Source organism: Oryctolagus cuniculus, chromosome 18 (genome assembly GCF_964237555.1).
Source record: "Oryctolagus cuniculus chromosome 18, mOryCun1.1, whole genome shotgun sequence".
In the NCBI taxonomy this organism is placed as follows: domain Eukaryota; kingdom Metazoa; phylum Chordata; class Mammalia; order Lagomorpha; family Leporidae; genus Oryctolagus; species Oryctolagus cuniculus.
In genome coordinates this window covers 6,856,221-6,912,046 of record NC_091449.1, presented here as the reverse complement: position 1 = coordinate 6,912,046, position 55,826 = coordinate 6,856,221, and the positions used below count along the sequence as shown (strand labels likewise).

Sequence of the window (55,826 nt, the reverse complement as noted above, 5' to 3'; positions counted from 1 at the left end):
TGGCAGAAGCCGGTCAGTACTGTCGGGTTTCCACTTCACCCAGACCGAGATGGACAAGGGCAGACACAAACCCAATCATGCCTACACACTCGGGGAGTATGTTTCCCGAAGAAATCTGTCCGTCTGGGGCCAACGCTGCGGCGCCGACATCCACAGGGACGTCGGTTCGAGTCCTGGCTGCTCTCTGTTAATGGCCTGGGAAAAGCAGTGGAGATGGCTCGAGTGTTTTTGCCCATCAATCACGAGGGAGACCCGGCTGAAGCTTCTGGCTGCTGTCTTTGGCTTGGCCTAGCCTGGCCACTGCAGCCATCTGGTCCCTGCTCAGGTGCCTGGGAAGGCCCAAGTACTTAGGCCTGTGCCACCCACGTGGGAGACCAGATGGAGCTCATGGCTCCCAGCTTTGGTGTGGCCCAGCTGGGCTGTTGCAGCCATCTGGGGAGTGAGTGAGGAGCTGTAAAATAAATCTCTGTCCGCCCTGCTCCATCAGTCTTTCAAATAAATAAACAAGATAAATCTTAGAGTGAAAAATGGAACAGGAAATAATCCAACTGGAAGATGGGAAAAGGACTTGGACCCGGGAGTGCCACTTCTGCCATTTCCAGAGTTGAAGGCAGGACTTGAGCAGACACTTGTACAGCCGCGCTGCTCACGGGCGAGATCTGAATGAAGGCCTCCCGTCCGCGGGTGAACGATAACACGCGTGGCCGGCAGACACGCCGGGGTGCTCCAGCCTTAGAAAGGACAAGGTTCCGACACACCCTACAGCACGGACGAGCCTTAGACACTGTGCTGTGTGGGACACGCTGGACACGCGAGACAAGAACATGGCTCTGCTTCCATGAGGCAGCCACGGTGGTCAGGTCCACAGAGGGAGAGCGGAGTGGTGGACCGCCGGGGCGGAGAGGGGAGGGCGAGGACGCTGCTCATTGTGTGCGACAGTGCGCCTTCCCCGATGACATCGTGCACTTGATGAGAACGTTGATAAACACTCGTTTTTTTATAAAGAGGGTGAAACACGGATGCGGTTTCTCAAAGTGACTGAAAGACAAAAAGCAGCGAGGTGCGACGGCGGTAGCACACTCAGTACTAAAGTCTGGCAAAGTACGGCCACAGGTTCAGCAGTTTCATTTTCGAGCACCTGGTGTGTGTGCATTTTAGTAAATCAGATGACCGTGGACGCCCACTCTTGGCCGTAAAACAAACAAGGAAAGCGAAAGCAAGCACTTAGCCCAGCAGGTACGACTTCCGAGTCCCACGCTGAGCTGTCGGCTGAGGCAGCCCCTGGGCAGCGCTGATGGCTCAAGGACCGGGTTCCTCACCCACACGGGCAGCCTGGGTTGTGTCCCTGCTCCCGGCTGCAGCCTAGACTGTTGGAATAACCCGCGCCTCCCTTCCCTTCCTCTCAAGTGCACTGCAGAGGTGTGTCCAGTAGGTTACAGCTAACGGAGAGATGAGCTCAATTCCACAGAAGAGAGGGGAACATGCCAGGGCCAGCCTGCTCACCCACCCGTCCAGGACACCCTTCTTGGGGTAAATGCCCACTCCTTGTTCTCAGGGGGACAACGGCAGCTTCACAGTTTGAGAGTTGGGGCTGGGCTCTTCTTCAGGGCTTGGCCAAGTCAGGATGGGCGAAGCCTGAACTTGTAACAGAGGACCGAGGACTTCAACATTGTTTCTACCAACCACAGAAAGCAGGGGATGTAGCCATGGAAACTATTGAACGGCTGTATTCCCGAGCCCTCCCTCAAGCCTTGGCCTTGGCCAGCTACCAGTGCTGTCCTGGTCTAGTTCATGCTACAGTTGTCATCCCAAATCCGGCTATGCAGACTGCCACCGCCACTGGAACCAGGTTGCCCGTGTTCAAAGTCCTCAGAGTGATCCTGGCCAAGTAACCGTCCTTGTCTCCCCTGCATCTGTAGAACAAGGATGATAGGTCTTACTGCCTTGGGGGTTGTCGGGAGGATCGTATGAATTTCTGTGCGCATTACATGGAATGCTGGTTGGCACGCGCCTAGTGCTGGACAGATGATTGACAGACCCAGTGATGGGTCACATCAACATGGGGAGGGTGTGGAAATGCATTAGGTGGTTCTATTGTTGAGTCCCGGCTGCTCCACTTCCGATCCGGCTCTCTGCTGTGGCCTGGGACAGCAGTAGAAGATGGCCCAGGTCCTTGGGCCCCTGCACCCGCGTGGGAGACCCAGAGGAAGCTCCTGGCTCCAGATTGGTGCAGCTCTGGCTGTTGTGGCCATCTGGGAAGTGAACCAGCAGATGGAAGACCTCTCTCTCTGCCTCTCCTCTCTCTAACTGTACTACTCAAATAAATTCAATCTTTAAAAAAAAAATAAACAAAGCAAACTGCAGCTGGCTGCTGGCCACGCACAGAGCAGCAGCAACATCAAAGTGAGCTTTCCCAGCCGAGGTCCTCGTGGACAACTCTGAGTAGACAGTGACAGTGGTGACAAGGACCCCGGAAAATCACCCTGCGGCCCGCCTTCCTTCTCCAGACAAGACTTCGCAAAGGCCCTGGCGTGAGCCCTTGCAGCCTAACCCGGAATCCACGGCACACGCGAGGCAGTGCCAGCAGCAGCCACAGCGACTGGCCCGTGGCACTTCCAGCGCCCGCAGGGAGCAGTGGCCAGAGGAAAACTGCAAAGGAACCGATGATGCAGAAAAGAGCTCAGCCGTGAACCACGCTCACGCAACGTCCGATTCCCACTGCACGCGTGCAGAGCCCTGCCCAGGAGTCGCCGTGTCCAGCACCGCCAGGGATGCAGACAATGCAGACAAGCCTTTTGTCACGGGTCCTGTCCTCAGAACTCCCAGCAGAGATGAGCCACATGAATTCAGTGTGCGTGCCAAAGGCCACTCCCGACGCTGCACCCCCGGAACGCACCAGAAAACTCACAGTGGACAGAGACAACATGCCTGTAGTGGGCAGAGAGCACGCGTGTAGTGGACAGAGACAGCACGCGTGTAGTGGACAGAGACAACATGTCTGCAGTGGACAGAGACAACACGCGTGCAGTGGACAGAGACAGCACACGTGCAGTGGACAGAGACAACATGTCTGCAGTGGACAGAGACAACATGCGTGCAGTGGACAGAGACAACATGTCTGCAGTGGACAGAGAGAGCACGCGTGCAGCGGACAGAGACAACACGCGTGCAGCGGACAGAGACAACACACGTGCAGTGGAGACAGCACACGTGCAGCGGACAGAGAGCACATGCGTGCAGAGGACAGAGACAGCACGCGTGCAGCGGACAGAGAGCGCATGCATGCAGCAGAGACAACACATCTGCAGTGGACAGAGACAGCACGCGTGCAGCGGACAGAGAGCACGTGTGCAGCGGAGACAGCACACGTGCAGCGGACAGAGACAGCACGCATACAGAGGACAAAGACAACACGCCTACAGCGGACAGAGACAGCACACCTGCAGCGGACAGAGAGAGCACGCGTGCAGCGGACAGAGACAGCACGTGTGCAGCGGACAGAGACAACATGTGTGCAGCGGACAGAGACAGCATGCGTGCAGAGGACAGAGACAGCACGCCTGCAGCGGATGCGGGGAAGCCGTCGCTTGGCTGGCTCCCGAGAATCCAGTCAGGGCAAGAGTCCCATGTGTGTGCCGGATGTGGGCAGGCCACGCTCAGAAGGCACGCGTGGTGGCACAGCAGAGAGGCCGCACCAGGGCCACAGGTGTGGGAAATCTTCACGTCACAGGGGAGAAGCCGCGCACGCCGCGGCCGTGGGGAACTGTCCAGGGAGGGCTCCCGCGGCAGCAGCGCTCCTCAATCATTTCCTCAGGACAGGAGAACCTCCCAAGAACGCCCGATTCTACACCATAGAATCCGCACACAGCCCACGGTCACGGTTACCTTACGGAGGGGAAACTGGCAAACGGGACGTTTAGGCAGCAGCGGAAGCACCCATTTTGAACCGGCTCTAGGAAGGATGTGGACGTCAGCCTGTAGGTCATCAGCTGCCGCAGAGTCAAGCCTGCTCTAGAGGAGGGCAGCGCACAGACCACGTCCACAGGCAGGTTCACTGACACTGCCGTGGTGGGGACGGCACCCCTGCAGTGCCAGCAAAGGACCGACGTTACGACACAACGCGAGTGTGCGCCCGCATGTAGACGTGGACGTCACACGTGCATGTGGGTCCACACATCTGTGCATACGTGCACTACACACAGGACTGCAATCTGTAAGCACGTGTGAAGACGCTTCAGGCTGAGAAAGCAGAATGAAAAGATGAGTCCATTTTCATGGGAAAATCTGAAGGCGTGCGTGCGTGTGTGTGCACATCACACTCTCCTGTCCAGCAGGCTTTGCTGCAGGAAAATCGGGGCTATTTTTTAAAAACAACCTCAGGTAACTGTTTCCAAATTTATTCTCTGTTGAATATACATCGTGAGGTTGCGTCATAATAATTATTTCATAGTAATAAGTATAAATACAATAGTGGTGACTTATTAGACACACGGACGTGCACCTGTGACAAAAGCATCAGCGTGGTTTGGGAGTGCAGTGGCCCTCCCACTGTAGCTCCTGCCTCACAGTCAGCTCACCTCCACCCGCCCTGCACACCCTACGTCCCTGCCCGGCCTCTCGGCAGATAATCAGTGCCTACACTCGATCCAGAAGACAAACAGCAGTCACCACACTGTGGCCACCGGCGAAATCTAAGCGACCAATCCTTTTTTCCTTAATAAATAACAGTCCCGTGCGTGTATATATATATATATATATATATATATATAAATAAATAAAAGGGGGGGGGGGAGTCTGGCATTGCTTTCCACTCCAAAGGCAGAACTGAGCAGCTGTGGCAGATATGGCCTCCAAGCCGAACATATTAATACTGGGCCCTTTACAGAAAATGATTCCACACATGACACACACACACACCCCGCTATGATCATATACCTATATGGGACCCTCTCTTCTTTTTCTTTCTAAATTATCATCATTGATTTTCAATTTATTTGAAATGGAGAGGGACCAGCCCTGAGGCGTAGCGGTGCTGCCTGCAGTGCCGGCATCCCATGTGGACGCCAATTCTAGTCCCGCTGCTCCACTTCCGATCCAGCTCTCTGCTGTGGCCTGGGAAAGCAGTGGAAGATGGCCCAAGTGCTTGGACCCCTGCACCCATGTGGGAGACCTGGAAGAAGCTCCTGGCTCTTGGCTTCGGATTGGTGCAGCTCTGGCCATTGTGGCCAACTGGGGAGCAAACCAGCAGATGGAAGACCTCTCTCTCTATCTGCCTCTCCTCTCTCTGTGTAACTCTTTCAAATAAATAAATCAATCTTTAAAAAAAAAGGGAGAGAGAGATCTCCCATCTCCCAGTTTACTCCCTAAATGCCTAGAGCCAGGCAGTGGCCAAGAACTCCAGCCAGGCCCCGTGTGGGTGGCAGCGACTCGCACCTGCCGTCACCTGCCACCTCCCAGGATGTGCATCGGCAGGAAGCCGGATGGGAAGTGGAGGCAGGACTTGAACCAGGCGCTCCAGTACAGGATGCAGACACCCAGTGGTGGCTTTACCCACTGCACCAACCTTCCCGTCGCTCCTTTGTAAGACCCAGTCTGTATCACACACGTGCATGTTTGATTTTAAAACTCTACGACTTTCTGGAGGCTGCGCAGTACCCCACGAGGCCGACAGGCTGTAATGATTCAGCCAGTCGCTCAGTTTTCACCACTCTCTTCCCCACGTTTTCTGCATTAGGAAAAAATACCAGGAACCACGGAGTAGCAGAACAATATAATCTCTAAGAGGCAGCCCCGGGAGCCGGATCCCTGGGTCTGATTGCGTCTTGGTCTCTTCTCTCCGCATCTCCTGCTCAAGACGCTGGATTCCTCTGTCCCGGTTCTCGCACCTACAGAGGCAAGATGAGCACCGGGCCTTACCCACAGGGGAGAGGGGGGTGGGGAGTCCACGAAACACTTGCCATCGCTTGGGCAGAGCAAGTGCCCAGTGAGTTCCAGGGACCCTGTGTCCCGGACCTGCCTGGGTGTGCAACTGAGGAGGGAGAGTTCAGTCCACAGCGTGGGGGAGGCAGGCACCTCCGATCCCCGTCCCGGACACCTCTGAGGGTGATGAGGGCCCCGCACAGGCCCGAGGCACTGTCCGGGAGGCAGGGTCTGACCCGGGCTGTGCTGGGCTCTGGAGCGCAAACCCGCGCTGTGTCTCGGCGGTGACCCTCCGGGGGCCGCACCCCAGCTGTCGAGAGAGGCGGAAGTGCGGGCACCACTGGGGCGCAGGTGCTGCAGCCGCTCGGCGGTGTGCACGGAGCTGCGCACCTGCAACCTGCGGACAGGGCCCTGCGGACAGCTGTCACTCAATCTTGAGTCCGGGGGGAGACGGACCCTGGTCAGGGCGAGGCGCCCTTCTCGGTCCTTGCCCGTCGCCCGGGAGGGACACCCCAGGGCCTCAGCTGCCTCCTGCTGTCCCTCTCAGTGCCGAGCCCTGGCACAAGCCACTCAGCGCCAGTGCCTGCCACATCACAGGATGGGCCGGGCCTGCCTGCCGCATCACAGGCTGGGCCGGGCGCCCAAGCCGGGAGCCAGCAGCTCCAGCCAGACCCCCACGTGGGTGCAGGAGCTCCGGCTCTGGGGCCGGCCGCTGCAGCTTTCCCAGGCGTTCCAGGGGCGCTGGATCAGAGGCGGAGCAGCCGGGACTCACACCGGCACCTGTGTGGGATGCCGGCATGGCGGGTGGGGGCCTCACTCCCTGCGCCCTGGCGCCGGCCTTTGTGGACGAGGGCATTGGCTGGGCCTGGCCACCGTGCGCACTACACACACACGTGCTGTTACGATTCACTAACTGAGGGAGCTCACTGCTCCTGAAACAGTTTCTGAAACGGAACTCTGTTATGCAAAGTGAAGTCCCAGTCTAGACCCGCCTCGTGCACCTGTTCCCCGCAAAAGCCGGGCCCGTTCCAAGCTCGCTCACCGCGGGAGCCCTTTCCCTGTGAGTGCCGTTAAGAAAGGCCTCCGGGGTCTAGCTGAGGGGATGGAGGGAGCAGGGAGGGGGGAGGAGGGGGGAGGGAGGGAGGAGGGAGGAAGAAGAGGGGGGAGGAGGGGGCAGGGAGGGGAGAGGAGGGGGGAGAGAGGGAGGAGGGAGGAAGAGGAGGGCGGAGGCAGGGAAGGAGGGAGGGAGGAGGGAAGAAGAGGAGGGCGGAGGGAGGGGAGAAGGAGGGAAGGAGGAGGGAGGAAGAGGAGGGGGGGTGGAGGAGGGAGGAGGGAGGAGGGACGGGGTCGGGGCTCCGCACCCGGGGCCCCATCCTTACCTGCAGCTGCGTCTCAGCCCGGCACTGGCGCTCCCGGGGCCCGGATGCCGACATCCACGGTAAGCCGCGTGTAGAGCGGCTGCCGCTCTTTGGCGAGCAGCCTGTAGCCCAGTGAGCTCATGCCATCCTGCTGCCACCTCTGGCGAATGCGGGCCAGGACACCGGGCCTGGGGGACCAGGGGTGTACCTATGAGACACCACGCCGCAGGGAGGGCCCGGGGCCAGCCCCCGGCCTCCACACTCACCTCTGGATACCGCGCCCGGGGCCAGCCCCCAGCCTCCACACTCACCTCTGGACGCCGTGCCCAGGGCCAGCATCCTGCCCCTCCAGCATGTGGTAGCGGCCAAAGAGCAGGTGGGGCCGGGAGAGGAGCAGCCCGCTGAGCTTCACCCTTCCGGGGGTGGGAGGGAGGGGGGTGAGGCCGGACGCTCGTCTCCTCCAGCAGGGACCCCGCTGCACCAGGGCCCAGCCCCTATCCCGGTGGGACCCGCAGCCCCGCCCTGCCCCGGGCCCCCACCTGGCAGCAATGTCGCTGTCCTCGTCATCCAAGCCCCAGTGTGAGTTGGGGAAGCCGTTTATCCTCAGGAAGTGAATGGGGCGCAGGGCGAACACCCCTCCGAGGTAGCCCCGGTAGGGAAGCCTAGGGAAGCAAGGGCACTTGGCACGGGAGGCCCTGCACGTCCGCTCGCCCTGTGACGGTCTCTCCCCTGGGGCCCGAGATGGCTCCGTGCTGACCCCGCCTCGCCTGCATCCTCCCACAGGCCCCTCCTGTGCCCCCAGGCCCCGAGGGAGCCCCCTCTCCGCCCACGCGTTCCAACACCCCTAACTGACACGGCGTTCCCCACCTGCAGACGTGAGGCAGGGCCTGGCCAGGCTTCCCCTACCTGTAGTTGAACTTGTCGATGGCCACGGACACGTGGGCGGGGAAGAGGTCACAGGTGTAGAGGTTGCGGTCGTCCTCCGGCAGCAGGTTCACGGCGTGCAGGAAGACACAGTCCCAGTCCCCGTCCTGCAGGGCCTCCCAGAAGCCCACGTTGCGCAGCCAGCCTCGGCTGAAGGCGGTGCTGTTTACCTGGGTTGGATACAGAGGTTCAGCGCTGCCCTCCCCACCGGGCAACACCGGCTCCCGGCAGCCGAGCGGTGCTCTCCCGGTCCTCCCCTGCCCCCCGCGCTGCTCCTCTGCCCTCTGGCGCCCGCCTCCGTCACGTCCCTCACCGGATCCACCAGGTAGATGGCGTAGTGCAGCTGCTGGCGCTGCAGGAACGGGTGCAGGTGGAAGAGCAGGTGCTGCAGCTGCCGGGCCTGCCCGCGGTAGGGCACCACCACCGCCGTGTGGTGCCGGGGCCAGCAGTCGGGTGGCCAGTACCGCCCGCCCGGCTCCACCAGCGGGTTCCTCCTCACCAGCACCTCCAGTGTCAGGTTCTCCGGGATCGTCACCTTTACAGGGCCGCCTGGAAACAGGCAGAGGCCAGGGCGTTTGGGTGGTGTGCCCTCCGCACCCCCTCAGTTCCTGCCCACCCCGCACTTCAGAATGTGCCGCCCCAGGCTGAGTGATGGAGGTCAGGAGCCCCCCCAGGCTGAGTGATGGATGTGAAGGAGTCCCGCCCCCAGGCTGAGTGATGGAGGTGCAGGAGCCCCCCCAGGCTGAGTGATGGAGGTCAGGAGCCCCGCCCCCAGGCTGAGTGATGGAGGTCAGGAGCCCCGCCCCCAGGCTGAGTGATGGAGGTCAGGAGCCCCCCCAGGCTGAGTGATGGAGGTCAGGAGCCCCCCCAGGCTGAGTGATGGAGGTGCAGGAGCCCCGCCCCAGGCTGAGTGATGGAGGTCAGGAGCCCCCCCAGGCTGAGTGATGGAGGTCAGGAGCCCCGCCCCAGGCTGAGTGATGGAGGTCAGGAGCCCCCCCAGGCTGAGTGATGGAGGTGCAGGAGCCCCGCCCCCAGGCTGAGTGATGGAGGTCAGGAGCCCCACCCAGGCTGAGTGATGGAGGTCAGGAGCCCCCCCAGGCTGAGTGATGGAGGTCAGGAGCCCCCCCCCAGGCTGAGTGATGGAGGTCAGGAGCCCCCCCCAGGCTGAGTGATGGAGGTCAGGAGCCCCCCCAGGCTGAGTGATGGACATGCAGGAGCCCCCCCCAGGCTGAGTGATGGAGGTCAGGAGCCCCGCCCCCAGGCTGAGTGATGGAGGTCAGGAGCCCCACCCCCAGGCTGAGTGATGGACATGCAGGAGCCCCCCCCAGGCTGAGTGATGGAGGTCAGGAGCCCCGCCCCCAGGCTGAGTGATGGAGGTCAGGAGCCCCCCCAGGCTGAGTGATGGAGGTCAGGAGCCCCGCCCCCAGGCTGAGTGATGGACATGCAGGAGCCCCCCCCAGGCTGAGTGATGGAGGTCAGGAGCCCCGCCCCCAGGCTGAGTGATGGAGGTCAGGAGCCCCACCCAGGCTGAGTGATGGAGGTCAGGAGCCCCCCCAGGCTGAGTGATGGAGGTCAGGAGCCCCCCCAGGCTGAGTGATGGAGGTCAGGAGCCCCCCCCCAGGCTGAGTGATGGAGGTCAGGAGCCCCGCCCCAGGCTGAGTGATGGAGGTCAGGAGCCCCCCCAGGCTGAGTGATGGAGGTCAGGAGCCCCCCCAGGTGATTGATGGAGGTCAGGAGCCCCGCCCCAGGCTGAGTGATGGAGGTCAGGAGCCCCCCCAGGCTGAGTGATGGAGGTCAGGAGCCCCGCCCCCAGGCTGAGTGATGGAGGTCAGGAGCCCCGCCCCCAGGCTGAGTGATGGAGGTCAGGAGCCCCGCACCCAGGCTGAGTGATGGAGGTCAGGAGCCCCGCCCCCAGGCTGAGTGATGGACATGCAGGAGCCCCACCCCAGGCTGAGTGATGGAGGTCAGGAGCCCCGCCCCCAGGCTGAGTGATGGACATGCAGGAGCCCCCCCCAGGCTGAGTGATGGAGGTCAGGAGCCCCGCCCCCAGGCTGAGTGATGGACATGCAGGAGCCCCCCCCAGGCTGAGTGATGGAGGTCAGGAGCCCCACCCCCAGGCTGAGTGATGGAGGTCAGGAGCCCCCCCAGGCTGAGTGATGGAGGTCAGGAGCCCCGCCCCCAGGCTGAGTGATGGACATGCAGGAGCCCCCCCCAGGCTGAGTGATGGAGGTCAGGAGCCCCGCCCCCAGGCTGAGTGATGGAGGTCAGGAGCCCCCCCAGGCTGAGTGATGGAGGTCAGGAGCCCCCCCCCAGGCTGAGTGATGGAGGTCAGGAGCCCCCCCAGGCTGAGTGATGGAGGTCAGGAGCCCCCCCAGGTGAGTGATGGAGGTCAGGAGCCCCGCCCCAGGCTGAGTGATGGAGGTCAGGAGCCCCCCCAGGCTGAGTGATGGAGGTCAGGAGCCCCCCCAGGCTGAGTGATGGAGGTCAGGAGCCCCCCCAGGCTGAGTGATGGAGGTCAGGAGCCCCCCCAGGTGAGTGATGGAGGTCAGGAGCCCCGCCCCAGGCTGAGTGATGGAGGTCAGGAGCCCCCCCAGGCTGAGTGATGGAGGTCAGGAGCCCCGCCCCCAGGCTGAGTGATGGAGGTCAGGAGCCCCGCCCCCAGGCTGAGTGATGGAGGTCAGGAGCCCCGCCCCCAGGCTGAGTGATGGAGGTCAGGAGCCCCGCCCCCAGGCTGAGTGATGGACATGCAGGAGCCCCACCGCAGGCTGAGTGATGGAGGTCAGGAGCCCCGCCCCCAGGCTGAGTGATGGACATGCAGGAGCCCCCCCCAGGCTGAGTGATGGAGGTCAGGAGCCCCGCCCCCAGGCTGAGTGATGGACATGCAGGAGCCCCCCCCAGGCTGAGTGATGGAGGTCAGGAGCCCCGCCCCCAGGCTGAGTGATGGACATGCAGGAGCCCCCCCCAGGCTGAGTGATGGAGGTCAGGAGCCCCACCCAGGCTGAGTGATGGAGGTCAGGAGCCCCCCCAGGCTGAGTGATGGAGGTCAGGAGCCCCGCCCCCAGGCTGAGTGATGGAGGTCAGGAGCCCCGCCCCCAGGCTGAGTGATGGAGGTCAGGAGCCCCACCCAGGCTGAGTGATGGAGGTCAGGAGCCCCCCCCAGGCTGAGTGATGGAGGTCAGGAGCCCCCCCAGGCTGAGTGATGGAGGTCAGGAGCCCCCCCCCAGGCTGAGTGATGGAGGTCAGGAGCCCCCCCAGGCTGAGTGATGGAGGTCAGGAGCCCCCCCAGGCTGAGTGATGGAGGTCAGGAGCCCCCCCAGGTGAGTGATGGAGGTCAGGAGCCCCGCCCCAGGCTGAGTGATGGAGGTCAGGAGCCCCCCCAGGCTGAGTGATGGAGGTCAGGAGCCCCCCCAGGCTGAGTGATGGAGGTCAGGAGCCCCCCCAGGCTGAGTGATGGAGGTCAGGAGCCCCTCCAGGTGAGTGATGGAGGTCAGGAGCCCCGCCCCAGGCTGAGTGATGGAGGTCAGGAGCCCCCCCAGGCTGAGTGATGGAGGTCAGGAGCCCCGCCCCCAGGCTGAGTGATGGAGGTCAGGAGCCCCGCCCCCAGGCTGAGTGATGGAGGTCAGGAGCCCCGCCCCCAGGCTGAGTGATGGAGGTCAGGAGCCCCGCCCCCAGGCTGAGTGATGGACATGCAGGAGCCCCACCCCAGGCTGAGTGATGGAGGTCAGGAGCCCCGCCCCCAGGCTGAGTGATGGACATGCAGGAGCCCCCCCCAGGCTGAGTGATGGACTTGCAGGAGTCCCCCCAGGCTGAGTGATGGAGGTCAGGAGCCCCCCCAGGCTGAGTGATGGAGGTCAGGAGCCCCGCCCCCAGGCTGAGTGATGGACATGCAGGAGCCCCCCCAGGCTGAGTGATGGAGGTCAGGAGCCCCCCCAGGCTGAGTGATGGACATGCAGGAGCCCCCCCCAGGCTGAGTGATGGAGGTCAGGAGCCCCCCCAGGCTGAGTGATGGAGGTCAGGAGCCCCCCCAGGCTGAGTGATGGACATGCAGGAGTCCCCCCCAGGCTGAGTGATGGAGGTCAGGAGCCCCCCCAGGCTGAGTGATGGAGGTCAGGAGCCCCGCCCCCAGGCTGAGTGATGGACATGCAGGAGCCCCCCCCAGGCTGAGTGATGGAGGTCAGGAGCCCCGCCCCCAGGCTGAGTGATGGACATGCAGGAGCCCCCCCCAGGCTGAGTGATGGAGGTCAGGAGCCCCGCCCCCAGGCTGAGTGATGGAGGTCAGGAGCCCCCCCAGGCTGAGTGATGGAGGTCAGGAGCCCCCCCAGGTGAGTGATGGAGGTCAGGAGCCCCCCGCAGGCTGAGTGATGGAGGTCAGGAGCCCCGCCCCCAGGCTGAGTGATGGAGGTCAGGAGCCCCGCCCCAGGCTGAGTGATGGAGGTCAGGAGCCCCCCCAGGTGAGTGATGGAGGTCAGGAGCCCCGCCCCCCCCAGGTTGAGTGATGGAGGTCAGGAGCCCCCCCAGGCTGAGTGATGGAGGTCAGGAGCCCCCCCAGGCTGAGTGATGGAGGTCAGGAGCCCCGCCCCAGGCTGAGTGATGGAGGTCAGGAGCCCCCCCAGGTGAGTGATGGAGGTCAGGAGCCCCCCCAGGCTGAGTGATGGAGGTCAGGAGCCCCCCCCCAGGCTGAGTGATGGAGGTCAGGAGCCCCGCCCCCAGGCTGAGTGATGGACATGCAGGAGCCCCACCCCAGGCTGAGTGCTGGACTTGCAGGAGTCCCCCCAGGCTGAGTGATGGAGGTCAGGAGCCCCGCCCCAGGCTGAGTGATGGAGGTCAGGAGCCCCCCCAGGTGAGTGATGGAGGTCAGGAGCCCCCCCAGGCTGAGTGATGGAGGTCAGGAGCCCCCCCCCAGGCTGAGTGATGGAGGTCAGGAGCCCCGCCCCAGGCTTACTGACGTAGGGTGAGACCTCAGGGCAGTTGGGCAGCTCGTCCTGGCTGACGTCCAGGGGGCGGATCTGGCTGAGGTTGGCGTAGACGTCATGGTGGGGGACTCCGGGCGAGGAGTATGGGGCCATGGAGGGCAGCTGTCCCCCGGCCTGGGGCCTGGCCTGAGTCAGGAGGCGCAGGAGGGAGCCGATGCTGCGGCAGCGCTGGACCTGGTAGAGGAACGCCCCCACGAGCAGCAGCTGGACCCCCAGGAACAGCGGCAGGAGCCCCCTCCGTGGCTTCACCCTGGGAAAGGAGGCAGGGGTCACTGCTCCCCCTGCAGCCCCAGCGCTGTCCCAGCCCTGCAGGGCACACGTCCAGTCTCCTGCATTCAAGATCCCCTGAGTGGCTTTGCGGGCTCCACACAGCGGGGACCGGAGGGCAGCGAGGGCCACGCGGCATCAGGCCGGCTGTGAGGAGGCTGCCTGTGCGCGTGCCGGGTAACTTCTCTGCCGGCCTCCCCAGTCCACACCCTCTGGTCACACTGGCCACCAGCCGGGCATCTCTCTGGGGCGAGCAACCCCAAACCTCCAAGTGTCCTTGTCTGGCGGCATAGGCCTCGGGTTGCCGTGCCAGGACCACAGGGCGCATGGATCAGGGCACGGCCAGGCTGGGTCCTCGACCCAACACCACCGCTGTTCACTCTGGGCGCTCTACGGGGCTCTTCCCCACAGCCAAGGACCTTCATCCGAGTGGCACCGAGTGGCTGCCCTGATGGCCGCGCTCCCTCCGACGTGATGGGACCTCATGGACCGCGGCTGCCCCGTGAGCCTCCCCAGCAGCCTAGCAGCTTGTCCGAGGCGAGCTCGGGCGTGGCTCAGCTCTGAGCCCCACGTCTGCAAGCACAGAAGGTGGAATGGCCCAGACGCCCTCGACCCAGGGTAAGCTCCTGCTGGCCCCCCAAGAGCGCGCCAGTGTTCCCTCTGCACTTGCGCTCTGCCCTGGCTTGGCCCTCGCTGTCCCCGTGTCACATCCCACCTGTGTCCCGGTCAACACGACTCAGCCCCGGGCCTCCAGCACCGAGAGCCCAAAGCACGGCCATCGGTCCCTGCCTCTCACGTCACACTAGGTATTAACGCAGGAACCAAGGCCGCACACAGCACCAACAAAACCTCGGTCCCCTGAAACCCACATTCTCGCAGACAGCGGACCCCAAAATGTCATTTCGGGGAGTGTTGAACATCTGCAAGTAACTAGGGCAACGGGGTGGGCAGTACCGGGACAGTGGGAGGCAGCTTCTGGGAGGGCGTTGGGGGAGGTACCCAAGGGCAGCCCTGGAGGACGTGGAAGAGGACGAGGAGGACGAGGAGGACGAGGAGGACGGGGAGGACGGGGAGGACGGGGAGGATGAGCAGGACGAGGAGGAGTGTTGTTTCTGGAGGGGTCAGAGACACTGATGCTGGAGAATGAGGTCAGGGTGGCGACCAAAGCCTGAATGGGAAGGGTCTTGTGGGAGGGGCGGGGGCTGCACAGGATCTGAGCCAGCCTTCTAGGTTGCTCCATCTGCAGCAGATTCTGCTCCCCCTCCCAAGGGTTATCCGACAAAGCCTGAGAGACTGCTGCGACTTGGCGGGGGAGGGGTGCTGCTGGCCTCCAGCGGGTGGGAGCCAGGGATGCTGCTCAACACCCTCCGGTGCCCACGCTGGCCCCCACCCCACTGCACCAGGAATCTAACCCTAGAGAGCGAGAAACTCCCAGAGGCCACACTCCGCCTTCACCACTAGAGGGTGACCTGGAGAGGACACCCTGGGTCCCTGCACACCCCCTCCCTCTCCCTCCTGTCCCTGTCCACCCCCTCCTTCCCTGTGTCCCTGCATACCCCTCCCTCCCTGTCCCTGTCCTCCTCTTCCCTCCCTGTCCCCGTGTACCTGCACACCCCTCCCTCCCTGTCCCTGTACTCCTCCTCCCTCCCTGTGTCCCTGCACACCCCTCCCTGTCCCTGTCCTCCTCTTCCCTCCCTGTCCCCGTGTCCCTGCACACCCCTCCCTGTCCCTGTCCTCCTCCCTCCCTGTCCCTGTCCTCCTCCCTCCCTGTCCCTGTCCTCCTCCCTCCCTGTCCCTGTCCTCCTCCCTCCCTATCCCCATGTACCTGCACACCCCTCCCTGTCCCTGTGTACCTGAACACCCCTCCCTCCCTGTCCCCTTCCCTCCCTGTCCCCGTGTTTCTGCACACCCCTCCCTCCCTCCCTGTCCCCATGTCCCTGCACACCCCTCCCTGTCCCCGTGTACCTGCACACCCCTCCCTCCCTCCCTGTCCTCCTCCCTCCCTGTCCCCATGTCCCTGCACACCCCTCCCTCCCTCCCTCCCTGTCCCTGTCCTCTCCCTCCCTGTCCCTGTCCTCTCCCTCCCTGTCCCCGTGTCCCTGCACACCCCTCCCTCCCTGTCCCTGTCCTCTCCCTCCCTGTCCCCGTGTCCCTGCACACCCCTCCCTCCCTCCCTGTCCCCCTCCCTCCCTGTCCCTGTCCTCTCCCTCCCTGTCCCCATGTTTCTGCACAACCCTCCCTCCCTGTCCCTGTCCTCCTCCCTCCCTGTCCCCGTGTACCTGAACACCCCTCCCTCCCTCCCTGTCCCTGTCCTCTCCCTCCCTGTCCCCGTCCTCTCCCTCCCTGTCCCCGTGTCCCTGCACACCCCTCCCTCCCTGTCCCCGTGTCCCTGCACACCCCTCCCTCCCTCCCTCCTGTCCCTGTCCTCTCCCTCCCTGTCCCCGTGTCCCTGTCCTCTCCCTCCCTGTCCCCGTGTCCCTGCACACCCCTCCCTCCCTCCCTCCTGTCCCTGTCCTCTCCCTCCCTGTCCCCGTGTCCCTGTCCTCTCCCTCCCTGTCCCCGTGTCCCTGCACACCCCTCCCTCCCTCCCTCCCTCCCTGTCCTCTCCCTCCCTGTCCCCGTGTCCCTGCACACCCCTCCCTCCCTCCCTGTCCCTGTCCTCCTCCCTCCCTGTCCCCGTGTACCTGCACACCCCTCCCTCCCTCCTGTCCCTGAGAAGTACCCTGGGGAAGTTCAGTCTCTACTCTTCCAAAAACTCACTGAGGACAGAGACGGACTCATGGACCCCCTGGCTATCGGGTGAAGAACTGAATCCTAGGATACTCTCTTTCTAGCTGATGCCTGATGAGACCTTGTTTGAACTTTTTTTTAACTAATTAATTAATTTTTTTATTTTTGACAGGCAGAGTGGACAGTGAGAGAAGAGAGACAGAGAGAAAGGTCTTCTTTTGCCGTTGGTTCACCCTCCAATGGCCGCTGTGGCCGGCACGCTGATCCGAAGCCAGGAGCCAGGTGCTTCTCCTGGTTTCCCATGGGGTGCAGGGCCCAAGGACTTGGGCCATCCTCCACTGCCTTCCTGGGTCATAGCAGAGAGCTGGCCTGGAAGAGGGGCAACCGGGACAGAATCTGGCGTCCTGACCGGGACTAGAACCCGGTGTGCCGGTGCCGCAGGCGGAGGATTAGCCTAGTGAGCCGCAGCGCCGGCCCTAATTAATTTTTTTCTTTCTTTCTTTTTTTTTTTTTTTTTGACAGGCAGAGTGGACAGTGAGAGAGAGAGACAGAGAGAAAGGTCTTCCTTTGCCGTTGGTTCACCCTCCAATGGCCGCCACGGCCGGCGCGCTGCGGCTGGCGCACCGCGCTGATCCGATGGCAGGAGCCAGGAGCCAGGTGCTTTTCCTGGTCTCCCCTGGGGTGCAGGGCCCAAGCACCTGGGCCATCCTCCACTGCACTCCCTGGCCACAGCAGAGGGCTGGCCTGGAAGAGGGGCAACCGGGACAGAATCCGGCGCCCCGACCGGGACTAGAACCCGGTGTGCCGGCGCCGCTAGGCGGAGGATTAGCCTAGTGAGCCGCGGCGCCGGCCCCTAATTAATTTTTAAAAATATTTTATTTCATTTATTCGAAAGGCAGAGTTAGAGAGAGGCAAAGGCAGAGAAGAAAGAGGGGTCTTCCATCTGCTGGTCACTCCCCAGATGGCCGCAACGGCCGGATCAGGAAACCAGGAGCCAGGAGCTTCTTCCAGGTCTCCCACGCGGGTGCAAAGGCCCAAGGGCTTGGGCCATCTTCTACTGCTTTCCCAGGCCACAGCACAGAGCTGGGTCGGAAGTGGAGCAGCCGGGACTCAAACCGGCGCCCACATGGGATGCCGGACTGCAGGTGGCAGCTTTCCCCGCCACGCCAGAGCGCCGGCCCTGAACTCACACTTGAATAAAAGGTTCTGTATTTACAGAGGAACTGGAACTCTCGGGGATAACGGCAGGGAAAGGGAAGGATTCTAGCTCCCCGGGTCCACCCCAGCATGCCTGTGGCCGGAGGTCCCTGCACAGACGCGGGCCGGTCCACGCTGGCCCCATCATTCCAGTGCCAAATGGGAGGATCTGAGCACTGCACAGGGTGCTTGCCAGCAGGGACTGAGCGGCCACCCCGGGCGGCATCCCTGCCACCGAACAGGACGCCCGTTTTCAGACGGACTGGAACAGCACCTCGCTGCTGAGCAGGCTCCGGGATTTGAATCCCGAGAACATCCTTAACCTGGAGCACCAGGAGACGAGACCCAACTGCAGCTGCAGGCCTGCCGGCCGGTGTCTCCCAACTTCCGATGGGAAAGGCGTTCACGCAGAGCACGGTGTCCTAGAGACCAACCCAGGCTTCCGAGCAACCCTCCCCGGTGCAGACGCCGCCGTTCTCACTACCAGAGACACCAGACGGCCTGGGCTAGGAGGAAACGCGCCTCACGCTCACACGACAACGGTCCACAACGGCGAGATCTGCTGCCGTCCTGGGGAGACCAAGGCACGCCTTGGGAGCAACCTGCAGTCGGCCCAGCAGCAGCTCACGGGCCTGTTCCCCGAGCGGAAGGCAGCCCGTGACAAGCAGACGGTGCCCGGCTGCTCCGCAAGCAGCAGGTGCCAGCCCAGCTGTGACGGGGACGCCGTTCCTCCTCCCAGGCAGGAGCGCCGGCGAGCTCGGGGCACTGACGCCTGGGGGCCTGCGTGGTCTCAGAGGCAGATTCTCTGGTAGCTTCTGCGGAGTCACCGACAGCAAGCATGTCGGCCCCAAGTCCTCCGAGTGTGAGGGTATTTCCACCCTTCCTCCTCCTGGCGCTGGGACAGGAGGAGCTGCGCCATCAAGAGTGTGGCTCGTTTCCTGGAGAACCCATTACAAAATTGACCCCCGACCGCACGAGAAGCACACAACGGAGTTTCTTCAACTTCAAGAAATGACTTTTCTTTTTCCACATTTTGAATTCCTATCAAAAGCAGAGTGATTGTGGGCCCAGTGCTGTGGCATAGTGGGTATAGCCGCCACCTGCAGTGCCGGCATCCCATGTGGGCGCTGGTTCGAGTCCCGGCTACTCCACTTCCGATCCAGCTCTCTGCTATGTCCTGGGAACGCAGTGGAAGATGGCCTAAATCCTTGGGCCCCTGCACCTGCGTGGGAGACATGGAAGAAGCTCCTGGCTCCTGGCTTTGAATCAGCCCAGCTCCGGCCATTGCAGCCATTCGGGGAGTGAACCAGCGGATGGAAGACCCCTCTCTCGGCAACTCTTTCAAATAATGAAAATAAATCTTAAACAAAGTATGGTGACCGTGAGACACAGTGCTACTGTGCTTGGGCCTCTGGATTATGAAAATATAATTCTGAGCAAGATGAGAAAAGGAATTCAGAAAGTCCACCACAGAGCTACAGAGTCTCCGCTGTCGTGGGAAGGTGAGCCAAGGACGAGGAATTAACGGCATGTCTAAAACTGCTGCCGTAAGTTACGGACAGTTCTAAGAGGTGGACGTCTTGAACCACCAGCAACTCTCGTGCAGGAGAAATGGGTCAGAGCCAGAGCATACGTCCACTCTTCCCAACTGATGCACTCTTCTGTCCGACAGTAAACTACGTTTTCATGTGTGGAAACAGCACCCTGGCTACCACGCTGTGCATGCGCACCCCGTGTGTGTGCAGTGAGCGGGGGAGCCAGGAGGGTCCCCCACAGTGTCCCCTGCCTCCTCCCCTCCCCCACCACTGGGGTCCTGGCCAGGCGCCTCCTCCCCAGCCCTGTGCTCTGAGCCAGGCTGAGGAGGCAGCAGCTGGGAAGCTCCCTCAGGGCCCTCGGTCAGGCAAGAGGAGAGGGCGAGGCGGAGGGGCCTGAGCTAGCCTGGGCTCCACACTCTCAGGGACACCCCCCATCTCCCTGGAGAGGGCACGGCAGAGGGGCCTGGGCCCAACACTCTCGGGGACACCCCCCCCCATCTCCCTGGAGAGGGCACGGCAGAGGGGCCTGGGCTGGCCTGGGCTCCACACTCAGGGACAACCCCCCCATCTCCCTGGAGAGGGCACGGCAGAGGGGCCTGGGCTCCACACTCTCGGGGACATGGCCCTGTCTCCCTGGAAAGGGCACGGCAAAGGGGCCTGGGCTCCACACTCTTGGGGACACCCCCCATCTCCCTGGAGAGGGCACGGCAGAGGGGCCTGGGCCCCACACTCTCGGGGACACACGGCCCCGTCTCCCTGGAGAGGGCACGGCAGAGGGGCCTGGTCTCCATACTCTCAGGGACACATGGCCCCGTCTCCCTGGAGAGGGCACGGCAGAGGGGCCTGGGCCCCACACTCTCGGGGACACACGGCCCCGTCTCCCTGGAGAGGGCACGGCAGAGGGGCCTGGGTCCCACACTCTCAGGGACACACGGCCCCGTCTCCCTGGAGAGGGCACGGCAGAGGGGCCTGGGTCCCACACTCTCAGGGACACACGGCCCCGTCTCCCTGGAGAGGGCACGGCAGAGGGGCCTGGGCCCCACACTCTCGGGGACACCCCCCATCTCCCTGGAGAGGGCACGGCAGAGGGGCCTGGGCCCCACACTCTCGGGGACACCCCCCATCTCCCTGGAGAGGGCACGGCAGAGGGGCCTGGGCCCCACACTCCCGGGGACACACGGCCCCGTCTCCCTATCCCACACCTCTCGGGGAAGGCTGACTCATTGAGAGGTACGTACTTGAGGTGCTACAGCCTAGTGAACCCCATCTTTTCACAAAGCGCCTAAGTGGAATGTTTCCAGGCACGCGGCTGTCACACACTGCACGAAACACCCGGGTCCAGGACAGTGACGCCGTCGAACGGGCGCTGTCCCCGGAGGTTCTGAAAATCACCCAAACGCAGCCAATCAGGTCAGGCCATCGCAACACGCACTGTCGACAGGCGGGCCTCGTCTCAGCCACCTTGTAAAACACAGACGGTCTCTGCCTCCCAGTAAGAAGTCTCACTGTTGAAAAGCGCCAGGGCCAGCTTAGGAAGAGTGAGGGGGCGGCACAAAGGTTCCCAGCCGGCTGCGGGGTTCCCGCGGAGGGCGCTCAGCCGACCGCAGCGCGCCCGTGCCTCCGTACCCACGACACACGCAGGCTGACCCCGTCTCAGCATAATGTCCTAACTCGCCGAACAGAGCCTGCCGGGAAAGTTCCTTTGCCGTCTGAACGTCTGGGGCCGGGGTAGATCCGGCTGTCCCGAGACACCTGCGGCGGCGCCAGTGCTGGCCGCCAGCAACGCCACGCGGTCAGACGCGACTTTCCAGCAGCCACGCTCAAGGGGCTCAACCAGAAGGGACAGCTAACTTTCACGTGACTTCTAGCCCGTCACAGCAGAGACGGTACCGTCCCAACGCGCCGCTCACGTGAAAAGTATGAGCGCGTTTACGTGGCTTTTCCTCCAAAGTCCGTATTTGACAAGCCCAGGTTCCAGAGCTCAGGGGTCACGCGCCCAGACCACCCATGCGCGCTACACCGGCTCTGCACTCGCCGTGCCTGCAAGCCGGCGGGCGGTCACAGCCCGTGCGCGGGGAGGGGAGAGCGGAGGCGGCAGGCAGCCTGGCGGGCCAGGGCCCGGGACCGGCAGCTGCTGTGTGCCGAGTCCTTGCTGAGGTTCAGAGCTGTCGCCAGCACCCCCACCCCCGGCTGCCACCTCTTCTCACCCACTAACCCTAGGTCCTCCCCCTCAGCACCGCCCACACCTTGATCGCGTCTCTCTACGAGGGCCGTCCCAGCCCCAGCTGCAGCCACCCCATGGTCTGGTCTCTGCCGAATGGGCCCTGGAGGGCAAAGCCACCTCCGGCTGGGCACTGCGGCTCTAACCCCGGGGGTGCGGAGGTGCCATCCCCTCCTCTTGCTCGTGGCTCCCCACAGCCAGGAGACGTCATTCCAGCCCAAACCAGGCACCGGGGCCCAGAGCCTCTGTCCCCACCTACCACACCGCCATGACAATGGCTTCTGGTGCTGGGCTCTGTGTTTAGTGAGGCGTAGAATAAGGAGGCATGCGACAGGACAAGCTGGGAGCAGCCCGGGTGGGCCCGAGCACCCTGCCGTTTGCACCAGGCCTCGTGGGCAGCCACGCGGGGGACCCAGCTCAAACCCAACTGGACCCACACTCAAGAAGCTCCCGGACCAGAGAGAACTGAAACTGACAGAAGGCGCCAGGGCCTCCAATGAAGGGACCGGGGTCCGCGACAGCCCATGGGCTGCTGTCACCAAGTGCACGGCGGCGGGGGTCAGTGTGGGTGGAGCCGAAGGGCCAGCAGTGGGAACACACACAGCAAAGCTCTGTCGCTGGGAAACCCGGGGACCGCCCGCAAACCCCCTGGGAGCCAGGCGGGAGACCCCGGGCCATCCCCCAACCCCGCCCCATCATCAAGCCAACAGGTGGCAACAAACGGGACAGAGATGTTTCCAAAGAGGCCGGAGAGGCCTCCGTCTACGCTGCGCTAGCCTGATGATGGGCGTGGCCACGAGGACCAGGGGGGCTGTCCAGTGAGCTGTCCAGTCACGACTGGGTCCAACAGGGCCAACATCCCCTGTATCCAGTCCTTCTCCGGCCAAGCACTGGACTGAATTCCTCACCTGGCCTCCCAACAGCCGCTCTGACACCCGTCACAGGGGAGGACATGGGGGCACAGAGAGGTTAGTCCACTTACCCGAGGACCCGCAGCAGAGTACGCACAGCAAGGAACTGCACAGGCTGGCCGAGGGCAGCACCCCCGTCTCCTTACCCAATCTGAGGTCCACCTTCTTTGGACAATTTCCCACCCCGAAGTACGTGAGTGCTGTGGAGCTAGGCACTGTGGACACTCAACCGAGGTATACACAATTGAGGAGCTGGCGCTGGGGCGCAGCAAGTAAAGCTACCGCCTGCAGTGCTGGCATTCCTTGTGAGCACTGGTTCCAGTCCCGGCTGCTCCATTCCGATCCAGCTCTCTGCTGTGGCCTGGGGAAGCAGTAGAAGGTGGCCCAGGTCCTTGGGTCCCTGCGCCCACATGGGAGACCTGGAGAAGCTCCTGGCTTCGGATAGGCAAAGCTCCGGCTATTGCAGCCAATTGGGGAGTGAACCAGCGGATGGAAGACCTCTCTCTCTCTCTGCCTCTCCTCTCTCTATGTAACTCCGACTTTTAAAAAAACAAACGCTTGAGTGCTGTACATTACAGTCTGGGTAGGAAACCAAGGGAGAGCAGGATACACCCAGGGGAGGGCTCTCCGGCCCGATTAGCCATTTATGAACTATCGACACCCGCGCATCACGTTCAGTCCCGCCCCCGTCTCCACCTGTCAACACCTGGCCCAGTCTGCCCTTGCCCCCAGGACAACCAGAACCAGCTCCGGAAGCCGCCTGGGGGGCCACTCACTCACTGCCCCCCCCACCCCCCGTGCGGAACTACGGAGCCCACAACTCCCACCTCGCTGCTTTCTGATTTTAAAGGAACTGAAAACTGGGCCCGGCCAGGAAAAGGAAGCTGTGTCTGCTCAGGAGGCTTCAGCGAGCCCAAACAGCGCCCGCTGCTTGGGGGCCACCGCTGCCCTCAGCCCGCAGGAGGGAAGCGGCGTGGGGGCCACGCCACCGCCTTCCCGCTCAGTCCCCACCCCCACCCAGGAGCAGTGACGGTGGGGCAGGCTGGGGTCGGCAGGGGTCTGGGGCTGGGGCTAGGCAGGGGGTCCGGGGCTGGGGTCGGCAGGGGGCCCGGAGCTGGGGTCGGCAGGGGGTCCGGGGCTGGGGTCGGCAGGGGGTCCGGGGCTGGGGTCGGCAGAGGTTCAGGGCTGGGGTCGGCAGGGGGTCCGGGGCTGGGGTCGGCAGGGGGTCCGGGGCTGGGGTCCGGCAGGGGGTCCAGGGCTGGGGTCGGCAGGGGGTCCGGGGCTGGGGTCGGCAGAGGTCCGGGGCTGGGGTCCGGCAGGAGGTCCGGGGCTGGGGTCCGGCAGGGGATCGGCAAGGGGTCGGCAGAGGTTCGGGGCTGGGGTCGGCAGGGGTCCGGGGCTGGGGTCGACAGGGAGTCACAGGGAGTCCGGGGCTGGGGTCGGCAGGGGGTCCGGGGCTGGGGTCCGGCAGGGGATCGGCAGGGGGACCGGGGCTGGGGGTCGGCAGAGGTTCTGGGGCTGGGGACCGGCAGGGGGTCCGGGGCTGGGGATCGGCAGGGGGTCCGGGGCTGGGGGTCGACAGGGAGTCCGGGGCTGGGGTCGGCAGGGGGTCCGGGGCTGGGGTCCTGCAGGGGGTCCGGGGCTGGGGATCGGCAGGGGGTCCGGGGCTGGGGGTCGACAGGGAGTCCGGGGCTGGGGTCGGCAGGGGGTCCGGGGCTGGGGTCCTGCAGGGGGTCCGGGGCTGGGGTCGGCAGGGGGTCCGGGGCTGGGGACCGGCAGGGGGTCCGGGGCTGGGGACCGGCAGGGGGTCCGGGGCTGGGGTCCAGCAGGGGTCCGGGGCTGGGGTCGGCAGGGGTCCCGGGCTGGGGGTCGGCAGGGGGTCCGGGGCTGGGGTCGGCAGGGGGTCCGGGGTTGGGGTCCAGCAGGGGGCCCGGGGCTGGGGTCCGGCAGGGGGCCCGGGGTCCAGGGCCCGGTCTCACCTGCTCTTCATCCCGACCTCCGTCTTGCACCGCACCGGGCACGGGGCGTAACTGTTCACCGCAAACCGTCCCCCCGGCCATCAGCTCCGCGCGGGCACGGGGGCCTCCGTCCCGCGCCCCTCCGTCCGGGCCCGCGCCCACGCCCACTCCCACGCCGGCACGGCGCGGCGCGGGCAGAAGCCCCCTCCGCACTCCCTCGCGACGGCATCCGCTCAGCACAGCCCGGGTCTCGCCTCATCCGCAGCAAACGCTGCTGATACTCCCACGACAGCAGACACCCTGAGGCCACCCGCTCCATCTTCGGGAGGGACCAGAAGCCCAACGCACTCGCACGCAGGCGCAGACGGGAAACCGGCCGCATCCGCCCAGGGTACGCCGGGAGCCGCGCGCGGGGCGCCGCCGCGAGGGCCGCCGGGAATTGTAGGCCCGGCTAGTCGGACCGCAGTAATTGCTTCGAGTCGAGCCGCCCCCACGGGCACCTGGGAGTTGTAGGCGAGCATCCGCAAAGCCCCCTGGGAGTCGTAGTCCTCTCACCAGCTTCCACGTTTTCCGGTAGCCCGCACTTTCCAGCGCCGGTTCTGCCCAGGTAAGCAAGCGCCCCCTCCTCCCACCGCGGGCCAATCTTGGACCTTTGTAAGAGTTGGGGGTGGTGGTCTACGTCTCTCCTATGCCTTCTGATGGGGACCCCTGGAAAGATGGTCCTCTCTGTTCGCCCAGTGACTGTCCGGGCAGGAGTGCCCCACGCAGCTTTGCACTCCGCGGCCCGGCCCGACTCTTCCTCGCTCTCGCCCTCCAGTCTGGATGTGGCGCCAGCGCACCCTCCTCTGGCTAGGTTGCTCAGGGCTGGCAGAGGCCGGGCGGGCGGCCGCTCAGTTAGCTGTGGGAGGCGCCAGACCCAAGCCTAGGGGTCGGGAAACACTCCCCAGAGCCAGGGACCTCAACATTCCCAAGTCCAAAGAAGATCCCAGATTCTCTGGCTCACCAAGCCCACCCTCTCCCCAGCCTGCCACCTCCTCCCCACACACTGGCCCCACTCTCTCTCCAAGGGCTCAAGTCGCCAGCTCCGCGTTGTAGCCAGACGGCTGCCATTCGCAGCAGGTGCAGACCCAGGTCTCTGTATCTCATCCGCTCTCCCCTCCCCCAGCCACATCTTTTGTGAGACTCTGACTGCCCTCCCCCGAGTCGCTGGCCTGCCTGCTTCTTGTCCTTGCCACCGGCACCCCGCGCAATCCTGTTCAGATATCAATCCGATCCTGTCATTGCCCTGCCCGAGCCCGTCCCATCGTCCTCTGTGGTTTGGGATAAAACCCAAGCTCTTCAACCCGCCAACCCCCAAGCCTCTGTCTCGCCAGCCTCCAGCCAGGGCACCCCTGGCAGCCACCGGATCACAGCCATGCCCTGCCCTGCAGGCCCTTTGTCTTTGCTGTTCACTCTGTTGGGAACAGTCTTCCGCGCCCCTCCCCCCCATCCTGCTGGCCACAGCTCCCAGGCCTGCAGATCTAGATCCTCACAGAGCTCATCAGGGTGTCCCAGCCTGGCCAGAGGTCCCAGGGGGTTGAAAAACCCCACTGAAGTTTCATCTGGCTGAGTTCAGTGGTCCCAGACCACACAGGACCTCAGATGCCCATGGACTCAGAGTCTGGCTGGGGCGGCGATGAGGACCAGACCTAAGACTGGAGGACTGTAGATTCAGAAGACAAAGACGGAGAGTCCTGACCTGCTGGGCTGCTGGGTGCGGGTGGCACTGCTCCTCGGAGACATGGAATAGCTCAATTCAGTTTCTCCCGCTGGGGTGGGCACTGGGAAGATGCGAGAGGAGGCCCAGCGGGGGGATCCTTGGTGGGGCATTCGGATGACCGGGCTGGTGGAGACAGAGTCATCTACAAGGAGAAAGAGAGAGGGGTGCTGGGCAGGACCTGGAGACCATGGACCTGAGCAAGAGGGGAAACACAAGCAAGAGCAGTGGAGGAGAGACTGCCATGGTCGGGGGGGCTTGTCCAGCTACAGAGCTATGCTGATGGCCACTGCAGGTGCATCGCAAGGGTTGCGCACTGGGCTCAGTGACCGGGAAAGGGACTCTGGACAGAGAGAGGAGCTGACGTGAGCCCCCAGAAGCCGGAGCGTTCTTTGGGTGTTGGCAGGTAGAGACCAGTGTGGTTGAAAGAGACTGGCCTCACTGGCGGTTAGCGTTGACCACGGCAGGATGTTGAGCACATATTGGGCAGGTTCCCACCTGCTTTTTTGTGGAGGAGTGTGTGTAGACTAGGGGAGGTGGAGGGCAGAGACCGGGATGGACAGCTCGGGTGCCAACCACAGAGACACAGGGTTAGCTTCAGGACGTAATCTGTGCTCTGTTTGGGCATCCGGGGTTTGGAAGTCCTGGTGTGGCTTTGGGAGAACAAGGCGGGCTGGCTACAGCTTGGAGCCACCCAGCGGGAGAGTGACGAGTGATGAGAACAAGAGCCGTTCAGACTCCGGGACCCCAGAGTCCTTGGCCTGAGTTACTGAAGCGTGGTGCCCTACTGCAGGGGAAGGCTGGTTGGCTACAGGACGCAGGGCTTTGGAGTCTGAGACGCCTGTATGGCCTCTGATCCGGGTCCTTGCCCCGTAGATAAGAGTCCTAACACGACTACTGTGGTCAGTCCTAGGAGCAGCTGCACCTGCTGCCAATGGCAGCCGTCTGGGCTAGAAATGACGGCGCGAGGAGGAGGAAACCCAGTCTAGTGGCTTTGCCGTGGGGCACCAGGCGGGCAGGACCAAGGAGGGAGTGACTGGAGGGTTGGAGTCTTGACTGGGCGAGGCAGGGAAGAGGGGAAGACGTAGCCGTCGAGAATGGGTCTGGATGAGGCCGCGGGAGGCTGTGAGGGACTCTGATACCACAGCAGGATTGAGGCCAGTCCTGGAGCCCCCCACGCCCACCAGCTGGTCTTGCAGAGGTGCAATCCAGGCTGCCTCTGTGTCTCCCTGGAGGAGGCGTTCCCCCTGCTCAGAGACTGCATTCAGACCCACCCTGGGCTGTATCGAAGCGAAGCCTTTCATTTGCTCACCGTCGCCGCAGTCCCCGGCCTCCCTCTGTCTCCAGAGTTGGCGACGCGGCCCCCACACCCCAAGCTCCTGAATAGCCCGGGCGGCCCAGGGCAATGCCAGGCACCTTGTCTTCCTGGAGGCCATGCACCTGCTGCCCCCTCATCCCCGGGCACAGGACACGGCCTCTCCGGATGTAACCTGCTCGTCTCTCCTCCTCCTCTGATACCTGCTCTTCAGGCTTCTCCTCGGTGCATAGTGAGTGTAAGCCCCAAAGTCTCCTCGGAGGCGGTGGCTTGCGGGTGCTAGACCCCGCGGGTCCCCTCCGGGTTCCTCCCCCCGCAGAAGCCCCTCGGCCCGCGCACCCGTCCCTGGCCTCGCGCGCGCAGGGCCGCTCCGCAGAACCCACGCGTGACCCGCCTCTCCCCTCTCCGCCCAGCACAGGCCGCCCGCGTGATGCCCGCCCCGCCGTGCGCCTCCTGCGGCAAGGCCCGCGCCGCGCTCCGACGCCCGCGCTCCGGGCAGGCGCTGTGCGGCGCCTGCTTCTGCACCGCCTTCGAGGCAGAGGTGCTGCGCACGGTGCTCGCGGGCCGCCTGCTGCCGCCGGGCGCCGTGGTGGCCGTGGGCGCCTCCGGGGGCAAGGACTCCACCGTGCTCGCGCACGTGCTGCGCGCCCTCGCGCCGCGCCTGGGCCTCACGCTGCACCTCGTGGCCGTGGACGAGGGCATCGGCGGCTACCGGGACGCGGCGCTGGCGTCCGTGCGGCGCCAGGCGGCGCGCTGGGAGCTGCCGCTCACCATCGTGGCCTACGCGGACCTCTTCGGCGGCTGGACCATGGACGCCGTGGCCCGCAGCACGGCCGGCTCGGGCCGCAGCCGCTCCTGCTGCACCTTCTGCGGGGTGCTGCGGCGCCGAGCGCTGGAGGAGGGCGCGCGCCGCGTGGGAGCCACGCACATCGTGACGGGTGAGCGCATGCGTAGGTGGGGGCGGGCCCTGAGATGGGGCGCAGGGCGCATGCCCGGGACCTGGAAAGGAGACCATGGTCTGGGCGCGAGGGGCGGAGCCGGGTGGGAGTCGGAATGTGCGCATGCTCCACCATCTACTGTGCCCTCTGAGGGTTCATGGGTGAGGTCTTGGGTGTGTGTCTGGAGAGCGCAGTGGGGCCAGTGACAAGCTTAGAGTCGTGGTCATCTTAGGACACCAGGCCAAGGGGGAGGGTCAGGGGGCTACTCCCTAGGGGCTGGAACCGTGATTCTATTTTTTACATTTATTTTTAAAAGATGTATCTATTTGAAAGGCAGAGTTACAGAGAGGCAGAGAGAGAGAGAGAGAGAGAGAGGTCTTCCATCCGCTGGTTCACTCCCCAATTGGTCACAATGGCCAGAGAGCTGCGCTGATGCGAAGCCAGGAGCCAGGAGTTTCTTCTGGGTCTCCCACGAGGGTGCAGGGGCCCAAGGACTTGGGCCATCTTTCACTGCTTTCCCAGGCCATAGCAGAGAGCTGGATTGGAAGAGGAGCAGCCGGGTCTGGAACCTGCGCCCATATAGGATGCTGGCACTGCAGTGGGTGGCTTTACTTGCTATGCCACAGTGCCGGTCCCTTATTATTATTTTTAAATTACATTCTCCGTGTCCTTTTCATAAAGGGAAGTGAGAGAAGAGAAGTGGGGACTCCATCAGAAGCCGTGTGTCGGCAAAGCACAGTGCCTGTTAACTTATTTTTCCGTTGACTTCTCCCTGATGACTCTTATTGCCTTTCAATCATGATTTTAACAAGCAATTATTGAGCATTTAATGTATACCACATACCAAGTTTGTTATGCATTAGCCAGTGTTGGTTTCCAGTGTTGTAAAATGGGATGTTAATACCATCTGGAGCCTAGATCGGGTGGGAATTAGACAAGTCCCGAGTAAACGCTCAGTCTAGAGGTTAATAAATAGACACACAAATGGTGGCCGATCATGGCTCCTGCCCGACTCCCACATACATAATTATAACCTGATAAGTGCTACCAAGGAAAATAACCCAGACTCTGCGCTCATCACGTGGAGAAAGGCGAGGAGTGAGGAAGGCTCTCCCGAGTGGCCGGGAGGCCCAAAGGCTCAGAGGATGACGGGAAGGATGGCCAAGGGCGGAGAGGATGTGTTTAGAGGAACCCCTTCAGGCAGAGCCCTGGACCGAGGGCCAGCTTGGGAAGCCCTAAGACCAGTGCTTTTACTCTGTAAGCCCAACCGTAAGGTGGCCAGCCGCAGCGTGAAGGCGGAGTCTACTGTGCAGTCACACCCTAACCTGCCTAGCCGGCGGTCCCTTGAGTATCTCCATTAGATGTCATTTGATTTCTCTTAAGGGAGGCTGAAACGCGGCCCTAGCATGCAGCACCTTCACTCCCACGCGAAAGGGCATCAGCCAGGGCCTGGCAACAAAGTAGTGGGTGGCAAGCGAAGGCACCCCCAGGTTGGGCCAGGGGAGGTTGTGGTGGCCCCCACCCGCCCACGGTACCCGGCGGTCTCCACAGCCCTCGCTACGCGCTCTGGGGGGTCCCTCCGGGTCCGGGTGCTGCTCCCCCCTGACCAGTGGCTCCCTCCGCGCCCCAGCTCACCGGCTCCCGTCTCTTCCCCTCCGCAGGCCACAACGCGGACGACATGGCCGAGACGGTGCTCATGAACTTCCTGCGCGGCGACGCGGCGCGGCTGGCCCGCGGCGGGGGCCTGGGCTCGCGGGGCGAGGGGGGCGCCCTGCCGCGCTGCCGCCCGCTGCAGCTGGCCTCGCAGAAGGAGGTGGTGCTGTACGCGCACTTCCGCCGCCTCGACTACTTCTCCGAGGAGTGCGTGTACGCGCCCGAGGCCTTCCGCGGCCACGCGCGCGACCTGCTCAAGCGCCTGGAGGCGGCGCGGCCGTCCGTGGTGCTGGACCTCGTGCACTCGGCCGAGCGCCTGGCGCTGGCCCCGGCCGCGCGGCCCCCGCGCCCCGGCGCCTGCTCCCGCTGCGGGGCCCTGGCCAGCCGTGCGCTCTGCCAGGCCTGCGCGCTCCTGGACGGCCTGAACCGCGGCCGGCCCCGCCTGGCCATCGGCAAGGGCCGCCGCGGGCTGGACGAGGAGGGGGCCCAGGGGGCGCCGGGGGACGCGGAGGGGGGTGTGGAGGGGGCCCAGGGGGCGTCGGGGGACGCAGAGAGGGACGTGGAGGGGGCCCAGGGGGACACGGAGGGGGGTGTGGAGGGGGCCCAAGGGGCGCCGGGGGACGCGGAGGGGGCCCCGTCCTCCTGTGACTGCGGGGCCTCCGGGGTCAGGGCTGCCTGTGACTGTGAATAAACCTGAGTTACCTGCACCCAGGCCTCCCAACTGGGGTTGGGAGGGGGACAGGGAACCAGCGACCTGGGACCCTATAGCAGCTGCGCCCCAGACCTGGGCGGCTGAGGCGGGAGGGGATGCCTGAGCACCGGGTGCTTGCAGTGGGATGAACAGTCTCCTGACTTGACGGGCAGGTGTCACTCACGGTCTCCATGGTGACGTTCCTCGTTCAGCGGTTTGTGTACAGCCGGTACTGCACGGTCTCATTTCATCCCCACGCGGAGCTCCTTGGGTGTAGCGGGAGGATCTTTGGACAGGGAGCTCAGGACTTCCATCGGGTGTGACCCCTCAGAGATGGTGGCACTGACCCTTTCTCCCCAGCCGCCTCCCATCCTCACCCAGTCCCCCCACCCCCGGTCTCTCCTGGTGTCTCTGTTACGGGGGTGCCGTGGATTCAGACCTCGGGCGCACAGCTGAGCCGGCCTGGATAATGATCGCCCACTTGGCCGCTCCTGCCCTGGGAAGATGGAGTCGGGAGTGCACCTGCCCTGCTCACGTGGGCCCGCCTCTGCCCACCTCTCAAATCCTCTGCTAGAGCCAGCGACACACCTGCGCTGTCCGCAGAGCCCTGGGGTGTCGCTGGCCGGAGGTCCCAGAGGCAGCGAATCCGCCCGCTGGAGACTCCTGTCTGGTCACTGCACCTCCCGGGTGAGGAGAAGTGTCTCCCAGGCCCAGCAGCCGTGGCACTGCTGCTCGGGAGGAGATGGGCGCCCCTGCCTGTCACATTCAGAGACGGTGTTTTCTATTTGTGTCTCCCAAGACGTCCTCTCCTTGGAGGAAGCATGTCCTGCCCTCCTCCATCCCTGGCATTGCTGTTGCCCGGGAGCAGTGGGTGGCCGGGAGGTCCCCGAGGACCTGGATTTGGCCGGGAGTCCTTGGTCCCGCCCTGCAGCTTTGGGCCTATGGGGGTAGGAGGACTGTGGTCCGCTTGTGTGTCAGCCCCTTCAACAAACCGAAAGAGAGAGACTTCTATAGACATTCCAGACTAAGAAGGCAGAGCCGGGATGTTTGTCCCGCACCGTACCCCGGGTTCCACACACATGACTTCTGCCCTGCGTATGTCGACAGAGCCGGGATGTTTGTCCCGCATCATGTCCCGGGTTCCACACACATGACTTCTGCCCTGCGTGTGTCGACAGAGCTGGGGATGTTTGTCCCGCACCGTACCCTGGGTTCCACACACATGACTTCTGCTCTGCGTGTGTCGACAGAGCCGGGATGTTTGTCCGGCACTGTACCCCGGGTTCCACACACATGACTTCTGCCCTGCGTGCGTCAACAGAGCCGGGATGTTTGTCCGGCACTGTACCCCGGGTTCCACACACATGACTTCTGCCCTGCGTGTGTCGACAGAGCTGGGATATTTGTCCTACATCATGTCCCGGGTTTCACACACATGACTTCTGCCCTGCGTGTGTCGACAGAGCTGGGATATTTGTCCTACATCATGTCCTGGGTTTCACACACATGACTTCTGCCCTGCGTCTCCTCCACGTTGTACTCCACGATGGAGACCAAGGACCTGCCGTGAAGACACCTTTTCAGCAACCCTCTTACTGTTCACGCTTGGGGCAAGGGCAGCACCATGGGTTTGAGGAGGGCTACTCACTCTCTGGCCTTTGCCCCATCAGTCCCTTCTGCCCGGGGATGAGGGCTGGCATCTGGTGCAGCAGTGAAGATGGTGCATGGGACGCCTGCGTGCCGTATCAGAGCCTGGGTTTGAGTCACTGCTTTCCCTCCGACTCCAGCTTCCTGCAGATGTGCACCCTGGGAAGCAGCAGACGATGGCTGGAATAGCTCAGTCCTTGCCACCCATAGGGGATGCTGGCATTGAGTTCTGGGCTCCTGGCCTTGGCCTGGCCCAACCCCAGCTGTTTCAGGCTTCTGGAAAGCGAACCAACAGACGGGAGATCTCTGTCTCTCTGTCTTTCAAATAAATAATAATTTAAACACACACACACACACAATTTCTCAGGGCAGGTGTTTGAAGCTGCAACTTGAAGCTGCTTGCATCCCTCATCAGAGTGCATGGGTTCGAGCCCTAGCTCCACCACCAATTCCAGCTCCTTGCTAATGCAGACCCTAAGAGGCTGCAGATGATGGCTCAAGTTCTTGGGTCCCTACCATCCACCTGGGAGACCCAGATTGAATTCTGGGCTCCTGGCTTTGGCCTGACCCAACCCTGGCTGTTGTGGGGGAGAGTAGACTGGCACACAAGAGCTTGTTTGCTTTCTGTCTCTCTGTTTTTCAAGCAAAGTATGCAATCATTTTTAAAGCATATAACTTCTTATTAAAGAATTATTTATGTGTTTGAAAGAGTTACAGAGAGAGAGAGAGAGAGAGAGAAAGAGAGAGAGGGAGGGAGCACTTCTATCTGCAGGTTCACTCCCCAGATTGCTGCAATAGCTGGGTTGGGCCAGGCTGAAGCCTGGAGCCAGGAGCTTTTTCTGGGTCTCCTACATGGGTGTCAGGGGCCAAGCATTTGGGTCGTCTTCCGCTGCCTTTCCCAGGTGCATTAGCAGGGAACTGGATTGGAAGTGGAGCAGCTGGGACTCCACCTGGCACCCATATGGGATGCTGGTGGTGCAGGCATTGGCTTTACCCGCTACGCCGCAATGCCGGCCCCAAGACCATAACTTCTCAACCAGCTTTCTCATACTTCCCTTCGTGTGAGCCGAGCAGGACTTGATATAAAGTCAGACACAGAAAAGGATCCCGCTTAATATTTTTTTTTTTTTGACAGAGTGGACAGTGAGAGACAGAGAGACAGAGAGAAAGGTCTTCCTTTGCCGTTGGTTCACCCTCCAATGGCCGCCGCGGCTGGCGCATCGCGCTGATCCGATGGCAGGAGCCAGGTGCTTCTCCTGGTCTCCCATGGGGTGCAGGGCCCAAGTACTTGGGCCATCCTCCACTGCACTCCCGGGCCACAGCAGAGAGCTGGCCTGGAAGAGGGGCAACCGGGACAGAATCCGGCGCCCCAACCGGGACTAGAACCCGGTGTGCCGGCACCGCTAGGCGGAGGATTAGCCTAGTGAGCCGCGGCGCCGGCCCCATAATATTGTTTTGTCCAGAGCTCCATGACAGCACAAGGAAGGGATTAACAGCAAGTGCAAAATATCTGCCCACGAGAGAGAAAAGACTCTGACACCAAGGTTTTCCTGGAGAGGGTGAGGGTAGTGTCAGACCCAAGAGACAGAGAACCCAGTGGCCAGTGAGAAACGCATCATCTCTGTGAAATTAAGTCCCCTCTTTCCCAGGATGAGGGAGGGGGCTCTCAAGGGGAGACTGGGGAGGAGCTTGGGTGCCCCGCCCACCAGCACATGTCCTGTAGTATCGAATGTCCCCACTCCCCTCCCACAGTCTCTGCATGCGAGGGAGGCCAGAGTTCTGCCCCCAGCAGGTGTGCCATCCACCGTGCTAGCTGGGGAAGTAGGTGGCTGCAGGGTGGGCGCTGTCCGTGGTTCTGGAGCGCAGCTGGGCTCTGGATTTGGGGCACTCTCCACTCGGGCACAGGCTAAAATTCACAGGCGTGAGGCCCTGGGCCTTGTGCCAGCGAGGCACCCACATCCGAGGGCATCTAAAGGCCGGGTTCCTCTTGGGAAGGAGGAAGCAAGGGCCACGGTGAGAGAGGGCTGGGCTCATGTGGTCAGCCTTCCATCTTTCCGTTCCTGTTCCCCTAAGGATCACTCTTTCTATGATCTGGCTGAGGAGAGGGGAGGAGCCAAGTGCTGGCGTTGCTGATCTTGGGATTCTCTGTCTACCAGGCCCTCTCCCTGCTGCCCCACGACACAATCGTCTCTCCTTCCAGTCTGCCTCCTATTGTCTGGCCGAAGTGATCTTGGACAAAACATTTTTAATTCCAATGACGTCAAATGCATTGAGATTGTTAGTTAAAGGGATGTTTTATTAGCTTGCTGTCTTACTCTCTTCTAGGGGAATTATTTTTTTCTTCCAAAATTTTCCAGGTGCACAGAACCAAAGATCGCGTTGTCAGTATGGGTAAACGCCCCTGGAAATTTTGGCTGAGACAGTCTGCTTAATTCTCTGGGTTCAGACTCCCACACCCCAGATTTTGACCTGGCAAATGTTCAGACTTTCTGTCCTTTCCGAGTGAAAAATTTTTTCTTGTTCATTTTTTTCCAGAGGACTTTGTTAGTTCCAATGTAAGCTTGGTAAGAGCAATCTACCCTGTTGTTGCCGAAACAATCGCAACTCCACCTACAGTACTGACAATGGGGTTTGGGGAGTGGGTGTTAGGAATCAGCGTCCTCCCAGACCCATGCTAGACTGTCCACTCCTTTCCTCTTGGTCACTTTCCAAAGTCCAGGAAATAATATTATCATCAGTGTGAGCTGCTGGAGAACTTTTAGTACTTTTTTTTTTAAAGCTATTTTATTTGAAAGGCAGAGACACAGAAGGAGAGAGAAAGAGAAAGAGATGGGGGGGAGAGAGAGAGAGAAAGAGAGAGAGAGAGGAAGATCTTCTACCCACTCCCCAAATGGCTACAATAAGCAGGGCTGGGCCATGCCCAAGCCAGGAGCCAGGAGCTTCATCTGGGTCTCCCACGTGGGTGGCAGGGCTCAAGCACTTGGGCCATCTCCTGCTGCTTTCCCAGGCACATGGATCAGAAGTGGAGCAGCTGGGACCCAAACTGGCACACATGGGATACCAGCATCACAGGCGGTGGCTTAACTCACTACATCACAATGGCGGTCTCAGGTTTAGCACTTTTTTAAAAAATTAATTTGACTTTAGAGGAGGAAGAGTACAAGGTCTTTCTTCAGTCCACCCTCTCAACCCAAGTCTACTCGTGAGCTCATATTTTTTAAAAAATTTATTTGAAAGCATTACAGAGAGGTAGAGACAAGAGAGAGGTTTTCCATCCACTGATTCATTCCCCAAATGGCTACAACAGCCGGATCTGAGCCAATCCGAAGCCAGGGGCCAGGAGCTTCCTCTGGGTCTCCCACCTGGGTGCAGGGGCCCAAGCACTTGGGCCATCTCCTGCTGCTTTCCCAGGTGCATTAGCTGGGAGCTGAATCAGAAGTGGAGCAGCCGGGACTTGAACTGGTGGGATGCTGGCACTGCAGGCAGGGCTTTAACCCTCTGTGCCACAGCGCTGGCCCCAGGAGCTCATGTCTGAAGGACGAGGTGGCATGAGCCTTCTGCCTTTCAGGAGGAGGGGTCCCAACGGCAAAGGCGTGGAAGGGTGGGTCCGGAGGAGAGGGCAGATGAATAGTTGGCAGGGAGACCATGAAGGTCTCTAAGTGCCTTCCAGGGGGTGGGGAGGTACTTGTGATGTATTATGTAAAGCCAGAGAGACTTAAATGGAACTTTGGCTCTTAGAAGGAGCCCAGAGAATCCCGTGAATGGGGGGAGAGGCTGCTGTGGGGGAGGGGACCTGCAGAAGGATTGAGAGGTAGAAGCTGGGTGATGAGATGACTCTGGAGAGGGTAGGAGATGCCACGTGAGGAGCTGAGTTCCAGATGGGGGGCTGGTCCTTCCCTGAGAGCCTTCCCGGTGGTCCTGAGGAGGGGAGCCACGCCTACGTGTTGCCGCCAGGTTCTCTGTGCACAGTCACCTTGGGAGCTTCCTGTTCAAGGAAGCGCTGAGCACACGCTGTGCGACACAGCCTCTGTTGGCCGATTTTCATGCGCTCACTCCTTCGATGTTCACAGCGACCTTTGAGGTAGGACTCACAACCTGGGACATACAGAGTGGGAAACCAAGGCACGGAGAAGGGAAGCGAATTGCTGACAGCAATGCGTTCTTAGATAGCGCTGGCTCTTGGATATGAACCCAAGTGTCCCTAACCCCATGGCCTGTCTTCTTTGCACCCCGTGACGCTGTCACAAGGGCTCTTTGTGCTTCCATGGTCAGTCCCAGCCATGTCCTTCCCCCCACAAAGCCGTGATGCCTCCGGGCAGCACCGAGCCACAGCCGGGTCCTCACTTGCTCTTCTTGATCTCCGAGTACTCCGTGGCTCTGGTGGCCTCCTGTTCCTGAGGCTCTCGTGGCTTCATTCCGTGGAAGCTCAGGGAGGCGTAGTGGAGCTCCTGTGGCTGCTGTGGGAGAGGCGCGGCATCCGCGGGAGAGTCTTGCTCTTGGGGGCCGTCTGGCTTGGGGGCCTTCTGCCGGGAATCCTGGGGGGAGGGGAGGGGAGAGAACACAGTCAAGGCAGGGACAGCGAGGCAGGGGTGGTGCAGCGACCTCTTGGAGCTTCACGACGCCTTGACGTCCGTTTTGGAAAGGAATTGAGCTTTATGCAGCCGGAAGTGGGGCTTGGAAACCCTTGCCACCCTCCTGCCTGTCCCTGGAGATGGTTAGTCCACATCTCTGCCTTGTACAACCGCCTCCTGGTGACCACGTCCCCGTGGGACAGCTATGGACAACCTACCTGACCTGCCTGCACACCCTCACACCCCTGCATGGACGATGCAGAAACCACCTGTCAATCAAGTGTGGCTGCACAGCACTCATGCCTGCCTGCTCCACACTGACAAGTCCCACTCTCCCCACACCTGCTATTTGAGAGCTAGTTTTCAGGTTCTAGCAGGGGAGCGCAGCTACTCGTATACCCTTGACCGAAGACCGGTCCTCCTCTAGCGGGGAAGGTCGTCCTCTTCAACCAAGCGTGCAGCTTCGGGAGGGACACACATGGAGCAGTGAGGGAGGAAGGGGACACCCGCCCAGCCAGCCAGATCAGCCAAATCAACCCTGGCGATCAATGGGGTGACAGATGTTGCAGCCAGATCGCCCTCACGTTCCACACCTGCTGTTTGTGCTGTCCTGATGTCCCCAGCCCCCCAAAGGTACACACGTGGGTCCTGAGGGGCAGGCGCCCTCTTTTCTCTGGGGTCTGTGACCAACAAGCTGCTCCTGGGGTTTCCTGTGTCTGTTGAGTCCTTGCCTTATCTCACTGCCACACCGACCCGACCTTTCCCATGGCTCTTGGTGTGAGCACAATGGACGTCAGTGAGACGGCAGCCACGGAGTTGCCTGCTGGTGTGAGTGAGATTCCTGCGAGAGGGACTCTTGGTCCCGGGATGGGCACTTAAGCGTCAGGCCATGCGTCAGGATAAAGAAGGATCTTGTGTACACCCCTGACCAAACCCCTGGAGCTCCAGCGCCTGCGCTAGGGTTCATGGCCGCTCTGTTGAGAGCGACCTCACATGGGGTTGATGGGACATTAGGTCCCAGTGTTCACACTCTGCCAGGTGAAATCGAAATGTGAGGGCCTCAGACGCATTTTCAGACACGTGAGACTTCAGAAGCCTTGATACAGAGAAACCCAAATGGAAAAATTCAAATAAAATGAGAAAACAAACAGAAAGGAAATCTGGTGGTATGGCTGGGATATAAAGGTATAAAATGTGTACTGCATTTTTTTTTAAATACCAAAGAATATAAAAAAAAGTTAAGTGTGTTTATAACAATCCAGGATAAAAACTCAGATCTGCAGCAAAGCATCAACATTGCGGGGGGGTGGGGTGGGGGTGGAGAGAGACCAGGAAATATAAAAGCACGCTCAAGTCCTTCTGCTATGAGTAATACAGACACATTAATTTTTTTTTTTGACAGGCAGAGTGGACAGTAAGAGAGAGAGACAGAGAGAAAGGTCTTCCTTTGCCATTGGTTCACCCTCCAATGGCCGCCGCGGCCGGCGCACCGCGCTGATCCGATGGCAGGAGCCAGGAGCCAGGTGCTTCTCCTGGTCTCCCATGGGGTGCAGGGCCCAAGCACCTGGGCCATCCTCCACTGCACTCCTGGGCCACAGCAGAGGGCTAGCCTGGAAGAGGGGCAACCGGGACAGAATCCGGCGCCCCGACCGGGACTAGAACCCGGTGTGCCGGCACCGCTAGGCGGAGGATTAGCCTAGTGAGCCGCGGCGCCGGCCAGACACATTAATTTTTAACTAAGGACAAAAGTGAAATATTGAAAACATGAAACCACGTGACAGTAGAAGGTAAAATAGTAGAAGAAATTTGCATAAATCAATATTCACGATAAATTTTCAATAGAATAAACTCAACAGATGAGGTCAAATTGGGTTTTTAAAAGCTTAGTTATACACGTTTTACAGAAGTTACTACTAAACATAAACACATAAAATTTTGGGAGAAAAAAACATGGAGAAGCATCAGACAACCGACCAACCAACGACAAGTTGATGCAGCTGTTTGGAACTAGACTTCCAAGAAAAAATACCAAATGTAGGGTATGTTGTGGTGCAGTGGGTTAAGCTACCTCCTATGACGCCGGCATCCCATAGTCCTGGCTGCTCCACTTCTGACCCAGCTTCCTGTTAATACACCTGGGGAAGCAGCAGAAGATGACCCAAGTACAGGGTTCCTGCCACCCACATAGGAGACCAGGATGGAGCTCCAGGCCCCTGACTTCAGCCTGGCTCAGCCCTGGCCATGACGACCATTTGAGGAATGAACCAGTAGCTGCAAAATTCTCTCTCTCTCTCTAACTCGCTGTCTTTCTGTAACGCTGCCTTTCAGATAGATAGATAGATAGATAGATGATAGATAGATATTTTTTAAAAATAATGAGTATAGAGAGGATCACTACATGTGATAAGATATTCAGATGAGGAGAAAAACTCTTCCAAAATATATGGTTTTAATTTATAAATCAAATGTAAGAAACACGTGTGAAATTGACCAATATATTAACATTGTAAGATTTCAACACGTGTCTCTCAAATATCAGTAAGTCAGGAAGATCTATCAGTATGAGTATTTGAGCATTAAAATTAATGCAGTGACCTGGTAATCTTATCCAGCATTTAAGAAATAAAAAATTCACATTATTCTTAATCACACAAGAAATAGATACAAAAATATATACATACAAGCCACAAGACTTAACAAATTAAAAAACTTAACAAATTAAAAAAAAAAACAGATCTCATAAAAACCAAGTATCCTGACCAAAAAAAAAATCATCTTACAATAAACTAATCATGGAAATATGTTTAAACATTTGTAAACACTTAGATTTTTTAATCCCAAATAGTTTGATTGAAAGAAGAAATTATAGGTTTTTAAAATACCCAGAACAAAAAATATAAAGACAGCATACACCAAAATCTGTGGATTGAGCAAAAGTGATGTTTGTGAGAAAGTTATCCATCACTGCTTCATAAGCAAGGGAGAACTATAGATTAATAAACTAGGTATCCACCTTAAAATTAGTAAAGACATCAGAATAAACAAAGAGAGTAATAAAGAACACAAGAAAATGAATATAAATATAGAAAACAAAGATACAAAGAGAAAACCAACAATCCAAACAGTTGGTTCTTTGAAATAGGCAAGCGAGTTACCTGGGGCGGGGGATCACAAATGACCAATGTCACGAATATGAAGGGAGAAGCCATCTCAACAAACCATGTAAACACCAGAGAGCACCGCCCATAGCACTCTCTGAAAAGATTACAAACCTTGGATGAGACAAAATGAACGAGTCCCAGAACACAAAGCTCACTGAAGAACACACAAAATGATGGAATCGAAGAAACTGCCCCCGGAGACAGCACCGTGCCCAAATGATTCTACAAGCGACATTTTCTAATCATTCAAGATCCATGTTAGTCCAATTGTATGCACTCCTCTCCAGGTAGTAGAAGTTGGGGGAATAGCCCCCAACTTCTCAACGCCATCTTGATGCCTCAACAGAGGGAACAGGAGGAGAGAGGAAAATGGCGGGTCCATTGAAGCCACGCCTGGGGGTGCCAAAGGGCTAAGCAAAAGGCCCCCAAACTGAAGCTACTACAGAATTACAACAGACGCGCCACGTGCCACGTGCTCCTCCCCGGGGGATTCTGCAAAACCTTTCACGGTTGCTCACAGAGCGTTCAACATCTCACAAAGCCCTGTTGGGTGGCATCACTGGACAGGGGTGGGACTTTAGGGGAGGGGGCTTGGTGGGAGGTCCTCAGGTCATGAGGGTGTGACTCACAGCTAGCTCCCATGGGACCCGCTGGGTTCTCACAAAAGGATTATTATAAAAACTGGAGTTTGGGTCCACTCCCTCTCCAACACCCCTGGCTCACGTGAGATCCTTCCTCTGTGCGCCCTCCACCATCTGCTGCTTTTACCAGAGGCCAAGCCAATCTCAGTCTTTCAACCTCCAACACCGTGAGCAGACCTCTTCTGAGAAACTGAGCTGCCTCAGGAATTTATAGTGATGCAAAGCTGGCTGATACATGGAGTGAGGGAGAAAATCCTGTTAGCAGGTGCATTTGAAAGGTTCAAAGAAGTTTGTGATGAAAACTCAAAGTTGTTAGGCTGGCGCCGTGGTTCAATGGGCTAATCCTCTGCCTTGCGGCGCCGGCACACCGGGTTCTAGTCCCAGTCGGGGCGCCGGATTCTGTCCCAGTTGCCCCTCTTCCAGGCCAGCTCTCTGCTGTGGCCAGGGAGTACAGTGGAGGATGGCCCAAGTGCTTGGGCCCTGCACCCCATGGGAGACCAGGAGAAGCACCTGGCTCCTGCCTTCGGATCAGCGCGGTGCGCCAGCCACAGCGCACAGGTTGCAGCGGCCACTGGGGGGTGAACCAGCGGAAGAAAGACCTTTCTCTCTGTCTCTCTCTCTCTCACTGTCCACTCTGCCTGTCAAAAAATAAAAAAAAAAAAAAAAAGAAAGAAAAAGAAAACTCAAAGTTGTTTAGAGATAGAAAGGGACTTCCTTGACCTCATCAAAGTTAACAAAGACAAATTTAAATGGTAGACTGTTGGCCATTTCCTTTCAAATCAGGAGCAATGAAAGATGTCCAGGTTTACCACTTGTATTTGACTGGAGACAGCAAATGAAGAGAAGAAATCAGAATGAAGTGCTTAGATACAGGAAGAAATGGGCTGTTAGGACTTTGCAGATGATATAATCATGTAATCTGAGGTATCAAAAGATTTTTAAAGGGGTTGGTGCTGTGGTGTAGCGGGTAAGGCCGCCACCTGCAGTGCCGGCATCCCATACGGTTACGGGTTCGAGTCCTGGCTGCTCCACTTCTGATCCAGCTCTCTGTGGTGGCCTGGAAAAGCAGTAGATGGCCCAAGTCCTTGGGTCCCTGCACCTGTGTGGGAGGCCTGGAAGAAGCTCCTGGCTCCTGGCTTCAGACTGGTGCAGCTCTGGCCATTGAGGCCAACTGGGGAGTGAACCAGCGGATGGAAGACCTCTCTCTCTGTCTGCTTCTCCTCTCTCTCTGTGTAACTCTGCCTTTCAGATAAAAAAATAAATCTTTAAAAAACAGATTTTTAAATAATACCCAGGATGAATGTTTGATATTTTAAAGTCATATACAAATTATTTGAACTAATAAGAGGCTTCCCAAGCTGGAAGGATTTAGATCAATCTTAAAAATGGCTGGTCACTTGCTGCATGCAGTGAGAGAATGGAGGTGACTCCCAGCGCCCAGACAGCTGACCCCAGAGGAGGCCGAGTGTCCCTGTGAAGGGATGCACCATCCCAATGGAGACTTGAGAGGAACTCAGCGGGGGATTCAACCCCACCGCTGTGGGAGGGGAACCGGAGAAGGTCCTGTTGACAAACGGTAGGGAAATGAAAAGCAGCTTGGTGCAGTCACAGCTCGAGGTTTCGGACGCCTGTTGCCACATGCGGCTGTGTGCTCACTTCCCCTTCAAAGCAAGCATCCGGGAAAGCCGGTCATGGGTTGAACTCGGCTTGGTTCTACTTGCAGGGCGTACATGAGGCCAAGCGTTTCCTTCTCAGAACCTGAGGCCCCAGAAGATGAGTCAGTTCTCCAAGGAGACAGCTTTAGGTTTGCATCGGCTGCTTTGGATCCGCACACCGCGAAAGTTAAACGTAAGGATACCACCACGTTTTCAGGTGGCGTCTCCGTTTCTGAAAACAGCCATCAGCAGGCAGATGAAAAAAAATCCAAGATTTCTCCGGCAATCAAAACAGCAAGATTTAAATGACACCAAGACCAACTTGGGGATTTATTACTTGCAGAAAGAAAACATGGATGTTTCATTCTGCATTTCAGCAGTAAGCATCAGAAAAAACACTTCTAGAAAAGACAGCCCTATCAGCGTGCAGGAAGAAACACAGCAAGAGACGGTGAGAGCTGTGTTAGGCAAACCCACATCTTTCCTGGAAACAGTGAAGATGCACAAACAAGGGAGATACATCTGTTGCTGCAGATGAGAAGACCTGAACTCATGGATAGGCAAATTCTTCCTAAACTGAGATCTGGGCTCAGTGTGACTCCAATCAGAACGCCAACAGGAGTGTTTTTTGGAATCTGGCAAACTGATTGTAACATTTAAGTGGATCAAAAAATACTAGCCAAGACATTACTGAAGGAGATCAAGGAAGGATCTTATTCTATTAGACATAGGGACTAATTTTTTAATATTTTTTTATTTGAATGAGAGAGAGAGAGAGAGAGAGACAGGGAGGGAGAGAGAGAGAGAGAGAGAGAGAGAGAGAGAGAGAGATCTTCCATCTGCTGGCTCATTCCAACAGCCAGGACTGGGCCGGACCTAAGACAGGAGCCAGGCTCTTCTTCTGGGTCTCCCATGTGGGTAGCAGGGGCCCAACCACTTGGACCACCTTTTGCTGATTTCCCAGGCAATCCGCGTGGAGCTGGATTGGAAGTGGAGCAGTGGGGACACAAACTGGCGCCCATACGGGATGCCGGTATTGCAGGCAGTGGCTTAATGGGCTGCCTCACATCACTAGCCCCTGGGACTCATTTTTGAGATTATATGAGGCATCTTTAAAAAGTTCATAAGAAACGCATATTGTGAAAAACCTATGCATATATTTCAAAAAATTTTGCACCAAAATAAGTTTCTGTCCATTCCATCTTTCCATGATTCCTGACATTCTGTTGATACTAGATAGTTCTGATCCAGAGATGGAAAAATTGACCACTGGAATAAAGTTAAGGGACTGGTGCAGTGGTGTAGCAGGTAAAGCCGCCACCTGCAGTGCCGGCATCCCTTATGGGTGCCAGCTTGAGTCTCGGCTGCTCCACTTCTGATCCAGCCCTCTGCTGTGGCCTGGGAAATCAGTAGAAGATGACCCAAGTGCTTGGGCCCCTGCACCTGTGTGGGAGACCTGGAAGAAGTTCCTGGCTCCTGGCTTCAGATCAGCACAGCTCCAGCCATTGCAGTCAATTGGGTAGTGAACCAGTGGATGGAAGACCTCTCTCTCTCTCTCTCTCTCTCTCTCTCTCTCTCTCTCTCTCTCCTGCCTCTCTGTAACTCTACCTTTCAAATAAATAAATAATATTTTTTAAAAAAGGATAGTTAAGGTCACAGCAAGAGGCCTACATGTATATAGAATGGATATCTGGCAGAAATGTTGTGGCCGATCAATGGAGGAGGAAGGAGCTGATCACAAGCTGGAGGGACATATGGATCAACCCTGTATATCACACATGGAAATCAACTCTAGATACATCAGATTCTTAAATATGAAAAGGGAAATGCAGCGCTTTTAGTAGAAATGATACTTGAATGCCAGGATGGAAAAGAATTTCCTAAATGAGACCCAAAGGGCCCTCAATAGCAAAGACAAGATTGGTGAATATGATTATATTACAATTAAGAACTTACGTTCATCATCGGTCACCTTAGGAAACATGAGGACAAGCCACCTGCTGGGGAATGAGACTTATGATATAAGTAGAAAAATGGTATAAATACATAAAGCCCTGCAACAAATTCAGAAAGATCAAGCACTTGGTAGGAAGATGTGCTCTAGAGATACATAACCAAGATCTCGTAGAAGAGGTGTGCATACAACAGTGAAAAGGGAGAAAGATTGTTTTTTATCCTCATTGGTAACATAGGAAATGCAAATAAATCCCATAGTAAGATGACAAAAAAAAAAAAACCCTGAGAAAACAGAAAAGCAAATACCAGAGAGACTGCAGATCAGCAAAGTCTCCTAAGCGCAGGCGGGAGTTAAGTGGACGGTGGATGCGGTCTTTTTGAAGAGCTTGTGATGTAAAGATGGACACACACCTTGCAACCCAACACTCTTGCATGTAAATATGAGATGTGAATAAGAATGTTCCTGAGGACAGAGGGGCGCCTCATGCCTGGGAGCAGGAGCTCAGGTAACAGATACAACTCTAAAGCGAGTTATCAAGTAGCCGGGGAGAGGACTGAGCTGCACCTTTGTGCAATACTGTGGGTGAGTCGTCACAATACCCTGTTGAGTCAACAAGGCGAGCTCAGGAAGAGTACGCGGAGCAAGATACTCTGTGCAGGTTCAGGAACGGCTCAACCCGGCGTGCAACAGGTCTTCAAAAACACACACGAACAAAACTAAGCACGGATTTCAACTTTTTTTTTTTGCTGCAAAATAAGTGTACCTTTACTATTTTTAAAAAATTTTATTTGAAAGACAGACAGAAACAGATAGAGATCTTTCCATCCTCTGGCTCACTAGGTAAATGCCTACAAATGCTGGGACTGGGCCAAGCTGAAATCATGAGCCCAGGAACCAGTCTGTGTCTCCCCTGTGGGTGGCAGGGACCCAAGTACTTGAGCCATCGCCTGCTAGTTCCCATGGTGTGCGTGAGCAGGAAGCTGGAGTCAGACACAGAGCCAGGACTCCGACCAGGTGCTGATACGGAATGCGGGCAACCCAACAGGCAACTTCACTGCCGTGCCCAATATCTACCCCAGTAAACGTATCTCTTAATTCACTTTTCCCCTGAACTTTTGTAAGTCTCAGACTAGGAAGACCAGACTCAGAGCGATGGTTACTGGGGATTGAACAAGGATCAAGATAGTAGATACAGGTTATCATCAGTGTTTCAGGACATCAGCGTTTATCACAAGATAAATGAAATAGAAGAAATAAGGAAGCATGAGTGAACAATGCTTGCTCTAGTGGTAACAGCCTGGCTGTGAAATAGACATGTTGAGTACTTCTTCTTTTTAAATTTATTTGACAGATAGGGAGAGAGAGAGAGAGAGAGAGAGAGAAAGAGAGAGAGAGAGAGAAAGGTCTTCCTTCCGTTGGTTCACCCCCCAAATGGCCTCTACGGCCAGCTCTGTGCTGTTCCAAAGCCAGGAGCCAGGTGCTTTTGCCTGGTCTCCCACACAGGTGCAGGCGCCCAAGCACTTGGGCCATCCTCTACTGCCTTCCCAGGCCACAGCAGAGAGCTGGACTGGGAGAGGAGCAACCGGGACTAGAATCCGACGCCCACATGGAATGCTGGCGCCGCAGGTGGAGGATTAGCCAAGTGAGCCATGGCGCTGGTCCCCATGTTGAATACTTCTATTTAGGTCAATATGGACTCGGTTTTATAAAAGGAATAGGAAGGGGATATACTGGGCAGGAATAGAGTAAGTGAAAACACAGTGGCTCCTGTTCTCAAGAACGTCACAATATGAGGAGGAGGTAAGTGCTATGGCGCATGCTGAGACTCTCAGAACAGGGGTGCAGGTGCAGCTGGGGGCACGTGGAGGAGGGAGGCGCGGACATGAACCAGGAGGGGAAGAAGAGTAGGAGGTACCGAGATCGGAGCTACAAGCGTTAGACAAGGAAGTCTGGTGGAAATGGGGCAAGGATTGTACGTGGAAAGGCTGAAAGCTGTGAGAGGCTCAGTCTGTGTGCAGACAGGACTGCGCGGCCAGACTACAGGGCGGGTTCAGGGCCAGGAGCAGGCTGGGGTGGCCATCACCAGGGGTGAAGCCGTGGGACGGACAACGCTGCAACTCCAGGTTGGCTGGGAAGCGACAGCTCCGGGGAGATGGTTAGGCAACCTGTGTCCAGGAAGCCAGCTGGGCTTGGCGGTCAGCAGAGAGGAAACAGGCGGACGAGGAGGAGCAGAGAGCCACTTAGCCTTACTTAGGGAGAAGACTGGCTGGGAGGTGACGATCCGTCAGCCACAGGACAATGCTCACGTGTTTGCCCAGGCGACCACGGAGGAGCTCCGCATGGACTCGGCCAGTGGGCACGACCAAGGGCCCTCGGGCACCACGTCACTCACCCAGGTGACGGAACCCATGACAGGATCTTCGTCCTCCGCGCCCTCCGGTCTCCCAGCGGCCGGCTTCCTACAGATCTTCACTCTAAGAGAAGAACCGGCAGGCTGTAGCAGGGAGGGCTCAGGATGCGGGAGCAGGCTTCCCCCCCGCCCCTGGGAAGACCATGAGAAAGACGGCCGAGGTATCCAGTGCCCGAGTGATCCCAGATGAGCCGGGATTCGGTCAAGGTGGCCTGAGACGAAACTTCCTTTACTGAAGACCTCCCCTAACACAAAAACTCGCTCCCATAGGATCTCTAACAGTCTTGCTCGTAACAGCAAAGGAGTGGCAGCTGCCCGGATGTCCATCGGCACGAGAAGGGCCAAATAAAGCGTGGGCCGTCTGGACAATGGATAGGAAGGAGTGGAGTACTGCTGGACGCTTCAGCTTGGATGGACTTGGAAAACGCAGCGCTAAGCAAAGAATCCAATCAAGGAGGACCACATATTTATAATTCCACGCACAGGAAGTGCCCAGAATAGAGAGAGAGAACAGATTCCGGTTGTGGGAAAGTTGGGAGGCGACAGCCCAGGGGTGTGGGATTTCCTCCTCTCTCCCTCCCTCCCTTCTTTCTTCAGTTCCGTTTTCATCTGGGGTGGAGGTGGGGCAGGAGCAGGGGAAGTTCTGAAATGGTTCGTGGCGATAAGGGCACAGTTCCTGAGTGCAGCTGCATCGCGTCAAAAGTGCGACTCATTCAGGCGGGATGGCTCAGCTCTGCTGTCTGGGATTCAGTGGCCTCACTCCTGCCTCCCACACCCCCACCCCATGCCTTCTGCAGGGAACGCTTGTCCTCTAAATCACCCTGGCGTCCACTCTGCACATAGGCTGGACTCTGTCACACCCTTGACAGGTTCTGATTTTCTGAGTCTGCTTCCTGGGTGCAGTCCCTCCAGACCCCTGCCCCAGACAACCGCCTGGACTGCCACTGACCCTAAGCCCGCGTGGACGGTCAGTCACTGCCCGGGGGACAGCCGCTCAGCAGCTCAGCCACGCCTATATGCTCCAAACCTCCAGTCAGAATCCCCTGTCCCAGCACCGCCCCGTGAGATCTGCTTGTGTCACACCCTGAACCATGGCTCAGTCACTCTGTGGCCCTGTGCGCCCTGACCCCTGTGTACCCCATCAGCACCTGTCTTGCATCTCTGTCAATCACAGAACAGGTGCTCTTTGAATTAAAGACCCTAGATTACAACTATTCGCCGAGACGGAGACTTACATGCCCAAGACGAGGAGGCACAGACACAGACCGAGCAGGGCTATGGCTCCAGCTCCCGCAAGGGCGGTGGAAACCACTCCTCCCTCCCAGGCCGCTTTCCCTGCAGGAAAGAGGGTGCTGAGTTGCCTTGAGCCCAGGAATGTCTCTTGCCCTCCTCCTCCTCATGGAGCCTGCTTTAGCTCCTGCTCAGCCCAGAGACAGGGGGACCCTGTCCTGCCAAGCCCCAGCCCCCCATCTCCCACCGCCCACCACTCAGGGCCCCAACAGGGCCCCTGACCTGGCAATAGCAGGAAGGTGACATTGTGGGTCCTGTGGACGTTCCAGGCCTCGCAGCTGAGCCTGAGGTCGGAGCCCAGCTCCCCGCGGAGGCTCAGGGAGCTGTTGGCCCAGGGCCCGGCGGAGCTGGAGGTGACGGTGAAGGAGGTGTGGCTGCTGTTGCCACTGCTGTTCCCCGCCAGCAGCCGCTCCCCGAGCCGCCAGTGCAGGGAGGGGGCGGGCCGGGCTCGGGAGGAGCAGCTGCAGCGCAGACCCCTGGCCTCCCAGGAGCAGGAGGGGCCAAACAGCTGTGCGGGGTCTGTGAGGAGGGAGGGAGGAGGCACAGGACTCAGCAGGGGGCCCCTTCTGTCCTTGATGTCGTGGGGTTCTGGCCCCAGGTGCCCCCAAACTCACAGTAAACAGAGAGATTGACGGAACCCTGCAGGGAGCCCAGCGGGTTCTGGGCGAGGCAGGTGAACAGCCCCTCGTGCTCCGGCTGCACCTGCGGCAGCTCCAGGCTGTTGTTGGTGGAGATGGGGATGGCATTCTCGGCTGGAGACCCCTGGAACCAGCTCAGATTTGCACAGGAGTTGCTGTCCACCTGGCACAGCAGTCGCAGCGCCAGACCCTCCATGATGGAGAAGGTTGAGTTGCTCTTCAGGATCTGGGAGCCTTTGGGGAGAGAAGGCGTGGAGGGCGGTGCAGGGAGGCGGACGGCCTCCATCTTCGCCCCTCCCCAGAATCCGGCTGGCACCCCTTCCCCTCCCTAAGCCCATGCCCTGGGGTCCCTCTTGGCCCACAGGCCGAGCCTCACACCCTCAGGGAGCTGTGCAGAAGAGGCCCAGCAACCCCACTGGGCAGGCATGGGCTGCAGGGCAGGGGAACAGCAGGGCAGGCGTGGGCTGCAGGGCAGGGGAACAGGCAGCCCTGATGACTTTGCAAGCTACAGGGGTCTTCAGAAATGCAGCCCCATAGACTGAGCTAAAGCTGAGGAAAGTGGGGTGCAGGGACCACTTTGGGAGTCCCTGAGGTCCAGCCGCCCCCACACACTTGGCCGGCTCACCCAGGACCTCTGCGGGGCCTGGGCTCATTGTCTCCTGACTGTGAAATCTGGTGTCAGGATCAGAGCCAGAGCCTGAGCCAACGTAAGTGTGCTGGCAGTGGATTTGGCCTTGGTGCCTGTGATTAGAACTGGACAGGGAGGGTGGGGGATGGGCAGTGTGCATTTCCCCATGGCTTTGGGCATGCGTGTGTGTGCATGTCTTTGTGAATGGATGTGTGAGCATGTGTGTATGTGTGTGTAAGTATATTGTGCACCTGTGTGCATAGATGTGTATGTGCATGTGTCTGTGTGTGCATATCCATACACTGTGCATGAAAATGAGTGCATGTGTGCACATGTACATAGATATGTGCACACGTGTTCGCACGTGTGTGCATGCATATGTGCAAGCATGTATATGCACATACATGTGTGGGTATGCAAGTGCACACTGCATACACATGGCCATATGCATGTAAATGTGAGCACATGTGTATTTGCATTTGTTCATGTGTATTTGCATACATGCATGTGTATGCATACATACATGCATATGCATATACACATGTGGGTATGCGAGTGCACATGGCACACACACAACCACATGTGTATATATGCGCACATGTATGTGCATGTGGGTACACATGAGTGCATGCATGTGGGCACATGTGTGCCTGAATGCAAGTGCATGTATGTGTATGTGTGCATGTGTGTGTGTGTGTACATGAGCACACACGTGAAGGGTGCTGATTCCTTTTTTTTTATTTGACAGGTAGAGTTATAGACAGTGAGAGAGACAGAGAGAAAGGTCTTCCTTCCGTTGGTTCACCCCCCAAATGGCCGCCATGGCTGGAGCTGCACCAATCTGTAGCCGGGAGCTTCCTCCCGGTCTCCCATGGGGTGCAGGGCCCAAGCACTTGGGCCATCCTCCACTGCCCTCCCAGAGCACAGCAAAGAACTGGAGTGGAAGAGGAGCAACCGAGACTAGAACCCGGCGCCCATATAGGATGCCAGCGCTGCAGGATGCTGGCCTTTGTCTTCTGTTTCCATTCAAGCTCTGACGCCCCACCTCTACCCCTAGACTGGCATCCCCAAGAGCAGAGGTTTCTCTACCTGTGCTGTTTCCCAGGAAGGCCCTGACGGTGAGGTTCTGCACAGCATCTGCCGGGAGAGAGGGCCCTGTCAGAGGTGAGGGTGGGTGGGGCGTGCACCCGGGGGGCACCCAAGGAAAGGCCGGGGTCTGCTGACCACGCCACACCCGCACTCCTCAGGCTCAGAGACACCCAAGCTTCCTCAAGCTAGTGTCATCTCTGTCCCTACACACATACGCACTCACACACACGCACAAACAAGCACACATCACACACATGCATTACTCACACATGTACACACACACATGCACACACACCACTCCCAATGCCCTCGGGGGCCCAGCTGTCCCCTCTGCCCCAGCACTCACAGGAGACATTGAGCTGGACGGTTCTCTCCGTGGTCACCCAAGCTCCTTGGAGGTCCACCCGACAGGTGAGGCTGGTGCCATGGTCCTGGGGCCTCGGCGTGAAGGTGAGCAGTGGGGAGCGCAGCGTCCCGGGGTCCCGAGAGCCAAGGGCCTCCCCCGCCCAGGAGAAGGAGAGCGGTCTCCCCCCGGGGCAGGAGCCCGGCAGGCTGCAGGTCAGCTGCGTGGGGCGGCCGGACTCCAGGGGCACCGGGACATGGACGTGAGGCTTCTCGGTCAGGGCTGGGCAGAGAGGCAGGTGCTTGGCCCAGGGTGGGGACCATTGCGACCCTGAGAGCAACCCGGGCCTCGGGCCCCAGGCTGGGTCCTGACCCCACATCCCTTCTCAGCAGCCCAGCCCACCCTGTCCCTGACCTACTACAGGGTGGCCAAGCCCCCGGCCTCACCCGGATCCCCTGCCATACCTGTCACATGCAAATACAGCTTCGTTTCAACGTAGTTGTATTTCACATCACGTCCTGTCTCCACGCGGAAGAAGTACCACCCTGTGTCCCCCCACCTGGCGTCTCTGATGCTCAGGGAACAGTTGGGGGTCCAGAGGTCGCTGGAGACGTGGAATCGGCCCTGGGCCTCCGTCTTCACTGGCCGTTGTGGATGGTTTGTGGCCACAGGGGCATCGTATTTGATGTGGTCCCCCTCCCGGAACCAGAAGATGTAGACTTGGCTGGAGGAACCCCAGTAGGACGTGGGGTAGGAGAAGGAGCAGGGCACAGAGACACACAGCCCCTCCTGCACCGTCACCGACCGCTGCACCTTGAGTTCGTACCCGGGATCCTCCTGCAGGGACCCTGGGCAGGGGGACACAGAGGCTCAGCCACTGCCCGGCCCCACCTGTGCCTCCCCCTCCCCCGGCCCACTCACCCCCCCACAGCAGGGGCAGCAGCAGCAGCAGGGGCAGCATAGAGTCGCCGTCCAGGACCCACTGTGGGAAGGAAGTGCCCGGAGCGTGGGGTGGGGCCGAGGCAGCTCGACAGGAAGCCGGGGCTGAGCAAGAGCTGTGGTCCCCGCCTAAGGGGAACTGGGCCCACGTGGGACAGCGAGTGAGGCGGGGGTCATCTGCCTCCAGCCGTCCTCCCACCCCCAGAGACACTGCAGGTGGAGATTCGGGGTCCCCGGAGCGGGAGAAGCCAGGTCATGTTCAGATCAGAGTGACATCCCCCGGGAGTCGACGCAGATGGGGAGGAGACACGAGGGCCAGTCCCGGGGCGGGGGCGAGGGGGCAGCTCCGCGGCCCCCGTCCAGGGAGGAGCCCCGAGCACTGGGAAGAAGCCAGACCTTGGATTCCCGAGCAGCAGTCAGAGCTGGCAGGAAGCAGGGCGTCTGCAGCCTGAGTGTCATGGAGGTGGGGGCCTCTGTCCTCAGGGACGGCTGGGGCCGGGGCACCTCCCACGTGGGTCCTCGTGGCCCGGGGGTCCTGTGTGCCAGCCGGGAAGCTCGGGCCCACTCAGGAGGGCTGTCCCAAGGGAGACGTTCTCCCACCCAGTGGGGTATCCCGAAGGCAACCGGAGCCAGGCGGCCACCGTGGAGCTCAGTCTAGGGCCCAACCTCGTGGAGTCCAGGGAGGGTGCCGGGAAACCCATGATCCGCCTTCTCCTTTGTAAGAGAGACTTCAGTGTGACGACGGGCAGACGAAGGCTACATCTTCCCCGTGATGACTGTGCAGTCAAGGTTAACCATCAGGGATAAAGGACGTGGCCATCACCCACCCAGAACTCGGCCGTGGGTGTCTGCAGACAGCGCGTTAGGAAACCGTCCTCCTGGGCACAGGCCGGCCAGGGGCGTCCACGCAGGTGTGGAGCAAGGCAGCAAGGTCGCCGTGCAGGGAGACCGCGGAGTCAGGACACAGCACCCGCTCCGCGTTCCCCGCTGTCTCCTTCCCCGGTCCTCAGCATCCGGGGTCAGGGCCTGATGTGCTGCGCCTTCTCCTGCCCAGAGTCTGTGGGCGCAGCTGTTGTGTGGGCTCCTGAGGGTGACAGTGACGTCAGCGCTCTCACCTGCGCCCTCTCGTGCTCGGGCCAGCCTAGTGTGATGGTGGCAGAATCTGACAGCCCAGTCTGATGGCGGCAGACTCCTCACAGCCTGGTCCGATGGCGGCAGACTCCTCAGTGGGTTTAGTGAGCGCTCCCTTCTTGATGTCAGCTCTTCCTCTTTTCATCCTCCTACACCCCCTCCCCACCCCTGCCACACACACTCACACTCACACACACACAATCACACATTGATATACAGACTTACACCCACCCACTCCGACACACACAGGCACCCTCATATACAGACTCTCCCATACACACACAACACACTCACACACAGACACACCCACAATCACATATTCACACAATTAACACACGCGGACTCACACACTCACATATTCACACACAGACTCACCCACACGCAGACTCACACCCACTCACACAGACTCACTCATACACACAGACTCACCAACACACGAAGACACTACAAGGTACTCACACACAAACCCCATACTCACACACTCACACACAGATTCACCCACACATTCATACACAGACACACTCACAAGACACACACACTCATATACTCACACACAGACACACACACAGACACACCTGCGATCACACATTTACACACTCAGACTCACACACACTCTCATAGTCACTCACACAGACACACACTCTCAAACACACTCACATATACAGACACTCACCCCCACACACTCACACACATACACTCACACACAGACTCACACAAACACACTCACAGGAGACACATACACACAGACTCGCACACAGACACACTCACACACACACACCCCACACACAGACACACTCACACTCACCTACTCTCACATAAGCAGACACACACAGAGGTACATTCACACACTCACACTCTGTCACAGGAACACACACACTCACACTCAAATATTCACAGACTCAAATATTCACACACTCACGCACAGACCCACCCACACAAGACACACTAACAAGACCCTTACACACACTCACAGACCCTCAAACAAACTCAAAAACATACACACACACTCACACACTCAAGTCACACACACTCACACACTGCACCGTGCTCTTCGGCCACCGTCCCCTTCCTGTCTTTGCGAGCTCACGGCTGGGCCCCTGCTCTCTCCCTCTGTGCCACAACCTTGATGCTCATCGCAGCGGCCCTGCACCCACTTCCCCGTCACGTCGCCAGTGGGAGTTGGAGTTTCCCATCATGGATGTGACCTGCGCATCGTGTCAGTCTTCACTGGTCCCAGCTGGGGTCTCCCCCGCCCCAGGTTTCATGACCCCACGAGTTGGCCACCTTGAACACCTGCGGCACGCGCTTCTCAGGGCAGAGCCATGGCCACAGATGGAAAGTAGCTGAGCTCCGTGCCAGGCCCCTGTGGCTGTGACACGTGCGCCCCGTGCCACACCCCCATGGCCATGATACACCCACCCCAGGCCAGGCCCCACTTGGCCGTGACACACCAGGCCCTCCTCTGGGTGGGACAGCCAGTCTCAGCTGTGTGTGTCGGGGACACAAGACCTCCCGGCGCTATTTCCCTTGAGCCAGGTGAATAAGCCAATCCTTGGGGTAGGGAGGGAGAAACGCAGCGGGTGGGTGAGGAGAGGGGTGGTGGCAACCAGAAGCCACGAGGAACAGACAGACAGACAGACAGGACAGGTTTCCCCACAGCCTGTACCAGGGAAGCTGGGCCCCCAGGGCAGCAAGGAGGCCAGACTGGGCCACCCAGGGTCACCAGGCCCCACCTAATAAAAGTGAAAAAAACATCCAAAGTAATGACCATTCCAGAACTTTGGTTTATCTCAGAGAGGTGTGTGTGTTTGTACGTGTATTTTTCCCAAAGGCATATTACTTTTTTTTTTGACAGGCAGAGTGGACAGTGAGAGAGAGAGACAGAGAGAAAGGTCTTCCTTTGCCGTTGGTTCACACTCCAATGGCCGCCGCAGCCGGTGCACAGCGCTGATCCGATGGCAGGAGCCAGGTACTTCTCCTGGTCTCCCATGGGGTGTAGGGCACAAGCACTTGGGCCATCCTCCACTGCCCTCCCGGGCCACAGCAGAGAGCTGGCCTGGAAGAGGGGCAACCGGGACAGAATCCAGCGCCCTGACTGTGACTAGAACCCGGTGTGCCGGCGCCGCAAGGTGGAGGATTAGCCCAGTGAGCCGTGGTGCTGGCCCGAAAGCCATATTACTTTTACATTCTTTTTATTTTCATATACTGTTTGAAAGACAGCGGGAGAGAGACAGAGAGCTGCCACGTGTGTGTTCCCCCCAGATGCCCACAACAGCTGGGGATCAGCCCCGGCCAAGCCAGGAGCTCGGAACTCCATCTGGGTCTCCCGTGTGGGCGGCAGTGACCCGAGCCCTGGGCCATCGCGGCTGCCTCCCCGGGCGTAGGTTAGCAGGGGCTGGATCAGGATGCAGCCGGAGCAGGAAGCCAGGAGCTCCAGTGTGGGGATGGAGACCCCAGCACCGTCTTAACCCCGCAGCACACACCCACCGCCAACACCACTCCTCCCTCGGATGGACCTCAGACACAGAGTGGCCATGGCTTCTTTGGACGCATCCAGGCCCCTGGCTTATGAGGAGGCTCCATCCCGGCAGGTTCACTCCAAGTTAGAACGCGTAAATGTGAGGTTGCACTCAGTGCACCCCCTGCCCAATGCCACGGGGCTCTTGCTGTCTGCCCTCCTGAGCACGTGACCCCGTCGAGCCGGGTTCATGGGCACTGTGAGCACAGGAGGAAGCCAGCCCGAGAGGAGACGGAACTCCAGGTTGGAGATTTTCCTGAGCGTGCAGGCTCTCCCTCCATCCTAGCGATGGAACTCGCTGTGGGTCAGCTCCACCTGTCCAGATGTTGAGAGGCTGAGAGGAAGCTGGTGAGGAAGCGCCAGGAGCCCTGAGGTTCCCCCTTGTGGGGGAGAGCGACAACAGTGTGGGGAGGCTGGGCTGAGCGGCCAAGAGAAGGGACAGGGAAGATGGCCCCTTGGCCCCAGCCTGGCGGCTGCAGAGTGAGACAGCCACGGAAGACTCTGTCACGGGAAAGAATGGGGATTTGTGCCACACGGGGTCCAGCGCGCACTTGAACCTGCTTCCTGTCCCGAGGGTGCCGCCCTCCTCTGCCCCCCAACCCGAGGAGGACGTGGTGCAGATACGCCCGCAGGAGGTGCTGCCGAACAGAGGAAGGGCCAGCCTGTGCTGCCAGTCCCAGTCACTCACGGATCACCAGGGACTCGCAGCTGTGGGATCTCCGCCGTGGTGAAGCACCAGCCAGCCAGAGCCTTTCTGGGCACAGAGAAATCTGAACACAATGCGGTATCTGAGCCCAACGGGTTTGCACCGTGATTAGGAAATGTTCCGTTCCGGTCTTAGGAGATGCCGGCCTGCTTCGTA

The 55,826-nt window shown here is 59.5% G+C and overlaps 3 protein-coding genes across 6 annotated transcripts; 1 reads left to right on the top strand and 2 right to left on the bottom strand.

The window, feature by feature from the left end:
• Positions 1 to 1,122: 1,122 nt before the first annotated feature.
• Positions 1,123 to 24,352, bottom strand: LOC127488250 (beta-1,4-galactosyltransferase 3). 4 transcript variants are annotated; one of them, XR_011384163.1, is made up of 9 exons: positions 24,015 to 24,351; positions 13,144 to 13,424; positions 8,515 to 8,750; positions 8,184 to 8,371; positions 7,817 to 7,939; positions 7,589 to 7,690; positions 7,299 to 7,465; positions 1,770 to 1,913; positions 1,123 to 1,675 (listed from the first exon to the last, which is right to left on the bottom strand). XR_011384163.1 is itself a non-coding variant. In XM_070062952.1 (8 exons), exons 1-7 carry the CDS (start codon positions 24,023 to 24,025, stop codon positions 7,312 to 7,314), a joined length of 1,095 nt encoding a protein of 364 aa, XP_069919053.1. In that variant the 5' UTR covers positions 24,026 to 24,351; the 3' UTR covers positions 1,123 to 1,913; positions 7,299 to 7,311. The 4 variants fall into 4 exon arrangements, 3 of the variants coding, with proteins under 3 accessions (XP_069919053.1, XP_069919054.1, XP_069919052.1); XM_070062952.1 differs by having other exon boundaries at positions 1,123 to 1,913; XM_070062953.1 differs by lacking the exons at positions 1,123 to 1,675; positions 1,770 to 1,913 and adding an exon at positions 4,382 to 5,885 and having other exon boundaries at positions 13,144 to 13,348; positions 24,015 to 24,352.
• A 160-nt stretch (positions 24,353 to 24,512) lies between these two features.
• Positions 24,513 to 34,830, top strand: LOC100351047 (cytoplasmic tRNA 2-thiolation protein 1). The gene is made up of 2 exons (XM_070062949.1): positions 24,513 to 28,002; positions 29,664 to 34,830. The coding sequence occupies exons 1-2, from the start codon at positions 27,495 to 27,497 to the stop codon at positions 30,344 to 30,346; spliced, it is 1,191 nt and encodes a 396-aa protein (XP_069919050.1). The 5' UTR covers positions 24,513 to 27,494; the 3' UTR covers positions 30,347 to 34,830.
• Positions 34,831 to 34,950: 120 nt separating this feature from the next.
• On the bottom strand, positions 34,951 to 51,415 carry LOC100351300 (sialic acid-binding Ig-like lectin 5). The gene is made up of 9 exons (XM_002722346.5): positions 51,298 to 51,415; positions 50,841 to 51,224; positions 50,380 to 50,658; positions 50,034 to 50,081; positions 48,293 to 48,550; positions 47,901 to 48,197; positions 47,624 to 47,723; positions 46,371 to 46,452; positions 34,951 to 36,528 (listed from the first exon to the last, which is right to left on the bottom strand). Exons 1-9 carry the CDS (start codon positions 51,335 to 51,337, stop codon positions 36,334 to 36,336), a joined length of 1,683 nt encoding a protein of 560 aa, XP_002722392.4. The 5' UTR covers positions 51,338 to 51,415; the 3' UTR covers positions 34,951 to 36,333.
• Positions 51,416 to 55,826: the final 4,411 nt, after the last annotated feature.

Coding starts and splice junctions, on each gene's coding strand:
- LOC127488250 (XM_070062952.1), bottom strand. Junction 8,751..13,143: donor TGAGGTCTCACCCTACGTCA/GTAAGCCTGGGG, acceptor GCCTGTTTCCAG/GCGGCCCTGTAAAGGTGACG. Junction 7,940..8,183: donor ATCGACAAGTTCAACTACAG/GTAGGGGAAGCC, acceptor TTGCTTCCCTAG/GCTTCCCTACCGGGGCTACC.
- LOC100351047 (XM_070062949.1), top strand. CDS start 27,495: ATGCCCGCCCCGCCGTGCGCCTCCTGCGGCAAGGCCCGCGCCGCGCTC. Junction 28,003..29,663: donor AGCCACGCACATCGTGACGG/GTGAGCGCATGC, acceptor TCCCCTCCGCAG/GCCACAACGCGGACGACATG.
- LOC100351300 (XM_002722346.5), bottom strand. CDS start 51,337: ATGCTGCCCCTGCTGCTGCTGCTGCCCCTGCTGTGGGGGG. Junction 51,225..51,297: donor GCTGCCCCTGCTGTGGGGGG/GTGAGTGGGCCG, acceptor CCCCCTGCCCAG/GGTCCCTGCAGGAGGATCCC. Junction 36,529..46,370: donor TCATGGGTTCCGTCACCTGG/GTGAGTGACGTG, acceptor CCCTCCCCCCAG/GATTCCCGGCAGAAGGCCCC.